The sequence below is a fragment of the Clarias gariepinus genome, unplaced genomic scaffold, assembly GCF_024256425.1.
Source record: "Clarias gariepinus isolate MV-2021 ecotype Netherlands unplaced genomic scaffold, CGAR_prim_01v2 scaffold_40, whole genome shotgun sequence".
NCBI classification, from domain to species: Eukaryota; Metazoa; Chordata; class Actinopteri; order Siluriformes; family Clariidae; genus Clarias; species Clarias gariepinus.
The window spans coordinates 101,212-173,300 of NW_026521007.1; the positions used below are offsets into that span (position 1 = coordinate 101,212).

General features: G+C 42.0%; 1 pseudogene; it reads right to left on the reverse strand.

Moving 5' to 3' along the window:
• Positions 1 to 420: 420 nt before the first annotated feature.
• Positions 421 to 34,157, reverse strand: LOC128517193 (scavenger receptor cysteine-rich type 1 protein M130-like; annotated as a pseudogene).
• Between the last annotated feature and the right edge of the window lie 37,932 nt (positions 34,158 to 72,089).

A 72,089-nucleotide genomic window follows, 5' to 3' on the forward strand; every position in this document is an offset into this window, starting at 1 on the left:
CACATCATGTGCGCTTTCACTTAAAAAATGCAGTGTTTAATCAGCAAGTGTATGTCGCCTCTCTTTATGAGAGATAAATATTCTGACTGAAACAAAGCTGCTCATGTTGGCTCATATCTGGATCATTTTGATCAAAGTGGAGATGAAAAGTAAAAGTGTGTACCAACAACATACAGATGGAGCCACGTTAAATAGCCGCAACCGTGTGAATGGCGTGCGAATGGCGTACGGCTGCCCTATGCACGCCGTGATCACCCCTCCTTTTCCTTCCAGATTTTAATAACCCACCCCCGCTGAACTGACGCTACTGCACTACAGAGATGAAAATGGCGGCTTAATGGACTATTCGCGGTAAGTGATGTTTTAATTTATAAAATTTGTTTGGGATTAGTTTACAGTTTATTTCCTAGTTTATTTTTTTTATTGGCCTTTTTGAAAATGGCAGCTTGGAGGCGGCAGATCTGGCGCGATGTCCATGCAGCTTGGATGTTGCAGAGTTGAAGCGACGTTCACGGCGCTCGGCGGCTGAGCTGCTGACGCGCCATTCGTGGAGCTGGCCGGTTCCAAAGCTGAAGCGCCACACACGGAGCTCGGCGGCCGCGGAACTGGAGTGACGTCCGCTGAGCTGGGCGGCGGCGGAGCTGGAGCGACATCCATGAAGCCTGGAGGTGGAGGGAGACCGATGCTCTCCAGGCTGCTCCTTGTCTCCCCACTTTCACTTTCACGCCGCGGTGGAGGAGGTAGAGGAAACTCGTCGTCGTCGCTGTTCAGCAGCGCTGCGTCATCCTCTATGTTGGGCGGTGGAGGTGGAGGAAACCGTCCTCGTCGCTGTACTGTAGCGGCGCGTAGTCCTCAGCGTCGGGCAGAGGCGGCGGAGGTGGAGGAAATGCGTCCTCAACAAGGAAGAGAGGCGGGGAGAGGGGGAGAATGGGGGAGAGACCTCCGCTATGCCATTTTTACGGTCTAGCTTTCTGTCACGAACGGTGAATCGGCGTGTGCGTTTTTGTGGCATAACTGCTGGAGGCGAGCTGGCGGTTCAATGAAGGCTTTTATTAAAGTAGAACACAAAACATATAAGAAAGCTTCTTTCTTTGAGCACTAGTAACTTTAATACTTTACTCCTTAACCGAAACACAACCGACATAAATTAGAATTACTGCAACAAAAGCTAGACGCCTGACTGAACTTCAGTCAGGCTCTTTATAATCAACATAATTAGTTTCCTCGGTTCAGGTGAATGCTTGCGTCACCTGACCGAGGTGCAGCCTGGGAAGCGAAGTCCAACAAAACAAACTACAAACAAAAATCAACACAACGAGTCCCAGACTTTGGGCGCTTTGGCGCCCTCTAGGGGTTAACCCTTACACGTTGTTTTAAATAGTCAAAGAGTTGGGCTAATAATAATAATAATAATTATTATTATTATTATTACTGGTCATAGAAACAAATGAAAACAACAGTTAAACACTTGATCATATGTATCTGTGCTAGGTTGTGTTTGTGATTATGTGACCCATAATCATTTTTTCTCAGTATAAATAAGTTTATAAGTGGGTAAGTGTAAGTGGGTTTTAAGAACTCCATCAAAAGAGCAAAGACAAACTTAGAAGGAGAACTTAGTGTGTGTTTTTTGTCTGTGCGCAAATGTGTTTGTGTTAAACCAATGGAGAAATGCAGGAGTGCACACAGACACACCTCTCCAGCCACAAATGTTTAACTGTTGTCTTGTAAATCGTTGATTAAACCTATAAACACAGCTGTTCAGCATCAGTCCTAAACACAAGCGCAGGGTTTGTTTTTGTCCTTAATTAAAAGACATCAATACGTTAATAATTTGCACAATGATAACATTGTTTATTTTGCGGAAAAAGGTAATAAGCAATATTTAAAATAAAACAAACCATGAAGTAAGTGTTTCATACGTTAAAGTTTTGTGTATAACCAAGTGTCCCAACAAATAGCAACCGTATACAGAGTGTGTGCGCTGTGGAGGATTGAAAGGTGAATGAGGATAATCATTTACAAGACAAGACGTTCAGAGGTGTGTTATGCCCCAAAACACCCCCCTGCCACGGATTGCCCCCATTACACAATCACTATCTTCAAAAAAAAGCCGCTGCACCTTTTTATTCAAACGCATTAGCAAGTGTTTTTCAACAACAACAATCATTATGATCACACTTTGTTGAATTTATATGGCTTAAATATTTTTACAGCTCTGTCTTATTTGCATTGCTACGTGTTTATTTACTTCCTTTTCGCATCGCACATATATACAGTGGTGTGAAAAACTATTTGCCCCCTTCCTGATTTCTTATTCTTTTGCATGTTTGGCACACTTAAATGTTTCTGCTCATCAAAAACCGTTAACTATTAGTCAAAGATAACATAATTGAACACAAAATGCAGTTTTTAAATGAAGGTTTACGTTATTAAGGGAGAAAAAAAAACTCCAAATCTAAATGGCTCTGTGTGAAAAAGTGATTGCCCCTCTTGTTAAAAAATAACTTACAGTAACTGTGGTTTATCACACCTGAGTTCAATTTCTGTAGTCACCCCCAGGCCTGATTACTGCCACACATGTTTCAATCAAGAAATCACTTAAATAGGAGCTACCTGACACAGAGAAGTAGACCAAAAGCACCTCAAAAGCTAGACATCATGCCAAGATCCAAAGAAATTCAGGAACAAATGAGAACAAAAGTAATTGAGATCTATCAGTCTGGTAAAGGTTATAAAGCCATTTCTAAAGCTTTGGGACTCCAGCGAACCACAGTGAGAGCCATTATCCACAAATGGCAAAAACATGGAACAGTGGTGAACTTTCCCAGGAGTGGCCGGCCGACAAAAGACACCAGGACAACATCTAAAGAACTGCAGGCCTCACTTGCCTTAATTAAGGTCAGTGTTTTCACGACTCCACCATAAGAAAGAGACTGGGCAAAAACGGCCTGCATGGCAGATTTCCAAGGCGCAAACCACTTTTAAGCAAAAAGAACATTAAGGCTCGTCTCAATTTTGCTAAAAAACATCTCAATGATTGCCAAGACTTTTGGGAAAATACCTTGTGGACCGACGAGACAAAAGTTGAACTTTTTGGAAGGTGCGTGTCCCGTTACATCTGGCGTAAAAGTAACACAGCATTTTAGAAAAAGAACATCATACCAACAGTAAAATATGGTGGTGGTAGTGTGATGGTCTGGGGTTGTTTTGCTGCTTCAGGACCTGGAAGGCTTGCTGTAATAGATGGAGCCATGAATTCTACTGTCTACCAAAACATCCTGAAGGAGAATGTCCGGCCATCCGTTCGTCAACTCAAGCTGAAGCAATCTTGGGTGCTGCAGCAGGACAATGACCCAAAACACACCAGCAAATCCACCTCTGAATGGCTGAAGAAAAACAAAATGAAGTATTTGGAGTGGCCTAGTCAAAGTCCTGACCTGAATCCTATTGAGATGTTGTGGCATGACCTTAAAAAGGCGGTTCATGCTAGAAAACCCTCAAATAAAGCTGAAGTACAACAATTCTGCAAAGATGAGTGGGCCAAAATTCCTCCAGAGCGCTGTAAAAGACTCGTTGCAAGTTATCGCAAACACTTGATTGCAGTTATTGCTGCTAAGGGTGGCCCAACCAGTTATTAGGTTCAGGGGCAATTGCTTTTTCACACAGGGCCATGTAGGTTTGGATTTTTTTTCTCCCTAAATAATAAAAACCATCATTTAAAAACTGCATTTTGTGTTTACTTGTGTTATCTTTGACTAATAGTTAAATGTGTTTGATGATCAGAAACATTTTGTGTGACAAACATGCAAAAGAATAAGAAATCAGGAAGGGGCAAATAGTTTTTCACACCACTGTATAATGCACTCTAAAATCGACACTATCAAACTTGGAAATTTTATACCATCCAATCAAACATCACGTTATTAAAAGTGACGAATTTGTCGCTACTCTTCACTTATGCAGCTGCGGCTAAAAAGATATTAAAAATTACACCAAAGTGCTGCTGGTTTGGTGTCTGTGAGCTTTTCCTAATCAGAGTTACACAGGGGGGTGGGGGGGATTTTGTGGCTGCTCCAGTTACACTCTACTTAGATATTGCACAGGGGGGAGTTCATTTCTATTCTCTTCATCCGAGCTTAATTTCATCTCAAGAAATAATAGTAAGTTTTGGAAAGTCTCAGTTCATCTCCCCAGCCAGTGTTGTGTATGGGCAGGGTAGCATCATGGCAGGATTGGTGTAATTTTTATTATCTTTTTAGCCGTGCTGCGTAAGAGAAGAGTAGTGACAAATTCGTTACTTTTGTTACTAGCTGTCTCTCGCGCATGCGCTCTCTCTCACTCTCTCTCTCTCTCACACACAAGTAAACACACAAACAAATAACACATGAAATCGCGTAAAACCAAATGAAACTATGGCAAAAATGTATAAGCAGTAAAAAATCCAGTAGTATCCTGTAGGTGATTCCTGTCCTGATAACTGGCGCTAACCCTCTGGAACTATTTAGTTCTGTTAGTATTGTTTTCAAGTGTGAATGTTTAAGGGGATTTAATCTGTCTCTGCTGCCGCATCTATTCACAGTTGTGATAAGTGATTAATGCCCCATCAGATCTTTGATGGGGAAACATTATGCTGGTTAAATGACTAAAGACATACTGATCCCTATGGACAGATATTTGTTCCAGATATTATGCGTTATTAATCGATTTGTTATGCCAATTTTTGACTATCAGCGGAAAAAAAAACATCAGCGAAAACATAAAAAATATAACGAAAACAAACCCAAGCAGAAGTAAAATTTTAAGCTTCACTTTGCAGCAAAATATTATCTACCAGTGTATCAAATGAAAATAGATAAAATACACCGTAATGTAAAATACTGTACATACTGTAGGCCGCACTTATATTCCGTACCTACAAACGACCTTTATAGATAAATTACAAATGTTACCGTGTCTTTAAAGATTATTAAGGATGTCGTGAAAAATATTGCAATAAGTAGTTTTATTAATTAATTAATTAATTAAAAATAGCGTAAGCATCATGGGTTCTATATTGAGTAATTTAAATCTGTTTTATTAATCGTTTTTTCCCGTCTTTTTTACCACATCATTTATTTATGAAACCATGTTGACATAAGTTATGTTAAATATTAAATATAGTAACCGGCTGCTTGGACACTGCAGTTAACTGAAGCAGTCAATGCTCCATCTGGCGGGATTATACAGCATTGCAACCATCTTTTTAGAAAGCGCATGGGGGCGTTTATGGGGCGGAGCATCGTTAACTGTGTCATCGCGGTTATGCACGTCGATATGAGCCGCTTTATTTCAAATGGTTGTGTATCGAGCGATTAAAAACAATACAAAGTGTGTTATGATAAGGAAACTTTCTATCTCTTCCATTCCAATGATTAAAAAACGGTAAAAATGTCAATTTTGGAATCCACAGATGCCTAGTGGTCCGAGCACAACGTAATAATCTTTGTATTATAAAATGACTTGTGGCATGAATCTACACGAAGGGCTTCAGTTTTCAAATAATCATTCAATAACATGATAATAATAATCAAAAGTAAAATAATATTGTTCTTTTTGCTGTTTATGTCCACCGTTTAATAATTATTTAATTATCAATAATTAAAGCTGCTCACATTGCGCGCGCTTTCACTTTAAAAAAATTGCAATGTTTTATCAGCAAGTATATGTTGCCTCTCTTTATGATAGAGGAATATTTTGACTGAAACGAAGACGCTCGTGTCAGCTCATATCGATAGCATTTTGATCAAAGGGAAGATTAGAAGGGGAAAAGTAAAAGTGTGTACAAACAACATAGCACAATGCTTGTGTGTGAATGGCCGAAATGTGGTTGTGAATAAGCCTTTTAGTGAATGTAAAATATCCGCTTGAACCCGCCAATATGAGAGATTTATAAGAGATTTCTCTTTCCCAGAAATATAACAAACACACATTTATACGTGTCAAATAAGCGCTGTCTAGTGGACTGCGCATGCACAACCTCTCACGGACGAGCCTCTGAATACACCATTTTAACGGGGGTGAGGTTAGGAAACACCGCACCGGCAGAACTAGACTAATGATTCTGAATGCGTCGGGGAAAACAGCAGGGAAACTGACTGGCCATTTTAATAATTCATTGATAAGTTGATGTCTTTTCGTTTCAGCTGTGAGTGGATGGCCTGTAGTAAACAACATTTCCTACGAATTACATAAGCTGATTTTTTTTTCCATTAGTTTATATAAAAGCAGACATTTTGCTTTCTGTAAGTATATATTTTTCACGTCTGTGAGGCGAGTATACACAGAGTTTCGGTTTATTTTCTGACGTGCTCAAGTTTACCGAAACCGATACAGAATAGCGCTGTATCCATGTTTGCTTTCATTATTTTACAACATCATAACATTTTGTCGTCATTGTGCATGCACTTAAATAAAAGTAAAGTCTTATAAAGGCTATGTAGCTTATATAGGTTTATTATATAGTTTTTGCCCATTAATCTGACAACACCTGTGACTCACCCACGTTTTTTCTGATACACACAGCTAGAGTTTTCTGGCTACGTGAGTGTTACACATGATAAAATATAAAGGCTCACTGTGTTAACATTTACTTTGCTTAAATTCGATGGAACTAAGAAATGCCTATATTTAGTTTAAGTCCTAAATTTGTACTGTAATTTTAGTACTGTGATGATAAATTCGATTAATGTTTCACTTGTATTTTATAAGGTTTTTGCCGGCAGTGATACAGCGCAATGGGGGTGCTGGGATGTGACAATGTAATTTGTTAAAATGTTTGTTTTTATTATTTATTAAAGAACATTATGATGATCATAACAGCCTACTGCATTTAATTCTTATAATAACACAAAAACACATTGACATCTGCTGACGCAGTAGCACGTCCTCACAATGTTTTAATTTTTATAGTAATTTATTTTCATTTATTTCAGTTAATAAATCTACTACAATTTTAAAGTACACAAAATATAAGATGACAAAAATCATACATGCGTAGCTTTTCTAATTACACATGATAAAATCTAAAGGCTCATGTTTACTTTGCTTAAATTCGATCCTAATAAGATTTTATTTAATTTAAATTCTACATTTGTACTGTAATTTTAATACTGTGATTATGAATTCGTTTAACTACAATGTTTCACTTGATTTTATCCGCTACTACGTGCAGCTCTAACAGAGCGCGGCTCATTAATTCTTGAGAGAATGAACTGATGCCCGAGGCATCCGTCTGTAGTTATATAGCGCCACTCAGCGGTAGAAACCAGCAAATGCACAAACCCAAATGTCGCCACCGTGAGGCGTGGCGGTAAAACCAGAATACCGCATGAGTAACATCTGTAGGGCAGAAACACACTTCCTGTTCTTACTTGCGTCATTGCAACTGTAAGTTGTTGTTCCATTGCTACCAACTCTTTTCATTTCATACAGTCAATCTTCATCTGTTACAAATACAAACACCATACAAGTTTCTCTCAATGAGCTGTTACTATAGGAACCATAATGTAGTGGAACGAGTGCATTAATATAAACCTGTGATTTACAGCTGCAGTATGTCAGAGCTGCTATTATAGAAAATTAATCAACATCAATCAGAATGCAGAATTCAGCAGCACATTGTAAGTGTGCATACAAGTTTATTATAGAAATGTTTAAGGGGATTTTTTTTAATAACAGAAAAACTCCCTGACCTGTGGTGATGTTTGTGATTGTTTCTGCCGTAACTGCATCATCATAGTTCTCGGACACGTCCTCTGTCAGAATGTAGAGATAAAAGCTATTAAATCCACATGAATGTCATTAATGATCATTTGGATGCTTGTGGATGCAACACTGTCACATTATTATCATACCTGTCAGTATAACTGACTTCTGATCAGCTGTAATGGCCTAATCATAATTCTCAGCTTCATCCTCTACACCAAAACACAGAGATTTAAAGAGATTTAAAGTTTACTGAAGTGGCAGTTTGTACACTGTGGATTTAATGACACAATGCGAAATCGTATACATGTCAAAAATGTCACTACACACAAACCAATAAACGTCTCGGGTTACTTTGCTGTAACCCTGTTCCCTGAAAAGGCGGGAACGAGATGCTGCGTGAAAACGCTATGGGAACATCTTCTCATGTTGCCGGTTGTGAAGCATGTGTGTACCAAACACGCCAAATTTTTGGCTTTTATAACCTCGGTCAGGTGACGTCATCTGAAAGGACACAACTGCAGGTTATAAATAGGAGTGAACCGGAAACATTCCTCAGATTAATTTGTCTGAACGGACGTTAGGTCACATAGGCAGTGCGGCATTGGGACGCAGCATTTTGTTCCCGCCTTTTCAGGGAACAGGGTTACAGCAAAGTAACCCGAGACGTTCCCTTTCAAAGGCTACACTCGATGCTGCGTGAAAACACTATGGGAACGAGAGTACCAACGCCGCCGCACTGCAAGTATCTGGACTCCAAGGTTGTGTAGCGTGTGCACACAAGGCCGAGAAGGTCTCAGAACTATGTCTGGGTAGCTGACTCGAGGACCCGTGAGGCGATTCCCCTGGTTGAATGAGCCCTGATTCCTAGAGGCGAAGTGAGCCCACGCGCCTCATAGGAGAGGGCAATAGCATCTCTCACGCAGCTTGTGGCCCCGAAACATGTAAAAGCTGCTCTGACTTACGCCACTAGCTGATGCGGTGGACGTAAATCTGAAGAGCACATACTGGACACAGTAAGTGAAGTCTCTCCTGCTCCGAAGCTGTAAGGTGGAGGACAGAAGGCTTCAAAAACAATAGGGATCTCCGATCCTCTTAGAAAGGTAACACCATTTAGAAAAACCATCTTAAGTGTCAGAAACCTAAGCGCTGACTCTAGTGGTTCAACAAGGGGGCACAAGCCAGAGGACAAATTTTTTCCCTGCAGAAACTCCAGCCCTGAAACAATTCGGCAGTGGACTGGGTCTACCTGCTTCGTCATGCACCAATTTTCAAATACATTCTGTTTGAGGGGAGGCAACCCTAGCACTTAGAATTCAATTCAATTCAATTTCAATTCAATTTTATTTGTATAGCGCTTTTAGCAATTTTCATTGCCGCAAAGCAGCTTTACACAGTCAAAAGAATTATTTAAGTTTGTATGAAATGTGAATTTGTATGAATCCAAATGGTCAGTTTGTCCCTGGTGAGCAAGCCGAGGGCGAAAGTGGCAAGGAAAAACTCCCTGAGATGGTAATAGGAAGAAACCTTGAGAGGAACCAGACTCAACAGGGAACCCATCCTCATTTGGGTGAAACAGAAAGCAGTAAATGATCTGCATTTATACAGTGTGTAGGGTGGGAGGCAGTTCAGCTATAATAGTTGATGTTAATTGATGTTAATATGGAGTCAAGGTAGACTTGTAAGAAGTTCCAGTCCTGAACTATCGAACTGTTAAGTCCCCAGAGAAACAGTTGCCAACACCAGTCAAGGCCAGAACCATTCAGAATAGTCTTAATTACGCTGGCTGGAAGACCAGCTTGACTTAGTTGGTCCTGTTCAGGGACCGCCAAGGCGTCCAGACGCAGGGGCTGGAAGTCAGAGAGTAGTAAAGGGGACATTTGCTGATCTTGCGAGGCAAAGAGGTCCACCTCCGCTACATGAAATTTTCCCAGAATGTAAATCGCTCTGAGGGACAAGAACCTGGTGCGCTAGCTATTTAGCGGCGCAAGCACAGTCCGCCCTGGTGATTAATATATGAGACTGCCATAGTGTTGTCCACGCGCACTAGGACATGGTAATCTCAACTGCTGGAGGAAGTGCTTTAGGGCCTCAAATAGAGCCATGATTTTGAGGCAATTGATGTGCCGCGCAAAAAGATGGCCTCTCCAGCTCCCTTGTGCTGGACGGTCATCTAAGACCGCACCCCAGCCCATGAGGGAAGCGTCTGTCGTTAGCGTCTGCGACGACAAGACGAAATTAGAGTGGGACCCAAAGTCAGAAACCAGGGTCTGAACTACATAGGAAGGGTACGAAGCACCTGGCGTGTAGCCCTTATTGGGGATTGGCCCTAGAGTAAAATCCCCTGGTTCTTAGCCACAACTGAAATGCTCTCATGTGCAGAAGGCCCAAAGGTGTCACCGTGGATAGAGCTGCCATGAGAGCTAAGATCTCTGAAAGTGATGGTCACTTTCTGGTCTAGCTTGATTTTCTTGACGGTGTTGAGAATGGATTCGACACGAGCGGGAGACAGCTGTGCCCGCTTACGCTCAAATTCCATGTGACACCCAAAAGTGTTGTCCTCTAAACAGGAAAGAGCATGCTTTCATGGCATTGGATCTCAATCCTAGGAAACAAAGATTAGCTAGAACGACATGCTGATGTCGAAGTGCTAGCTACTGAGACTGGGCCAGCCAGTCATGTAATTCAATACGGATGCTCTGGAGTCGTAAGAGCCAGAACTACATCCATGTATTTTGTGTATGTGCGGGTGAAAAAGCTAGACCAAATGGAAGGACCCGATACTGGTAAGCTTCGCCCCCCAAAAGCGAACCTCAGGAACCTCCTGTGTTGTGGCAATATTTCTATTGATTCATTTTTAGATAGCGGTAAAGCCCGCAAATCTAAAAAACTGGACGCAGCCCCCCGTTCCTCTTGCGCACTTTCCGGTTTCATGGAAGTGGAGACCACGCCATTGAAACGCGGAGGGTGATGTGAGAACTGAATCCTGTAGTTTCTCTGTACAGTGCTTAGTACCCAAGGAGATATTCTTGGCAGTAGCTTCCACGCTGCCAAGTTTCTCTGAAAGGGGCAAAGCTCAGCGGCTTGGTTAAACGGGGGGGAGATGTTAGATGTTCGGCATCCTGAAACACGGCAGGAAAAACCCGAAGAACTAACATTTTATTGGAGACTGGAGTTGCCCGAAACACCAGCGGTGGCGGAGCAAGAACACCAACCTCCTGGGGGTGCCAGGGAGAACACTTCATTCTTTAAAAGGAATTCTGCGTGCCTCTCCCTATTGGGGGGCAACCCCCCACAGTCCTGGGCACATGAACCTCAGGGCTTCTTTGTGAAGACAATATGCCAGTCTGACCTCCTTTGAGGCGGATTGCATGACGCACCAAAATCTTGCGAAGGGGTGCCCAGCTCAAAAACACTCTCCTTGTGTGTTTCACGCCTCGCAACAGTCAGACCCGGTCGAGACTGGGTGGCCGACAGTCCCGACTCTAGAGCAAGGCGGGGAAGGAATTTCCAAAGGCTTGTTATATAACTTCGCCTCATGAACCTAGTGGCGACCGAGTTAACGACATCGCCAAGTAGGCCGGGAGGCGAGATGGGGCATTGAGGAGGAATACACGATCCTTCTTGATGCCCCTGAGATTCAACCACAAGTGCCTCTCCGCGGAGCCCATAGCAGCCATAAAACGGCTAATAGCACGAGCCGTCTGCTTTGTTGCACGAAGAGACAAGTCTGTGGCCCGGCGTAAGTCCAATACGCCTACCTTGCAGAGCCCCGCCAGTACTCAAGTCTCTCAGCAGGTCAGCCTGGTAGGTGTGCAAAACCGCCATGGTGTGCAATGCGCCAACCTGACCTGCTGCCTGAAAAGCTTTTCCCTCCAGGGAAGATAAAAAGTCTACACAGCTTGAAAGAAAGTAATAGCTTTTCAGGAAGGATGATGTCCCAGAAGAGAGATAGCCTGGAAGCGTCTCTTCTATCTGGGTGTCATCATATAACTCCGCGTTTCTACCTCAACTATATTTAAATAAATAAATAAGTTGAAGGCAGGAAAACACGGGATGAATACAGCTTACTCCATGAAAGGGTTAACTCATATGGAGATTGCTAAGAAAAGGGGAGAGAGCGTCGTTGAGGCTCCGCCCCCCGGCCACCCGACAGAACCTGCCGTCTATGTTTTTATTTATTTTATTTTTAAGTGCTTAGAGGCTATTACCATCTCCGCTGAAGCAAGAGAGGATGTTTATCCTTGCCCATTCACAAGAAGCGCAGCGCGCGCTTGCGAGCGGACAGAGGGATTTCCCGATCCGCTGAGAACGTGAAAGAAAGGAGTTTTTAAATCCGTCTCTCACTGCTCTTCCGAATGCATGAGTTTAAGCCCCAGGAATGCGCGGCGGCTCGAAGCTTCTCAAGGAATGCGAGGCGCGCGCGTAGCACTTAAAGCAGTAAAGTGTAGAGATCGCCCTCCGATATGGATTATACACACGGAGGGACATCTCGTTTAAACTCTGCCATTATCAGTGAGTTAAACACTTATTTTGCTGGTTAGACACAACACGCTCACAACTAGGTGAAGACAAGAACCTGAGGAATGTTTCCGGTTCACTCCTATTTATAACCTGCAGGTGTGTCCTATCAGATGACGTCACCTGACCGAGGTTATAAAAGCCAAAAATTTGGCGTGTTTTGTACACACATGCTTCACAACTGGCAACATGACAAGATGTTCCCATAGCGTTTTCACGCAGCATCGAGTGTAGCCTTTGAAAGGGAACACACTGTGTGTGCTCTCTAAAACAAATCCCAAAACAGAAGCACACCCTCCACATTATCAGCGATGGGTCCAGCAGTGATGGCATCATCGTAGTCCTCTGGTGGCTCAACTCTTCCTGTATCACCTAAATGAAATAAAAGCAGAGGCTCTGTACAAACAGCTCCATCACATTCTGACCTTATGGTTTAATGTCAAGTCACTCAATTTATCTGATCAGTTAACAACTGCACCCACTTATGAAGTCACTGGTGTCGATGACATCATCATAATACTCAGCCTTTTCTCCAATCCCAGACTTTACTGGAAAAAGAAGAGTTTGTGTGTTTGGGCTTTTAAACACATTTATACTCAATAAAATCCTCATCCAAAGAAGCTTTGATAAATGTGATAAGAGGGATTTCAGAAGCTTAAAGTAAGATAAGGTTGATTGTGAGATCTCATGTGTCAGCATTAAAACACTGGAGTTACTGTAATTCTTCTATACAATAAATCATAATCACGTCTCAGAAAGGACACATTTAGTCATTTCTCATCTTTAATTAATCAATCGAATATCTTTCAGTTAAAGGAGTCAGACAAACTCACACTCTGGCCTTTTTTACCTGAGAGAAGCTCATCATCCACATGCTCATACACAGAATGCTGTTCTTCAGAGAGGAGACTTCCTGTTAGAGGAGAGCAGGACAGGCATTAGACACACATACACACAGTGAGGCAGAGAGACAGAGGGACCTGCACAAGAAAGCATGGACACACTTTTTGGTGAAAATTCACTAAATCACAAGCTTTAATAGATGTTTATTAGCAGAATTCTGTCTCTACACTACATGTACTCTAACTGCACATTTCCTCTCATACATTTCACTTTTTAAAATGTTTAATTGATTTGTTGGAAAGAATGAAATCTGGATTAGGGTAAAAATCTTGCTTTCATTACTTTGTTTGCATTGTGGTGTGTACAGGTCGTCCCCGACTTACAAACAAGTTCTGTTCTAGAAGTACCTTCGTAAATCAGATTTGTACTTGATTCTGACAAAGTAAGTCTAAGTCTATGCCTTTGACACGACTATAGAACGTAAAGCATATAAAATCACTCAACAAAATTTGTCTCCTTTTCCCATACTGCCATCTTGTGGCCAAAAACCATAATCATGCCTAGGGAAATAATCTCACAGTGAGATGTGAAATCGTCTCGGGTTACTTTGTTGTAACCCTGTTCCCTGAAAAGGCGGGAACGAGATGCTGCGTGAAAACGCTATGGGAATATCTTTTCGTGTTGCCGGTTGTGAAGCATGTGTGTACCAAACACGCCAAATTTTTGGCTTATATAACCTCGGTCAGGTGACGTCATCTGATTAGATGCACCTGCAGGTTATAAATAGGAGTGAGCCGGCAACATTCCTCAGATTGATTGTCTGAACGGACGTCCGGTCACGTGGGCAGTGCGGCATTGGGACGCAGCATCTCGTTCCCGCCTTTTCAGGAAACAGGGTTACAACAAAGTAACCCGAGACGTTCCCTTTCAAAGGCTACACTCGATGCTGCGTGAAAACGCTATGGGAACGAGAGTACCAACGTCGCCGCACTGCGAGTGTCTGGACCCCGCATTGTGTAGCGTGTGCGCAGAAGGCTGAGAGGTCTCAGAACTATGTCTGGGAAGCTGACTCGAGGACTCGTGAGCTCGGAGTGACAGGAACATCCAGACTATAAAATCTAATAAATGTGTGCGGAGAGGACCAGCCCGCCGCGTCACACACTTGTTGCAGGGGAATACCTCTTGCTAGTGCAATAGATGAAGCAATCCCCCTGGTTGAATGAGCCCTGATTCCTAGAGGCGAAGTGAGCCCACGCGCCTCATAGGAGAGAGCAATAGCATCTCTCACCCAATGTGACATGGTCTGCGTAGTAGCGGCCGCCCCCCCAGTTGCGGCCTCCATACCAAATAAAGAGCTGCTCTGATCTACGCCACTGGCAGGTGCGGTGGACGTAAATCCGAAGAGCACGTACTGGACATAATAGGTGAAGTTTCTCCTGCTCCGAAGCTGTAAAAGGCGGAGGACAGAAGGCTTCAAGAACAACAGGGTGTATGTTTGAAAATGGAACTTTCGGAAGATAGTTCGGGTGAGGATGCAGAATGGCCTTGACTAGCCCAGGGGCAAAGTCCAGGCAGGATGGGGAGACTGACAAGGCGCGCAGATCCCCAATCCTCTTGAGAGAGGTAATGGCCATAAGAAAAACCATCTTAAGAGTCAGAAGCCTGTCCGGCGCTGACTCTAGTGGTTCGAAAGGAGTGTCAATTAGACCTTCGAGCACGATAGATAAATCCCATGAAGGGGTCGTGGCTCTAGTGGGTGGCCTCAACCGTTTAGCTCCACGAATAAAATGGGCAACTAAAGGGTGTTTTCCCACAGTAATCCCCTCGATTGGAACGTGGCAGGCTGAGATAGCGGCCACGTACGTCCTAAGGGTACTAGGGCACAAGCCCGAGGACAACTTATCTTGCAGGAACTTCAGCACTGAAACAATTTGGCAGTGGACTGGGTCTACCTGCTTCGTCATGCACCAACTTTCAAAAACATACCATTTGAGGGCATAAGCTTTTCTAGTGGAGGGAGCTCTAGCGGCTAGAATAGTGTCAATAACGCTGGCTGGGAGACCAGCTTGACTTAGTTGGTCCCGTTCAGGGGCCAAACGTGAAGGTTCCAAAGCTCCGGTCGGGGATGAAATATTGTCCCCTGTGCCTGAGACAGAAGATCCCTCCTCACTGGAATCATCCAAGGTGAGCCATCGAGGTATATGATATTAGATCCGAGAACCATACTCTGGCCGGCCAACGGGGCGCTATCAGTAAGAGGCGCAAACCATGTTGACGGACCCTCGCCAGGACTCCCGGGAGCAGAGATATTGGTGGAAACGCATAAAGGCGTAAATTGGGCCACGTATGGGCCATCGCGTCCAGACCCAGGGGAGCTGGATGAGTCAGAGAGTAGTAGAGAGGACATTGTGCTGTCTCTTGGGAGGCAAAGAGGTCCACCTCTGCTGTAAAGAATCTTTCCCAGATTTGGCTGACTATGTCGGGGTGGAGTTTCCATTCCCTGTTTGTCACAGCTTGTCTGGACAGTAAATCTGCTCCCACATTCATGTGCCCTGGAATGTAAATCGCCCTGAGGGACAGGAACTTGTCCTGTGCCCAGAGCAGAACCTGATGCGCTAGCTCGTTCAAGCGGCGCGAGTACAGTCCGCCCTGGCGATTTATGTAGGAGACTACCGATGTATTGTCCACCCGCACTAGAACATGGTAGCCTCTTAGCTGCTGGAGGAAGTGCTGTAGGGCCAAAAATAAAGCCATCATTTCGAGGCAATTGATGTGCCATGCGAGAAGATGACCTCTCCAGCGCCCTTGAGCTGGACGGCCATCCAAGACCGCACCCCAGCCGGTAAGGGAAGCGTCTGTCGTTAGCATTTTGCGACGACAAGACAGACCTAGAGTGGGACCCAAGGTGAGAAACTGGGGTCTGAACCACATAGAAAGAGTACGACGTCCTTCGAGCGTAACCCTTATTCGCCTTCGGGGATTGGCCCTTGTATGAAATCCCCTGGCTCTTAGCCACAACTGAAAAGCTCTCATGTGCAAAAGGCCCAAAGGTATCACCGTGGATGCAGCTGCCATGAGGCCTAAACATTTTTGAAAGTGATAAATAGTCACTTCCTGGTCTAGTCTGATTTCCTTGAGGGCGCTGAGGATGGATTCGACACGAGCGGGAGACAATTGTGCCCGCATAGTGATCGAATCCCATCTGACACCCAAGTATGTTGTCCTCTGAGCCGGAACGAGAACGCTTTTGGTAGCGTTGAGTCTCAATCCCAGCGAATGAAGATGAGCTAGGACGACATCGCGATGTCGGAGCTCTAGCTGCTGAGACTGGGCCAGGATTAGCCAGTCGTCTATGTAATTGAGAATACGGATGCCCTGGAGTCGCAAGGGAGCCAGGACAGCATCCATACATTTTGTATATGTGCGGGATGACAGAGCTAGACCGAATGGAAGGACCTGATACTGGTAAGCTTCTCCCTAGAAAGCGAACCTCAGGAACTTCCTGTGCTGTGGCAAAACTTTTATGTGGAAGTATGCGTCCTTTAAATCTATCGTCACGAACCAATCTTCTGGTTGGATTTGCGAGACAATCATATTTATGGTTAACATCTTGAATCTGTACTTTTTGAGATAGCGGTTCAACCCGCGAAGATCCAAAATCGGACGCAGCCCCCCGCCTTTCTTGGGAACCAGAAAGTAGCGACTGTAGTTGCCTGACTCCCTGTCTGGAGGAGGAACCTGTTCTATGGCTCCCTTCTCCAGCAACACCTGGAGTTCGGAGTTTAGCAGATGCGCTCTCTCCGGTATCACGGAAGTGTAGACCACGCCGTTGAAACGCGGAGGGCGATGAGCAAACTGAATCCTGTAGCCTTTCTCTACAGTCTTTAGCACCCAGGGAGATATGCCTGGCAGTAGCTTCCACGCTGCCAGTTTCTCCGAAAGGGGTACAAGTTTTAGTGCGCGGTGGGGTGTTAGTGGTTCGGCATCCTGGAATATAGCAGGATAAAACCGAGGCACTAACAGTGGTCGGTGAGGTCCGGAACACCCAGAGGCGGCGGAAACTGAACACCGACCCCCTGGGGGTGTCCGGGGGGGCATGCTCTTATAGGAAAGAGAGTTGAGTGCCGTTCCCCGGGGGGGATCACCCCCACAGTCCTGGGCATGTAGGCTTCAGGACTTAGTCTTTGAAAAGAAGACAGTGCGGCGATCTGATCTTTTGGAGGCAGCCTGTTGGGGGCGACGAGCCGTACCCCAGTCCTTACGGGGGGGGTGCCCGGCTGCTGACGCTCTCTTTCTGTGCCTCTCGCCTGGTGAGATTCAGATCTGGCCGAGGCTGGGTGGCCGAGGGCCTCGACTCTTGAGCACGGCGTGGGAGAAATTTCCCAAAAGCCTGTTCATACAATTTAGCTTCTCGGAACCTAGTGGCGACGGAATTCACAGCGTCGCCAAATAGGCCGGAAGGTGAGACAGGGGCATCAAGGAGGAATGTTCTATCCTTGTCCTTGATGCCTGTCAGGTTTAACCACAGGTGCCTTTCAGCGGTCACCAAGGAGGCCATGGAACGGCCGATTGCACGGGCTGTCTGTTTAGTCGCATGCAGGGATAAATCAGTAGCCCGGCATAATTCATTGAATGCGTCATGATTCAGTGTGCCGCTCGTGCTCAAATCTTTCAGCAGATCAGCCTGATACGCCTGCAAAACCGCCATGGTGTGCAAGGAAGCGCCGGCCTGACCTGCTGCTTGGAACGCTTTCCCTACCAGGGTAGAAGAAGTTCTACACGGCTTGGAGGGAAGTGTTGGTTTCTTTAATGAGGATGATGTTCCAGGAGAGAGATAGCCCGCAAGCGTCTCTTCTATCTGGCGCATCACCACATAACCTCATGCTTTTGCATCAACGATGTTCGAATAAAACGAAGTCGATTGTACAAAAATACGGGAAGAAAAAGGATTTCTCCAAGAACGAGATAACTCGTTGTGGAGGTCATCAAAAAATGGGAGAGAGCAGTGTTTTGGCTCCATCTCCTGGCCACCCGACAGAAATCTGTCATCTAATTTAGATTGTTTTGGGTGAACCTGCTCCTGTGGCCAGTCAATATGCAGTCGTTCGACTGCACGCGTTATAACTTCGAGCAATTCCTCATATTCTCTTTCATCTTTTGAGGAGCGTTCTGAGGAAGCAACTTCCATTTCCACAGAAGCAGGAGAACGAGTCTCTTCAACACACCCGCGAGAAGCACCGGAGTGCGCTCGTGAAGTGGAAGGAGAGACATCGGGATCGGGGGAGAGGGCAAGAGAAAGGAGGGACTCCGTCTCTCGCTCCTCGGCCAGATCTGCTTGTGATCCCCATGAGTGCAGCGCGGCTCGTGGTTCCCTAAAGAACGCGAGACGCGCGCGAAGCAGCTTCATGGGGAGAAGATCACAGTGCTTACACTCTCCATTAAGCCCTTCGAGAGCGTGCTTTTCACCCAAACATTCGAAGCAGAATGTGTGCATATCGCCCTCCGAAAGGAAATTTTTACAAGGAGGGGGACATCTAGTTCTAAACTTCGCCATAATAACTGGTGAGTTTTATAGATTTAATTCTGCTTATTTTTGTTATGCTTGCTGACACACACACGCGCACAATGCGGTGAAGAAAAAGATCTGAGGAATGTTGCCGGCTCACTCCTATTTATAACCTGCAGGTGCATCTAATCAGATGACGTCACCTGACCGAGGTTATATAAGCCAAAAATTTGGCGTGTTTGGTACACACATGCTTCACAACCGGCAACACGAAAAGATATTCCCATAACGTTTTCACGCAGCATCGAGTGTAGCCTTTGAAAGGGAACTCTGTGCCTTTGAATAACGAGGAGAATCCTGTGTCCCATTTTGTCTCAGACCTGTTTTCCACTGTATTGGACTGTAAACTCTGTTTTGTTAAAGATTTTCCGAAGTTAGGATTATTCACTATCAGGACATCTTACAGGACAGACATTTTCGTTGTGCTCTTGTACTGATTCGTTGAAGCTGGTGAGGATGACTCATTTCTCCTGCACTCCCCCCCCAACACACACATACAATATATCGAACTATAGACATTTACACATTCACTTACACTCAAAATATTGTATATAATGGAAATATTGGTATCTGGTGCACTGCAGTGTCTTTTTTTGTACAGTACACATGAACTACTTCTGTGATTTGTTCGCTTCTAATATTTATAGATCACGGTCTGTTCATATCTGCGGCAATTCATAAATCAAATCTTTAATAAGTCAGGGATTACCAGGACTTAGCATTGGATGATTTGATCAGTTGCATGCAGTGAATTTGAAATAGAAAAAAGTTGAAATAGAATACAATAAGGACGTTTTCTCACTGGGAATGATTGTTCCGTTCTGTTCCCGAGCATTTTCCGTAACTTAGCTGAGGGGCTAAAACTGTTGAGTCTGAAGCCTTAACATTAACATTATTGTTAACATTAATTAATATTTTGTGTTTAATATGTTTTATACAATGTGATTATATTGTCTTTAAAATAAATCTAAGTTTGAGTGTGGGTGTTTTGGAAAAGAGACAGAATTCGAATAAGAGTGCAAAATATTTAATTAAAAATTATTCAAGTAAAATATAATTCAAGTAAGTGTTGTAACAGAAAAGTAGCTGTCTAATAGGATAAAAAAGTAAACATTAAAATGTAGTGTATTTCTTTATTTACTTGTATTTGCATAGCAAGAGGGTGTGTTACTGAAATTAAGACAATGGCACAATGAAATTAAACAGTTCGTCCATCATTTGCATCAACATCCTATTCGATCTCTTGATGTTCCTTCCTCTGTATCTGTAGTCAGTGCTCCTCCTTCTAAATTTGAGATTTCATCCAGACATCAAGAGTCTCCTGCTCTTGGTTTTCCACGTCTTGTGCTAATGTCAGAGGTCTCAGCCTGTGTTTCCTCCAGTGTCTGTCTGAAAGAACGTAGAAAAGCAAGAAGTAAGGTATTAGCTGAAATCTGCAACCATAACAGCTTGTACATTTTTTTTTCAACATCCAAATTTTGTCACCGTAATCACAGGTAAACTAAAACTGTGTGTGGAGCTTATTTGGATCATCAGCATCTCAATTTTCATAAGTATCCCTGAGTGTTGGAGTAAATACATAAAAGTTATACATAAAATAAGGAGTAAAGTACCTGTAACTCTAATAGCTACATAAGCACAACACTTGAGATCATCACATTCTATTCTTTTGAACAGGGAAATAGTCTGGGGCTTTAAAGTAAGCAGGCATGAGGAGCATTCAAAGTTAGCTTTGTTGTGAGTTAATGTAAAAGGATCATCCTGTATATCTTATTATGCAACTTAAATATCACCACAGGATTCATAGACAATTACCAGGAGATGCCGTGATATGAGACTCTTTTTAACAACATTAAGAATGTTAGTATTTAATAATAACTTACCGTTAGCTTGCTGGCTCTCTGCTGGACCAGGCTCCACGCTGTCCGGTTCGGATGATAAAGGTTTATGTTGTTGTGGGACAGAGAGATTCTGACTCGGTCACACTAAATGGCTTCTATCCTATTATCAATCTTTTCCTCACTTCAGTATCGCACCACGCGCTGTGTGCTGATGGAGCCGCAGTTTGTTTAACTCTGCACGCATTTCTCACTGCTGTTGGATACGAGCACGTGTAAATACTCGGATGCTTCCATAAATATCAGAGTTTTTATTTGTAGTGTCCGATTGACTTTGGATGTTTTCATCTGCCTAAATTGCGGGCAAACACTGTACTTCACAGAGATTCTTTTGCAGCCATGTTTTTGTGTACGGAGTCAAACAGTAATTATGTCATTTCCTCTTTTGAGCATGAGTGCGGACACATGTCCCGCCATCCATGCTCTGGAATTGGTCCAGGTATTGGTTCCCGAGCTCGGAACGATTGCATGCTCACAGACAAACATCAACTGGTCTCAAGGTCAAGTGTCCACGGAAACGGTTTCCGGACTCCAGTGAGAAAATGCCCTAAGTGTGATGTAGAACAGTCCAGACATCACTCACCTCTTTCAGTGAAGCTTGTGATTCTTCTAGTGATAAAGTTGATCGCCTCATAAGTCGTGTGTTGTATATGATTGATCTGCTCATAGACTACCTCAGACTGGTTCTTAGAGAGTACTTGGAATGGACAATAATAAAATAATAATAATAATAATAATAATAATAATAATAATAATAATTGGTGTTGTAGAGAAAATAGACTGTGTGAATGTGTGGTACCTCTCCTGAGCACTCTGTTCTGGTAAAACAGTACCACTAGAAGTACTAAGGCCAGGAAGATCAGCGTTCCCAACACCAGTGGAGGGGTGGGTGGAGCTACAGGTGATAGAGGATTTAGAGCGGCTCTTTCTGAAGTCAAAAACACAGATGAGGAACTTAATTTGAGAAAATTGTGAACAGTAACAAATATTGATTTGTAACAAATATACATACCTGATGTGGTGGTGGTGGTGGGTGTAGTAGTGGACACTGTGGATATGTCTGTATTTGCAGAAAAAAAACTGCATTAAAAATGCAAAAAACACAATAAAAATAACCTCTCACTAGATCTGGTTTCTGACCTGCTGAGCTTTCAAGCTAACATCAAGCTAACACCTAAGATTATAAATAAAAGTTAAGTCTTAACACAGTGAGAAAAGTGTAGTGAGTGGAGAGAGAAAGCTGAAAAGTTAGCACACCCCTCTGACCTGCACAGGTTACTTCAGCATGAGAGCAGTCAGTGTGTTTCTTCAGGGAATGATGACAGTCCCACAGGTGAATCTCATCCCCTCGACACTTCACTCTGTTCAGCCAGATAGTCCCTTCACCAGGACCAAAGCTAACATTCCTATCAGCACTCAGCGCCAAGCCACAGCCCAGCTGTCTGCACACCACCTGAGCGTTACTGATGTTCCACTGATCATCACAAACGGAGCCCCACGTAGTGTTATAATACACCTCCAACCTCCCAGAGCAGCTTCCCTTTCCTCCACTCAGCCTGAGAGACCAGTGCTCTACATCACACACATCACACATGAGGAAACACACCAACGCTGAAGAACAGCTAAACTCACACACAGAACTACAATACAATATGACTTTATATTACTTCCCAATATGTTTTTTCCATGTTTTGGATTTTTTCGGTGGGGGTGGGGGTTGTTGGGGACTAAGCCAATTTGTTAATAGAGGGTTTGTGTCTATCTAAAACATTGATATTTGTTGGTTTTATTTCTATGAATTGTGATTAAGTTGTCAGGAAACTATTTTATAAACACATGAAATAAATTCTGTTCTCAACAAATGCAAATAAGAAAAAAAGCACTGAAAGCTTTTTTTCATATATTCTTACTTATGAGGGGTTTGTTAGATGGAAGTGAAGAGCATTTTTCTTGTGTATGAAGAAACTCTCCATCATCTGCAGTAATAAAACACACACATTAATTTAGAGGTTATGTCATGTCAAATAAACTTCTTTTATGTTTGATAGATACATTTCACTACTCATCCAAGTAACTTCTTCTGCCTGAAAAGAGTTGGTTAATTTCTCATACAACTGAGCCTTGGATTGCGAGCATAGTTCGTTTCAGGAGTGTGCTTGCATATCAAAACGTATATCAAAGCAACCATAAGAAATAATGGAAACTCAGATAATTCTTTCCACAACCCAAAAAAATAAAAATCTAAAAATATTTAATGTAAAATATAAAGTAAAAATAAAACACATTAACCTGCACTTAACCATTGAAAAGAAAAAAAATCCCAACAGATAAGTGTTTCCATTAGTGTTTGTTTGCGTATGTGCTGTATAGAGTGTGTGTGTGTGTGTGTGTGTGTGTGTGTGTGTGTGTGTGTAAGCTAAAGTAAGACAAGAGGAGCAATGACTCCCTCTCCCTCCCTCATCTCGTCTCACACAGAAGCCCTCTCTCCCCTCTTATTTAAGAGAAGGGAGGGCTACTGGGCGGGATGACTTTTACACACAGACACACACAATAGAGACACTCTTTTATGGAAAAACTTCTTTAACAAAGAACATCTCTAATGACATTCGAGTGCACACACACTAATGAAATCACTGCTGTAAAGTAAAAAAAATAAAAATTAACCTGCACTTTACCTTTGAAAAGAATCGTGACAGAGCAGTGTTTCTGTTAGAGTTTGTGTGTGTGTGTGTGTGTGTGTGTGTGTGTGTGTGTGTGTGAGTGTGAAGACAGGAGGAGGAGGGAGGAGGCAAACTTTCTAAATGACACACGCACACACACTAACCATCAGTGCTGACATAAAGAGAGAAACAGGATCTTGGTTTTGCTTTACACACGCACACACGTGTATTATAATAAACAGTACATGCGCAAGTTAAAGGATGGCTTTATACAGTCACAGTGTTATAGTGTAACGATCAGCTTTGTATTAAAACCTAGATACACTAAAACGGGGTCTTGAATCTAACTTCCGGTGTGGTATAGGCCTAGCGGAGCAAGAAAAGACAAACAATGACAATAGGTGTACCAAAAAAACACAATATATACAAAATATATACATATACCCAAAAATGGATGTATGTTTGAGTGGTAAAAGTAAAATATCCAGAGTCCAAGTTATCAATGAGTGTTTTTGTGAGTGTGTGTAGCGGGAGAGATGGCTCCGTTTCACCGGTATATTCTAAGACAATCCAGCAAACGGGAAAATCCACTTGACATGGTAATCACTCTTGAACATACACAGCGCTGTCTCCTCATAATCTCTCCATCACAGTTGTTTCCCGGGTTGCACTTTTATGCCGGATCACATGACCCGACACGACATCGGGATTTCCTCGCGTTGCAGCCATGCATGCTTGCAAGAGCTCAACCCCGGAACCAAAACACCGTCAATGGGACAAACTAAAACCTATTGGTTTCATTTTCCAGCGAAGTTGTGTTTTAACAGCCATTAGTTAATTCCCTGGAGTGAAATCCCTTTCATTTTTCAACAGGAATTGCAAATTGCATTTGCACTTGTGTTTCCCATATGTGGACGCATAAAGTGTGACATAATTCAAATGCCATTGCAAACTTTGCATTATGGTTTGATTTTTCGACTTTGCGAATGAACACAGATTGTCAAATTTCAAATGAAAAAGTCCATTTGCAGTTGCATTTCTCATGTCTTACAAGTTATGAGCCGGTCATATTTAAAAAGCAAAATCAATTAAAACGTCTGCTTTTTCACTTTCTCTGCATCGCGTATGTAGCCTGCCTAAACTCAAACGCAATCGCTAATCCATTTGCAATTGCATTTTCAACGTGTTACACGGAAACCTGTCAATCAGCGCCAGGGGCGGGTCTATACTGTGGGTCAGGCTTGTATGATGAGTGACGTCACTCGCTGTCGACGACCAAGAGGGGGAAATTTGAGCAATGGAGGTGAACCAAGATTATCTGTTTATTAAGAAATAAACACACAAAAATGACAAATCGCATATTTTCTTACTCTGGAGTAAAACAGAGAAGCTATTATAAAAAAATATTTTTTTAGTTCTTCTCCTGTTACAGCCTGCTGAAGCAAAATCTGTCACTAAGGGACCGTCTAAAAAGTGCATGACCAAGAACCCTTTGTTTGTTTACAGAAGAATACACAAGATTACAGAGAAATACCTCACAGGACATCAAACATATTACACTGTTAGGCTACAGTATGGATTATTTGTTTATTTATTTGTTTGTTTAATTAATTATTAATTATATTAATGTACACTATCGTTCAAAAGTTTGGGGTCACTTGCAAATTTCTTTGTTTTTGTTTTTTTATTTTTTTCAGATTTCACATTAGGTAAACACTAATCTCAATTAAAAAGTACATTTTATGGCAATATACAGAACCAGAAAACTCTGACTCCACCCACCTGTGCAGGTAATATGAGCCACTTCATCACTATCATTATTACATGTGTTCTGTCCCCAGGGTGAAGATGGACACTGCCACAGATTGGAGTCGTGTTTCCTACACTTCAGATAATCCAGCCAGTTAGGAGCAGATTTGACTCTTGCTTCAGTGTTTGACAGACTGCCATTTTTTCCACAGTTCAGCTCTCGACACACCATGTTTACTGTCTCATCATTCATCTGATTGTAACACACATTACCCCAGGTTCCATTGTAGAACACTTCCAAATTCCCCTTACAGCCCTCTGTTAGTTGGATCTTTTTAAATTCTGGAAAAAAAAGAATGACTGATATAACTATATATATATATATATATATATATATATATATATATATATATATATATATACTTATGGTCTTTTTTTGTTGACTGAGTCAATGATTTAAAAATGCAGATAAATGTAGGATAAGCAGTTCTAGGAACAGTGTTATAATGGTGGACATACAGTAGCTGGGCTACAACTAACTGGATTTTCAATGAAAACCAACATCAATCTGGAAGATCTAAGAAAAAGGGAGAATAAATTAAATGAAAATCCTTCTAGGTCTGAGGCCTTTCTAAAGACCTGCAGTTATTCAGCACTCTTTTTAAATTTGTGTAAATTTGTGTCAAAGTACATATACAAAAAAGACACTAGCAGAAAAGCAGGGAAAAAGGAAAATAAACAAACCTGACAGATTGTTTTAAACGAAGAACAGAGTTTAGTTTAGGGTGTGTGTCCAAATCAAAACAACTATATTATAACACACAGAAAGACCTTTTAATTGGAGTAAAGTGACTGATGTGCCTAACTTTTTTCAGCAGAGCCTCTGTTTCACTGTATAATCCACTATTTTTTGTTTTATGAATATGTAAGACCTATTGACACCTGGATCAGGTGACACCGGGTTTCAACAGGACTACTATTAATGTAACCTCAACTGTTTACAACTAAACATTCAGATTCCTCACAGAGAATCAGGGAGAGAAATCAATAGTAAATCATGGTTTCTGAAACATTTATTAAAATGAAATTCTTATGCACAAACTAAAAAAAAAACTGCACAGCAAAAATATCTTATAGTACCTTATGACTGAAATAAATCGGCTCACACCAGAGCACGTTTCGCGCAGCAATGCAAAGCCAGCATTTATTTAGCAAGTATATATTTGTGTTGTATTTCTGGGGGATAATAAATCTGCTCATATCGGTGTGTCCGTTCATCTGCCTTTTGATCAAAACTGCAAAGTAAAAGTTTGCGCCGCAGTTATAAAAAATAATGCTCAAAATAATGGGGCACTCACCTAAGCAAAATTAGCTAATTAGTTTAGTTATAAATAGTCATGTTTTTAGTTCAGTTTGGTCTTGCATCTGTTTTGTTTTGTTGATAAATGGTTGCATCTGTTTAGTTCAGATTTGTAATCTGTGACATATTGTTACCTGCAGATGTTTTGGTTCGCTTTCGGTTATGTTTAAATTTGAATTAAAATGTTAACTTCTGCACTTATGCCTTTCCTGCTATCCAACAACTTTATTCTTTCTTGAAAACAAATCAAAAATCATAAAGGTAGTGAAGAAAGTATGTGAATCATTTTTCTCAAAAAAGCTAATTGGAGTCAGGTGTTACTGGAGAATATGCTAATGTAAGCCATGCCTTTCCAAAACAAGCTTTCAAAGGATGTATAATTAATGATTGTTGATTTACATAAAGCTGGAAAGGGTTACAAGGTGATTTCAAAGATTTTAGAAATTCTCCAGTTCTCCAGGCAAATGGAGACACTTTGGAACTGTAAATGGACTATTTTGAATGTTAAATGAGCAATAATAGTTAGTGTTCAAAGGAGGTGAAGAGGCGGGTACAGGCAGGGTGGAATGGGTGGAGAAAAGTGTCAGGTGTGTTGTGCGATAAAAGAGTATCAGCGAGAATGAAAGGAAAGGTGTACAGGATAGTGGTAAGACCAGCGATGCTCTGCGGCTTAGAGACAGTGGCGCTGAAAAAAAGACAGGAGGCAGAGTTGGAGGTAGCAGAGCTGAAGATGTTGAGGTTCTCTTTGGGAGTGACAAGGATGGATAGGATCAAGAATGAGTTTATCAGAGGGACAACCCACGTTAGATGTTTTGAAGATAAAGTCAGAAAGGCCAGATTGAGGTGGTTTGGACATGTTCAGAGGAGAGATTGTGAATATATCGGTAGAAGGATGCTGAGGTTGGAACTTCCAGGCAGGAGGTCTAGAGGAAGACCAAAGAGGAGATTTATGGATGCAGTGAAAGAGGACATGAAGTTAGTTTGTGAGAGAAGAGGATGCAGAGGATAGGGTTAGATGGAGGCAGATGATTCGCTGTGGCGACCCCTGAAAGGGAACAGCCGAAAGACAAAGAAGAAGAAATGAGCAATAATTACATGGAAGATGAGATTTTTTTTTGTGTGTTATTATTTTAGGCACATTATATTTGTCAATACTCTTGACTTAGCTGACATTATATGACAAATTATTGCAGAAAACCATAAAATTCCAAAAGGTTCACATACTTTTACTTGCCACTGTATGTAAATGATGCTGTACCTGAGCACACGACTCCTACGTCCTCCTGGTGTCCACATTCCCCCTCTTCACACAGCTGAGATCTGCAGTTCCACAGGGACGTCTCGTTCCCCTCACACTCCACCTCATTCAGCCATATGGACCCAGTTCCAGGACCAAACCAGGCTGGTATGTGGGTACTAAGGGCCACTCCACACTGCAGCTGTCTGCACACCACCTGCGCATCCTTAATATCCCACGAGTCATCACACACTGTCCCCCACGAGCCACTGTGGAAAACCTCCAGCCGTCCTGCACAGTCTCCCCCAGAACCAACTAACCTGATAGAGCTGGAGTCTGGGTTCAATACAACACATCAAATGGTGCATGCAGGTTATCAAAAATCTGTTGGTGGATGTGTATTTATTTTAGTCAGTAGCGAGAGCTTGTTTTGTCACTCGCCGACCTGCGTCAGCAGGCTAAAAGGACCCACAAGCAGACACAACAGATCAAATGGAAGAAAGTATTTAATTGGGAAATATGCTGGAAGCAGATAACGGGAAAATTAGGTAATATATATATATATATATATATATATATATATATATATATATATATATATATATTTTTTTTTTTTTTTATTCTTTTATATTTAATATATATTTAGTTTAGTCTAGATGCGGTCAGGATTAGGCAGCAGGGCAGGTTGGAAGTGGCTGTGGGCAGAGGTATAGCAGATGAGATTATGCTGAAAGTAGAGTTATATAGGGAGAGTTATATAGAGTAGTGGTGATGAGGCGCAGGTGTGCGCGAGCAAGAGTAATTTAGGCGGCAAAATGGAAGCCGCGGAATGGAGTGCGGAAGGGAGTTGCGGGAAATCAGGACTTGTCTCGAGAAGCGGGCATTACCTGGCGTACCGTGACATGTTTATGTTATAATGATAGGTTAATGTTGATCATGATGATGTTAGTGTTAATATTTAAAACAAGAGATCAAGGAGATGTTTTCGTTGTTGCTTTGCGACATTGGCAAAATCGATTTCTCTGGATTGGAACCTCCAGGGAAAATGTTACAGGAATCTTTGCTGAATCTTGCAGTTTTCTGTTTTGCTCCATTGAACATGCAGCATTATACTCCTTTTGAGCATATAAAATTTTGGTATGCCAAAAATTGCCAACTGCTTGCTTTGAATCCATAACATGGTACATAATTTGCTTTTATTACAAAGATAATGTGAATAAGTTCTCTCAAGTACTGGGAGGAACATTTTTGTCATTACAATGTAATTGATTAAGCATTCTCACTCCATAATAATTCAATGTGCATGTAGCTGAAATACATTCATCAATTATTTAATTAATACAGAAAGCTAATGTGTCTGAATGCAACATTACTCATCATCAGCAAATTTGTGTCTGAATATTTATAGTTCTGACAGAGTATGTTTATTAATATGCCAATAAACTACTTTTGTTTTGATAAAATTTTGTTTCTTATCCATCATTTTAAAGTGCCGACTCTTTATACACTAACACTAACTCATCTGTAGGTGTTTTGCTGAGTACCTGAGCAGGTTATATACAGCTGTTTCCCAGAGCTACAGTTGACAGGTTGTGCACTGCTGCAGTTCCCCAGATGAGCTTCACTCCCAGAGCAGCTGAAACCCGTTACACACATGTGTTTGTGTTCAGTGGTGGATAGAGAGGAGCGGTAGTTCAGCACAGAGCCACAGCCCAGCTGTCTGCAGAGAACAGACGCCTCAGACAGACTCCATGAGTCCAGGAGAACTCTCTTCCAGTCCTGCCTGAAATAAATCTTCACCTCCCCCTGACACTCGCTCCCTCCAGACAACCGCACTCGACCCTCATGAAATGCCATGGATGATCCTGAAGCAGAAGAACATTATTTAAATATTCTAATGAACACTGAGTTTATTCACTAACGTGGTGTAGGTGAGGTTAATATCTCACCATTACAGATGACTCCAGCATCATGTTTATGAGAGCATGCAGCTCGACTCCATGATGAGACGCCACATTGTGATAGGTGTGTCTCATTCCCCTGACAATTAAACAGATCAGCCCAGATGTGGCCACTCCCCTCCCCAAACCAGTCCATCCCCACCACAACCACAGCACTCCCACAACCCAGCTGTGCGCAGAGAACATCTGCAGCTCTCATATTCCAGCTTACAGCACAAACTGTGCCCCAGTCACTGAGGTACTGGAGCTCCACTCGACCAGAACAGACGTCCGGTCCGTTCACCAGCCGCGCCTCTGTGTGACCTGAACAAACACCCGAGAGCTCAGAGGAATTAGTTGTTTAAAATGATAACATCTTCCTTTGACATTTTCACTCACTTACTTACTCATCTTCTATAACGCTTTATCCTGTATTCAGGGTCACAGGGACCTGGAGCCTATCCCAGGAGACTTAGGGCACGAGGCAGGGTACACCCTGGACAGGGTCCCAATCCATCGCAGGGCAAACACACATACACACACACACTCTCATTCCCACAGTACAGGCAATTTGGGAACAGGAATTAGCCTAACCTGCATATCTTTAGACTGTGGGAGGAAACCTACCAAGCACGTGGAGAATATGCAAAAGATGTGGAGACAGAAATTGAGCCTGGAGGTGCAAGGCACCAGTGCTAACCACTACACTACCGTGCCGCCCTGTGTTTATATCATGGGAATTTATTTTTTTCTACTCCCTTTCACTTTTTTTCTGGTTTTGCTAATTGCATTACAAATGTCATATCAGTATGTTGTCAGTGATGTAACTGCTGCATTGTTTAAACAATATTGCTCATAAAATTACACTGAATTGAGAAAGAAGGAGAAAAACAGAAAGGGAGAGAGAGAGAGAAAGAGAGATTAACCCCATTTAAACAGCAGGTTCCATTTAGGAAAACTGAACCATCTGCACACACACATGCATCCGCACACAACTGCACACACCCTTGCCCTTTCTTTCTCTTACATGCATGCGCATACACATACATTCTTACACACACACACACACACACACACACACACACATTCATGTTTGCTTTGTGTTAATTATGCATTTTTAATTTACAATTAACTACATTTAATGTACCTGAGTTTATAACTATTGCTAAAGTGATTTAGATTAAATGACAAGTATGATGCACATGCACTGGAAACACTTCCACTGTTAATAAAGTTATGAGGTATTATGAGTTATGTACAGTTTTTTTTTATACAAATGAAATTGAAAATGACGTGTTAGTGTGAATAATGAGTGTGTACTTACCAGCTGCTGTGAGTGTGAGTGTGGATGAGAGAAGAATAAAAGTCAGACAGATTTCCATCTCCCTCCTCACTGTACACGATGTGTTCACCTTCACTCACCCAGAGAGACAGAGAGAAGTGTGTCCCCTCACTCAGCCCCCTACAGAGAGAGAGAGAGAGAGAGAGAGAGAGAGAGACCAATCACACTAACTGTTACCTTATTAGAAAGAGGAGATGAAATCATCACACAATCTCAATAACAAATCAAATGTGAAATCTTCAAATTTATCCATATACAGTGGAACCTCGGATTACGAGTAACGTGGTTTACGAGTGTTTTGCATGACGAGCAACAATTTTTAATAATTTTTTACTTGAAAAACGAGCATTGTCTTAGTTAACGAGCACCGAGTATCATGTTTCACGCATGCGCTTCTTGTTTTAACAACGAGCGTTACGTCATCACAAGTGAGCCAACGGTTTTTCTCTCTCTTGCAGCAGAATTGTAGGTAATCGTCTCTCCTGCTGGGTGAATACACACACGCGCTGTGTGTGTGTGTGTGAGATGTGCGTGCGTGCGCGCGCGCACACACACACACACACACACACATTAACGGAGAGACCGTTTTTAAAACCGTTTAAAATTTAGCAAGGAAAATCGCTAGTCACACTCGCGTGAGTGCATACTAACGGGATTACTACTGTAAAGTAAAACAACAACAACAACAACAACAAAAATTAAACAGCTCCTCACCTTTGAAAACAGTCGCGACAGAGAAGAGTTTGTGTGTTTATTTGGCAACCTGAGAGAAGGGGAGCTGTAAAGCTGAGACCTATCGTCTCCCCTGCTGGGTCTTAGTGCCTGCAGAGTTTTTGCGTGCGCGTGTTTGTGTCTCTGTAAGGCAGGGAGTTTGTGTGTTTGTTTGGCAACCTGAGAGAAGGGGGCTGTAAACGCGAGCGAGCCCCCCTTCACCCCCCCCTCCTCTCAGGTTGCCAAATAAACACACAAACTCCTCTCTGTCGCGATTGTTTTCAAAGGTGAGGAGCTGTTTAATTTGTTTTTTGTTGTTGTTGTTTTACTTACAGCAGTGATCCTGTTAGTATGCGCTCACGTGAGTGTGACTAGGAATGTTCCTTGCTAATTTTTAAATGGTTTTAAAAACGGTCTATCCGTTAATGTGTGTGTGTGTGTGTGTGTGTGTGTGTGTGCGCGCACGCACATTTTACACACATACACTCTGCATGCACAAACGAAAACCCTTATCTGTTGGGGTTTAATTTTACATTTTTTTAAGGTAAAGTACAGGTTAATTTGTTTTATTTTTACTTTATATTTTGTATTAATTATATTTATGTATTTATTTTTTGGGGCTGTAGAACGAATAATTTAAGTTTCCATTATTTCCTATGGGAAAATTAAATTTGGTTTAAGAGTGTTTTGGAATACGAGCCCACTTCCGGAACGAATTAAGCTCGTAATCCGAGGTTCCACTGTATATCAAAATAACATTACCACTGATAAACAGAGCTCCGCCTCCTGTCTCTGAGGTGTGTGAGTGATAAGAGTCGACCACACCACACACTGATTTCAGAAAGAGGAAGCACTCGGCTGTTATCATTAATATCAGCATTAATGATGACAACTACATCAGCTAAACATACCTTCTACACACACACAGACACTGCATATTTCTCAGGTATATATGCCTTTTAAACGCACACACACACACAAATTGCAGCTACAACAGGTAAATATGCCCTTGCCACACATACACACTGTCACTGCACAAGCCAAACATACCTTTTACACAAACACACACATACACATACATACATACAATATGTATCCAAACTACACTCCTATAACATTATAACAACATCATTTAAACATCTTCTGATGCATTAAAGATTATCATTTATATATTTTAAATGTTAGACTTAAAAGAACTTTAGGAAAAATGTTATATATTGTGTAGCCTAGTCTAAAATTTCAATTATAGACAAGTCTAAAATAACAAAATTCATGTAATTGTTTTAAAACTTAATTAACTAATGTTTAGAAACAAATAAATAAAAAGATAAATTAAAACAGTTCATCTAAAATGTTTAAAAAATGTTCAGAGATAGGTACAAAAAATCTTAAAACATAGTTGATAATAGATTCCTAATTTTGTGGTTGAGGGAAGAAAATGTATGTGCCTTGTTATTCGTTTAGCCCTTGAAACCATGGCAACCTACCCCAAGTGATGTAATCTGTCCATCATAGTTTGCATAGTGTTGCGTTGGTTGTGTAATATCGTTCTGACCTATCCTAGTGTAAAGAGGTGGGAGTTAAAGAAAACCGAGTCCAAGGGCTTGTTAACTGTATACCTGTGGAGACTATACCAGTTTCGAAGCACATAAGATAACATAAGACAGGATAAGATAAGTCTTTATTAATCCCGAAGGAAATTGTTTCTCCAGTGGATGCATATTTAAAAGATACAAATACAATTGTAAGGGTTAACTTCAAGAGGGCGCCAAATGCCCAGACTCCTTGTGTTTTTTGTGTTGTAGTTGCTTTTTGAGTGGAAACTTCATGTCCCAGACTGCACCTCGGACAGGTGATGGGAGCACTCACCCGGACCGAGGTGACTCATTAGTTTAATTAGTATAAATAGCCTGTCTTAAGTTCTGTTTGTGCTCTAGCATTTGTTGTTGTTATGTTGATAGTAAGTGTTGTATTTAAAGTAACGTTTTCTTTGTGCTCTAGGACAAGAGCTTTTGTTTCAGTTTTACTTTAATATAACAATAAAAAAAAAAATCTAAAACCGTCACCTTCGCCTCTGCATTTATGCCACGCCGAAAGCACAGACAACCCAAACGTGACAATAATAGGAAAAAAAGAGAGGGAGATGTCATGCACACTCAGAGCGCGACCGGCACTAGGACCCTGAGGTAAGGCGGTCGCGAACCAGGAAGTATAAAAAGGGTAAACAAACCACTACACTCTGCTCAGTCATTTGAGTTCGCCCATGTCGCCTCGGACCGTTTCACCGAACCGTGAGTACTCACCCTCTTGGGTTTACTTCCAGATTGAGTGTGTGTTTATAGGACGCGGGTTAGATTTGTGTCTCTCCCTTGCTCCCCATTTGTGAGAGTCCTTAGATCAAATAGCGTGATTATCCTGCCTATTCGTGTCACTCCGCGTTTGGGTTTACCATTCACACTACAAAGGGCTAACCGCTAAAGCTACGTCTTCTGTTCTCCTCGGGTTAGTTCATGACAGAATGACTGAGCCCTCCGCGGTAAACCCAGCGGATTACGCGCGTCTTTGCGATGTGGTGGATCGGCATGCCGAGCTAATCGACAAGCTAACTGGAGATCTTCCGGCCGCATCAACCCCCCCCCCCCTCCTTCTGATGTTTTTCTCTCGCTTCCAGATAAATGGAATGGCACAGACGGGAAATGTAGTGTGTTTTTGACAGCGCTAGATCTGGTGTTTGAGTTCAATTCCACCAAATACTCCACCGATCGGCTACGCATTGCTCTTCTCGTCTCGTTGCTAACTGGGCAGGCAGCTGAGTGGGCCACGGCGGTACTGCGCTCCGACTCAGACACAGCGCACTCCTACAATGAATTCTCACGCCAACTACAGCTCACTTTTGAACATCCTGCCGGTGAGGTGGAGACCGGTACCAAACTTTATCACTTACGGCAGGGAGGGTCGTCCGTGAGTCGCTACACGGCGGATTTCCGAACCCTCGCCATCCAGACCACCTGGGGAGATGCCGCCCTCCGCACAACTTACCTCAAGGGACTGGCGTCTCGCATTAAGGATGAGCTAGCCGGACGAGAGTTGCCCGCGACCCTGGAGGGTCTTATCCAATTGGCCCTTCGGATTGACCAACGCATGCTCTCGCGCCCGAAGCCAGCTCCTCGGACCCTGCCGCCCTCCATGTCCTCGCCTACCTTCTTCACCCAGGCCCGGCTTTCGACGCCCGATCTACCGTCACTCCTACAACCACCGGACCTGCCGGATCTCCACCTCCCGCCGTGGTTAACACAGGAGCCGGGGAACCCATGCAATTAGGACACGCCTCCTTGACCGCTGAAGAACGGGAGCGACGATTTAAGGAGGGACTCTGTGCCTATTGTGGGTCAGCGACGCACCACCGAGCTATCTGTCCAGTTCGACCGGGAAACGGCCAGACCCGGTGAGGCAGGAGGACCACTCACCGGGTCACATCCAACTCTCCTCCACTTCGACCGATTCCTCCCGTCTCACGGTTCAAGTACACCTCCATTTTGGCCACAAACAAGTTAGGAGTACTGCGTTCATCGATTCCGGTGCCGCAGGCAACTTCATTGACTTCTCTTATGCCAAAAGATTGGGGTTAAAATTCGAGGCGTTATCCCAGCCGGTTCGGATTACCGCTGTCGACGGTCGGCCCCTCTCCACCAGTCCCATCACCACCCAGACTCGTCGCATCACCCTCGTCATCGATACACATCAGGAACAGATCAACTTTTATGTCACCCCCATCTCCTCTCCTCCAATCATCCTAGGTTTTCCGTGGCTCATCCAACATGACCCTCTTATCTCCTGGAGACAGAACCGGATTCTACAGTGGGGCGCGACCTGTACCGAACTGTGCCTACGGGCTGCGGCTGGGACGTGCTCTAGGGAGTCCGAGGCCCCCGATGTCGACGTCAACGCCATCCCCGCCGCTTATCGGGACCTGGCGGAGGTCTTCTGCAAGAGACGGGCCACTCATCTTCCTCCTCACAGACCGTACGACCTCGCAATAGACCTTCAGCTGGGAACTGTCCCACCCCGCGGCCACCTCTACTCATTGTCATCCACGGAGATGCAGGCTATGGAGGAATATGTGACCAACGCTCTCCGCCATGGTACCATCCGGCCATCCTCTTCGCCTGCTGCCGCGGGGTTCTTCTTTGTGAAGAAGAAAGGAGGCGAACTTCGCCCATGTGTTGACTATCGAGGGCTCAATAACATCACCATCAAGAATCGACATCCGTTGCCTCTTACCAACTCAGCCCTGGACGTTCTCTCTGGTGCTACCATTTTCACAAAGTTGGACCTCAGGAGCGCCTACAACTTGGTACGCATCAGAGAGGGCGATGAGTGGAAGACGGCTTTCATCACCCCTACCGGACACTATGAGAGTCTAGTGATCCCATTTGGACTGTGCAACGCCCCCGCCGCTTTCCAACATTTCATAAACGATGTCCTCCGGGACATGCTAGGCCGGTGGGCATTCGTTTACCTGGACGATATACTCATCTACTCCCGTTCTGTTGAGGAACACATCCAGCACGTCAGGGCGGTTCTAAAGAGATTACTTGCCCACCAGCTTTACTGTAAGTTGGAGAAGTACGCCTTTCACGAGCGCTCCACCACGTTCCTGGGTTTCATCATCTCGCCCCAGGTTGTGGCCATGGACCCGCAGAAACTCGAAGTTGTGCGTCATTGGCCCCTACCCAAGACCCTCAAGCAACTTCAGCGGTTTCTCGGGTTTGCGAATTTCTATCGTCGCTTTATCCGGGACTACAGTACAGTTGCCGCGCCACTGACCGCCCTGACTCGCCCATCATCTTCCCCTTTTCGACTAAACCAGACCGCCATCTCTGCCTTTAAGAAGCTCTGCTCCCTTTTTACCACTGCTCCTATCCTCCTCCACCCGGACGCCAGTAAACCATTCGTTGTAGAGGTGGACACTTCAGATGTGGGCGCTGGAGCTGTCCTCTCTCAACGAGGTCCAGATCAGAAACTACACCCATGTAGTTTCTTCTCCAAAAAATTCGATTCCACTCAACAGCGATACGGGGTAGGGGACCGCAAGCTGTTGGCCATAAAGTGGGCTTTGGAGGAATGGCGTCACTGGCTCCAGGGCACCAGGGACCCATTCATCATCTGGACGGACCATCAAAATCTAATCACCATCTGAAACCTCAAGCAATTAAACCCCAGACAGGCGCGGTGGGCTCTATTTTTTGAGCACTACAATTTCCATCTCTCTTACCGCCCGGGGTCTAAGAATACCAAAGCAGACGCGCTTTCTCGTCAACATGAAACTGACAGCCCCCGGGTAGACCCCGCGCCTGTCCTACCACCCTCCAAGATCATCGCACCCCTACTATTGGATCTGGAAACGAGGGTTCGCCAGGCGCAGACCACAGAGACCGAACCGGCAGGTGTGCCGCCTGGACGGCTCTATGTGCCCACCAACATGAGGTCAGAAGTACTCCAGTGGGGCCCCCCCCCCCCCATCTCGGGACACCCGGGCATACGACGCACACTGCAGTTCCTCCAACGGGACTTCTGGTGGCCATCCATCGTGAAGGACGTCCGGGAGTTCGTTCAGGCGTGCCCGGTGTGCGCCAGGGCTAAGGACACCAACCAACCTACCTCCGGCGAACTCCAACCTCTCCCCGTCCCTCGCCGACCCTGGACGCATATCGCCGTCGATTTTATCACGGGCCTGCCGGCCTCCGAAGGAAAAGACACCATCATGACCATCATCGACCGGTTCTCTAAGGCCGTGCACCTGGTGGCCCTCGCCGGACTCCCATCAGCCAAAAAGACAGCGGAACTGATATTAGAGCATGTAGTCCGTCTGCATGGGTTCCCAAAGGACATCGTCTCGGACAGAGGCGCCCAGTTCACTGCCAGGTTCTGGAAGGCTTTCTGCCGTCTGATCGACTCCACCTGCAGTCTATCTTCTGGATACCACCCTCAGACTAACGGTCAGACGGAGCGGGCCAACCAACAACTAGAGCGCTATCTGAGATGCTTCATAGCAGACCGACAGCGCTCCTGGGCTTGCTACCTCATCTGGGCAGAGCTTTCACACAACCTCCACGTCTCGTCGGCCACAAAGCTCAGCCCCTTTGAGGTATGCTACGGTTTCCAACCTTCAGTGTTCAACCACCAAGAACCGGAGGTCGACGTACCGTCAGGCCAACAGTTGGTCCGCAGGTGTCGGCGGTTGTGGAACATCGCCAATCGGGCCATCCATCAAGCCAACGCCCGCTACACCACCCAGCATCGCCGCCGACACCCTCCGGGACGATTGTACCACGTAGGTGACAAAGTTTGGCTCTCCACAAGAAACCTCCGCCTTCACACTGAATCCAAGAAACTTTCACCCAGATTCATCGGTCCCTACCGCATCTCCCTTCGGATAAACCCAGTCACCTACCGGCTCCAGCTGCCTGCGGCGCTCCGAATCCATCCAGTATTCCACATCTCCCAACTCAAACCTTTCATCACATCAACCATGATTCCACCCAACCCCCCAGCTCCTCCTCCCCGGATCATTGACGGTGGTCCCGCCTACACCGTACGCCGGATCCTCGACTCGCGCCCTCGGGGTAGAGGAATCCAGTACCTGGTCGATTGGGAAGGTTACGGCCCCGAGGAACGGTCGTGGATTCCGGCTCGGTTTATCCTCGATCCCGAACTTATACGGGACTACCGTCGTCGGGTATCCTCCACCTCAGGACCGTCTGGAGCCGGTCCTGGACAGGGGGGTACTGTCATGCACACTCAGAGCGCGACCGGCACTAGGACCCTGAGGTAAGGCGGTCGCGAACCAGGAAGTATAAAAAGGGTAAACAAACCACTACACTCTGCTCAGTCATTTGAGTTCGCCCATGTCGCCTCGGACCGTTTCACCGAACCGTGAGTACTCACCCTCTTGGGTTTACTTCCAGATTGAGTGTGTGTTTATAGGACGCGGGTTAGATTTGTGTCTCTCCCTTGCTCCCCATTTGTGAGAGTCCTTAGATCAAATAGCGTGATTATTCTGCCTATTCGTGTCACTCCGCGTTTGGGTTTACCATTCACGCTACAAAGGGCTAACCGCTAAAGCTACGTCTTCTGTTCTCCTCGGGTTAGTTCATGACAGGAGAAAAATAAAATACAATATAAACAGATATAAATAGAATAAAAATATATATATAAAAAACAAAAAAAAACTACAGACAGACTGTACAGAAATGTGCAGAATTGACTCTTTTGTGTAATGTACATGTATGTTATTGCACCAGGATTTATATTGCAAATAATATTTAACATTGCATACACTCATACACAAGAAATGATTCTGTGGCCTTGTAAATTTCACAGTAATAAAAAGATTATGTTACCTTAATAAAATCTCTAAAAATTACATATATGATTGTTTGCGTTAGACAAATCAAAATCAATGTCTAAAAAATAACTATTGATTTTGTCTTAAATTTACACTATAATTAAATTTTATTTCACAAATAGAAATTAGCATTTGACTAACTGAATTATATTTTTAACATGCACTTAATATATTTGATACATTTCAATTAAAATATTTGGTAATGGAGTAATTATAGTAATTAGTTTAAAGAACTACAATTATCACTCATTCCAACTCAATATTCTTTATACTGTATTTAACAACAAAAACTTAAATAATTGAGTAAATTGCCCAGTGCAAGTGCTCATGGGAAGTCTGGTGTAACATCAGAGACAAGAAGGCTGTGAGGATGTGAGAATGGACATGAAGCAGTGGCGATTTCTTTAAGACTGCAAGGGAAGCTCAGCTTCCCCTATAATGTCACAAAATTAATGGTCAAATTATGTACTATTGTATTAACATTTTATTGACTAAAAATGCGTTAGAAAACGTTGATCTCAAAGACGAGTTCGTTCAGAATCAGTTAGATATAGCAGGTCGGCTGGCTTGATTTTCTTCTCATACATTCCCGTAGCGTCACAGTGCATTTCCCCGTTGAAGCCGAGCGTCCATTGACTTCAAAGCTTTGAACGTTTTTTTTTTTCAGTGCTTTGAAACTAGACGGTCATTGGATAAACGCTGCGATTATGTCCTGCCCACGGACGCTCAGCGTCTCTGGGGGTGAATGAGAAGCAAATGAGGAGTGGGCTGGCCTGGACTCCGAGCTTCTGCGTGATGATTGGAGGGTCTGTCGAAAGATTGCATCTACTTTTGACTGACAGCGATTTTGTACTATAAGGATCGCTGAAGCTATTCACGCTCAGTCCCATCGCGGATTTCTCTGCTGCAACCTATTTCTTTATATTTGCTTGGCGAAATTGCTTGATTTTCATCATACATTTCACACAATTATACACCACATTCCTTGTTTCACTTTTACAGAGTTTAATATTTTTTTTAGATCGTTCATTCATTCATTCATATAGTAGGCTAGGCTAGTGTCGTGGGTGAAACTGCACACGATGGCAGACAGTGCTAATATTGTCGACCCGATTTTGGCGAAGCCATTTGAAAGTGTTCCTTACGAGGAAAAACTTAGAATTAAACAGCAGGGCAGATCAACACCTAAGATTGGTTTAGTGCAAAAGATAGGAAAAAAAAACAGGTCTTTTCAGCTCTCCTGGTATGACAAAGTTAGCTGGCTGACTGGAAGTGCTGTGACAAATAAAATATACTGCTGGCCATGCCTCTTGATGAAACCATCTCACGGATGTGTTGTTTGGTCAAAGGTGGGGTTTGGAGATCTGTCTAACTTTGACAGGGCATATAAAAGACATGAAAAGAGCAATGAACATGTGAGTGCATGTGCAAGATTAAGTTGCATGGGTAGGATCAGGGTTGAGCATGCAATAAATAAAGGTGCTCGCATTCAAGTGGCTAAACATAATGAAACAGTCAAACAAAACAGGGCCTTCCTAAACCGCCTTACTGATGTGACATCCTTGCTAGGCCGGCAGGAGCTGTCATTTAGGGGACATGATGAGAGTAGTGATCATCCAACAAGGGGAATTACAGGGAGTTCACAGAAACATTAGCTAAATATGACTCTGTCCTGTCCACACAATTCGAGTCCTCAACTGTGTTTTCTGGTATGTCCCATACTATTCAAAATGACTTGATCTCTGCTCTTGCAGCCACCATTTCTGATCAGATCAGAGATCAAATTCAGGATGCTCCCTTTTTTGGATGGCAGGTGGATGAAACAACTAATATATCCTGCCGTGCCCAACTCTCTGTCATTGTTCGCTATGTGGATAGTGCAGGTAAAATTCAGGAGCGCTTTATTGGATTTTTTTTATGTTTCTGGGGGGCGAGATGCCAAGTCTGTTTTTGAAATATTAAATGAGAACATGCAGGACTACAATTTTAAGGATAAGCTTGTGGCACAGACCTACGATGGGGCTGCTGTCATGGCTTCAGATCTCAATGGTCTGCAGGACAAAGTGAAAGCAATAGCCCCCAGTGCAATGTTTGTGCATTGCTATGCACACAGACTAAATCTGGTGCTGTCACAGGGGGCTAAATGCTTGCCTGAGTGCAGAATCTTTTTTGCATCACTCTCTGGATTTGCCACATTTTTTTTCAAAATCCACAAAGAGGACATCTTTTCTGGAGTCTGCAGGCTGTTTAAGGTTGCCCAGAAATGCTTTTACTCGATGGAATTTCACATCACGGATAGTGAGCACTGTGGCAAACAATTATGATGGCCTCCTGCAGACATTTGAGAACATTATTGCAGATACAACAATGGATGATGATACACTGGATTGTGTCAAAGGCTTTGTGAGGAAACTGGAGGATTTTGAGTTTGTGTTCATGTTGTACACATATGAACAAATATTCTCTGAGACTGATGTGGTCTTTGATATTGTCCAGCAGAGGGCGATGGATGTTCTTTACTGCAAAAAAAGAATTGAATCTCTTCTTGCATTTGTCAAAGAAAAGAGGTCAGGAGGGCCCTTGCCAAGCCGTTTATGCCAAAACAGCAGATCTCACATCAGACCCACGAGATGAGCCCATGAGAAAGCGCTGTCTGACCCAATTACAGGATCCCCAAGAGCGATACAGAAATCTGTACATGGCCATTCTTGATAACATCTTGGAGCAGATTCCTCGACGTTTTTCAAATTTGGAAAGCATGCTCTTCTTAGAATTAGCCAATCCAGAAAAATTTGATGACATGAGACAAGTATTTCCAGAGGAGGCCTTCCAAAGTGTCCTGAAAAGTTATGGCCATCACTTTGATTTAGGGAGACTGAGGTCAGAACTTCAAGTCCTGTATTCAGATCAGGACTTGCAGGGTAACAGGGGAAAGCTGTGTGATTACTTGGTGTTCCTTAAAGACATGGAGTTGGACAGTGCAATGCCTCAGCTTTACAAACTGTCTCATTAGTGGCAACAATTGGAGCTACATCTGCAGGTGTAGAAAGGAGCTTCTCCTGTTTAAAGCGGCTCAAGGCCAAGGCCGTTTAAGCAGCCTAGCTCTGCTGGCCATTGAGAGGACACTGGTAAAGTCACTGGAAAAGACGCCCAGTTGGTACGACAGGGTCACAGAGCATTTTCTTGAAAAGGAACGTAGGGCAGAATTTACTTTTAAATAAATAGACAATTTTATGATGTAGGCCGAAAATGAGCTTCCCCTATTTGACAGAACAGTAGCCGCCACTGACATGAAGCATCTGGAACATTCTGGAACATTCCTTACAAATCCTGGTGAGTAAACAGCTAACACAAGTTACTGTAATAATGACTCTGTCTGCCTGCACACACAACTTTATAGTGTGTAAGTTACTGTTCTGAATCCTGTCACAGCCGAGCTCCAGAGCTAACGATAGGTAGCAACAGGCCAGACTGGTGTTCAGTGTGATTTTACTCCAAACTGCTCAGCTAAAGCGCGGTTAATACAGACACTTAAAATCTGGTGTAAAGGGAGAGATTTAACACCGAGCAGCAGCGCGTGCATGTCCGCGTTTCCTTCGGGTTTCTCACTGTAACCGGCAGCGGTTGTGTCGCAATATTTAAATTTCTACCGCCAAATTCCAAACTCCAGTCATGTTTTACAGCAGAGAAGGCAGTTTGATTATCAGTATAATGCTGTAAAGCCTTGTTTAAAAAATAGAACTTCAAACTTTTTACTTAAGTTAAAGTCATAAGTCCATGACGTTCTAAAATGTATTTAAAATGCAAAAGTACTACAAGTACATCAAAAACAAAACAGTGTACTTAAATATTATAAAATTTGCTGTTGATAAAAGAAATGTGCTGTATTAGTATGAGTAAGTACTTTATTAGTAACTAAAGCTATGAAATACTGTATAAAGGTTTAGTAGAAGTACAACATTTTTCTCAGAATTATAATTGGAAGAAAGTAATATGAAATTAAAATATTGTAGTTAAATATGTTATGTATGTTGTAATATGTAAGTAAAAGAAACTTAAACTGATTTTAATATTTTTTGTGTGTAAAACATGTTATATATTTTCAATATCTCTTTTACAGCACCAACCCCACTAAAGAAGAGAAGTTGAATGGAGATAAAACAGGAGGTCAATGTCAACTTTTTAAATGTTACAGGAGTATGAAATCTGTAACCATTACAAATTATATCAAGGCTTGAAATATTTCACTTTACCTATAATGAATCTAGAATATACAAGTTTTCCACTAGAATATAGATTTTCCATTAACTAAGGTAAACAAATATATATATACTTGATAGTAATGCATAAATAAAGTTAAGTCATCATTTTTTTACAAGGGACAAAGACATGTACAAGAGACATTCTAGTCAAAGCGGGACCTTTGATTGTGCAGAATAACTCATTAGAGTAAAAGCTCCCTTTATTTCTCTATATATGAGGTTGTGCATTGTTCTGCAAGAGCAAAAAGCCTTTGGTGATCAAAGCAGTTCGTTTTTTGTAAAAGCATTCCACTGGAATATTCACCGGAATTTTCCCCAGCAATGGGCTCTGTTAATTTAAATAAGTTTTACGTCTTCATTTTAGAGAATTTTCATCACAAGTCCCGCTTTGACATGAACACCACTCGTAGATCAGTATGATGATGTATATAGTAACAGTCACACTTGTACTTACTTGTATACTATAATTCTATTTTTAGGTGCCACCTTATGGGATGGCGGTGTACGCTCTGCACATTTATTCGCTTCATCAAAAGGAATTTCGATCATTATCGAGTGAAGTATGGTACTGTTGACCAATGATATTCAGTGTCCTGTGTTCATTTAGACTGTCATTGCTTCTTTAAGACCTGAGAAGGTCTGCACACACATTTGTATGGATCCCACAGTTAGCAGGAAACTGAAGTGTGAAGGTCTGCAATCTTTCAGATGTTAAATGTGACTCTGTGATTACATATTTTCCACATATTAACTGTATAATACTTGTGGCAGAAGTATTGATTTCGAGACTGTTTACTAATGAGATCAATTCAGCTCATTGTTTATGATCTTGTTACATGTCATTTGCAAAGTAAACCAGATTGAGTTTAGACTTTGGCAAATAAATGTTTAATTAAAATGGTAATGTGTGTATTGTTTCATTGTGTCATTAGGTACATTGACCTGAATTAAAATACCGCTTGAGTAAAGGGTAAATATAGTTTAAAAAATTAAGTGTAACATATGTATTCTGTGATGGAGAAGTATGAATAAAATTCATTTAAAATATTTAGTGAATGTAGCACATTTGTTTATTAAATCAAAGTCATATTTAGTTTCTTCTACCTTGTATTTCAATTATATCTACTCAATTATTTTACTCATTTTCATTTGGGGTAACCATTGCATTAACTTCTGATCTTCATTACATTTACTCAATTTTGTACATTATTGTACTAAATAAAGTTATTCAGGTCTATTTAATCTTTTACTGACTCAGTTCATAAAGTATATTATATAAAATCATCTCCTTTCCATTGCTGTTCCTAAAAGCAGCTTTTTTTTCTGTTGAGTGAGGCTTTGATGTCTTTAGTCACCCAAGGTTTGTTATTTGGGAAACACTTCACTGTCTCAGTGGGGATTACACTGTCCATGCAGAAATTAACATAGTCTGTGAATTTGGAATGTGTGTTTGGAAGGATGAATGTGCCGTTTACTAAGGTGGTTCCAGAATTAACCGAGTGGTAACAGACATATTTCAGCTCCGAGTAAGTTTACAGATTATTATGTACTATTGTTATGTACATCCTTATAGTTTATCAGAGTTGGTACTACAAAATAATGCTATCTGAAGCTAATCATGATTAGCATAATCACATGCTAATGCTACTGATATTTACTGTAAAGGTGATAGCAGTGTATGTAGTTACCCATGGTTAATGTGGTGTATATGTAAAATACTCTGTTTTGATAAAATGAGTTTAAGTGATTTTTAATGTACAGTACAGGCCAAAAGTTTGGACACACCTTCTCTCATTCAATCTCAATGAAGGCATCAAAACTATGAATGAACACATGTTGATTTATGTACTTAACAAAAAAAGGTGAAATAACTGAAAACATGTTTTATATTCTAGTTTCTTCAAAATAGCCACCCCTTACTCTGATTACTGCTTTGCACACTCTTGGCATTCTCTCGATGAGCTTCAAGAGGTAGTCACCTGGAATGGTTTCCAACAGTCTTAAAGGAGTTCCCAGAGGTGTTTAACACTTGTTGGCCCCTTTGCCTTCACTCTGCGGTCCAGCTCACCCCAAACCATCTCAATTGGGTTCAGGTCCGGTGACTGTGGGGACCTTTTTTTGGACAGGACACGGGACTCGGGGTAGTCAAGGGGATGCGGCGTGTGTTTAATGGTGAACAGCAGCTGGTGCAACAGCGCGAGCGTTGTTCCTCTCACACGCTCCTGCACACCAAATCTGGAACTACTGTCCATCATGTGTCGTCCTTTTTATCTACCCTGGGAATTTACATCGGTCATAATCACCGCCGTTTATATTCCACCACAAGCGGACACGGACACTGCCTTATGCGAGCTGCATGAGGCACTCACACAGCAACAAACACAACACCGGGACGCTGCGCTTATTGTGGCGGGGGACTTTAATAGTGCCAACCTCAAACGTGCAGCACCAAACTTTTATCAGCATATCACCTGCCCCACCAGGGGCGAAAGGACACTGGATCATTGTTACACAACGGTCAAGGACGGCTACAAACCACAATCTCGCCCTCCGTTTGGCAAATCCGACCACGCCGCCATCTTCCTCATGCCAAAATACAAACAAAGGCTGAAACAGGAAGTTCCGGTTCAGAGGGAGGTCGCGCGCTGGACGGACCAATCGGTGGCCGCGTTACAGGACGCACTTGATGACGCAGACTGGGACATGTTCCGAAACAGCTCCGATGATGACGTCAGCATGTTTACGGAAGCGGTTGTGGGATTCATTGGGAAACTAGCGGACGATACCGTGGAGAAAAAGACTATTAAAACATTTCCCAACCAGAAGCCGTGGGTGGATAAAACCATCCGCGACGCACTGAGATCTCACACCGCTGCCTACAACACAGGACTCGCGTCGGGAGACATGGAACCATATAAGGCTGCGTCATACAGCGTCCGGAAGGCGGTGAAAGAGGCGAAGCAGCGCTACGGGAGTAAACTCCAACAGAGTGACTCTAGGAGCCTGTGGCAGGGATTAAGGACAATAACGGACTATAAAGCACCAACAACCGGTATGACGAACGCAGACGTGACTCTGGCAGATAAGCTGAACACTTTCTATGCTCGCTTCGAGGCTGCAGCTAAAGACGCTAGTGATGCTAATGCTAGCGGCGCTAACGGCTGCAGACAGGAAGTCACTGCCAGTACCGGAAGCGCGTTCATCAACACAGAGCATGACGTGAGGAGAGCCTTCAAGAGAGTGAACACCAGGAAAGCAGCAGGACCAGACGGCATCTCGGGCCGTATTCTCAGAGCCTGCGCAGACTAGCTAGCACCTGTGTTCACTGAGATATTCAACATCTCTTTATCTCAGTCGGTGATCCCCACATGCTTCAAAGAGTCCATCATTGTTCCTGTCCCAAAGAAACCTTATCCTGCTTCCCTCAATGACTATCGTCCTGTAGCCCTCACCTCAGTAGTGATGAAGTGCTTTGAACGCCTGGTCAGAGACTTCATCATTTCTTCACTACCCGACACACTGGACCCACTACAGTTCGCATACCGTCCAAATCGTTCCACAGACGATGCCATCTCTCATCTACTCCACACATCTCTCACTCACCTGGACACTCGGAGGGGGAATTATGTTAAAATGCTCTTCATCGACTACAGCTCTGCATTCAATACCATAATTCCCTACACACTCACCACCAAGCTGGAGCACCTGGGACTCAGCTCATCTATGTGTCAGTGGATCTCCAACTTCCTAACTGGCAGACCACAGGCAGTAAGGATGGGCGGACATGTCTCAGCCTCCATCACTCTCAGCACTGGAGCCCCCCAGGGGTGTGTTCTGAGCCCCCTGCTGTACTCTTTGTACACATATGACTGTGTGGCCACTACCAGCTCCACCACCATCATTAAGTTTGCTGACGACACCGTCGTGGTGGGCCTGATCTCTGATAACAACGAGACGGCCTACCTGAAGGAGATTAGGAATCTGGAGAACTGGTGCCAGAGGAACAACCTCCTTCTAAACGTCAGTAAGACAAAGGAGCTAATAGTGGACTTCAGCATTAAGCAGGAGAGGAACTACCAGACCCCCGTCATCAACGAGAGCCCAGTGGAGAGAGTGGACAGTTTCAAATACCTCGGTGTTCACATCACGCAGGACCTGTCATGGTCCTGTCACATCAACACCGTGGTGAAAAAGGCCCGGCAGCGTCACTACCACCTCAGACGCTTGAGAGACTTCAGACTGCCCTCCAAGGTGCTCAGGAACTTTTACTCCTGCACCATAGAAAGCATACTGACGGGAAACATCTCAACCTGGTTCGGGAACAGCACCATGCAGGATAGACGAGCTCTACAGAGGGTGGTGCGATCAGCTGAGCGCATCATCCGCACCGAGCTCCCTGACCTGCACTCAATCTACAGCAGACGGTGCTGGACCAAGGCCAGGAAGATTGTGAAGGACCTCAGCCATCCCAACAATGGACTGTTCACTCTGTTGAGGTCAGGAAAGCGATTCCGCTCCCTGAAGGCCAACACAAAGAGACTGAGGAGGAGCTTCTTCCCACAGGCGATAAGGTCTCTGAATCACACCACCACACAGTACTGACACACATATGGTCTTTACACACATACACTGGACATTCTGGACATTCGTTTACACTAGTGGCCACTGCACAACTACACCTTCACAAGTCACAAGTCACTTTACATAAATCACTTTTTAAGCATTTTTTGCACGGCACTAGTCACTTTAAATATGTGAATTGCACAAACAGTGGATTTCATTACATTACCATTACAACTACCATTCCATACAAAAATTACATAAATATACCTGCCCGTTCAGCTGCTCTTATTGTTTTATATTTCATTATACATTCTTTAAATATTTTCTATATTGTGTATTTTTGCTGTACAGTTATTTATTATTTTTTTTTTTTTAACTTTATTTTTTATATTTTATTTTATTATTTTCTAGTTTTATGTACCCTATATTTTAATTCTCATATTAGTCTTTATTTTAGGTCATGAGCAGTTGCCTAAGCATTTCACTGCATATCGTACTGTGTATGACTGTGTATGTGACAAATAAAATTTGAATTTGAATTTGAATTTTGTGAAGTACATAACTCCACATGTGTTCATTCATGTATAGAGATGGAAAGGATGTGCAGCAGGTTAGAGTGATTAAAGATGGATGGAAACGTACTGACAGGAGCCAGGAGTGTGATAGGAAGATGGAGGAAGTACTTAGTAAGAAAAATCTATATTACTGTTATTGTGTCACAGGTGTAGTTTTAAGAGTTGTTTAGGCAGGAATGCGTGTGTATACAGCTCAAAACCTCCATCAGTTGTTAAAGATAGCGGCTATTTAGAAAAAATGCCCCGCGATTTCGAAACTTCAGGAAATCTCCCGGCGCTCTGCGCATAACACCGGACCAACTCATGTCGGAAAGAATTTATAAACGGTTTCTAAACGTGGGCTATTGTTTTTTTTTTTACTTATAGTATTTGTTGATTTAATTTAAATGAGGTTTGGGCTCAGGACTTCAGAATCGTGATTCTCCTCTTTAATTTACTCCATAGTTTTAATCAGCGCTCAGCCGCATGCATTATGTTTTCCAGAGCGCACCGGCAGAAGTAGACTAATGATTATGAACGCGTCGGGAAAACAGCAAGCAGACTGACTCTGACCATTTAAAAAAAACGTTTGCGTTCATTTTCTGACGCGCTCAAGTTCACCAAAAACAATACAGAGCAGCACAGCTTACAACACTTACAAAATCACAACACTTACAAAATCACAACGTTTTTTCGTTATTGTGAGTGCGCTTAAATAAAAGTTGAGTCTTATAAAGGCATGTAGTCTTATATAGTTTTATTATATAGTTTTTGCACATTAATCTGACAGCAGTTTTTTCAGCCTGTCACGGCCTGCGCCCAAATCAATATCGCTCCTCGCTCACTAGTTAGGCGGCCTCTCCTTCAGACATGCGAAGCAGCGGGACCGCAGAATTACACATGACTGGTGAGCTATCGTTACTATGGTTGCCCGGGCTTGCACCCCGCGCTATAAAATACTCGGGGTTTGTTGGGCTACAGTGGATTTTACTACGCGCTGTGTATGCAGCGCGCGTGCAACAACGCGGAAGTGCGGCATGCAAGCAGGGCAAATGGAACGCGCCCGGGGACTTCAAAGGAGCGAGAGGTGGGAGGGGGGCGGTACCATCCGCGGAGAGCAGAGTCAGCGCGAGCAGACGGATGGCCATTGCACTCACACCGCGTAGTAAAATCCACTGTAACCCAACAAACCCCAATCATCACCAGCCGTGCCTTATTCCGTCATGTCATGTGGGCATTATAAGCTTTGTATTGAAAACTTCTAACTAAAAAGTGGCAGCTGGCACGCCTAAAAATAGACGCAGGTTATTTTTTTAATAGTCTAAATAAAAACCCTCCGATTTAATTTCCTATAGTCTAACCAGCGCTCAACCGCACGCATAGTTTTCCCGAGCGCGAGGAATTTTTTTGTGCTAAATAATGTTTATGCAGTATAAGAATTCCTATTAATCCTGGGTTGTTCTTTTAGTGTCACTATAGTGCTTTACAATGCCAGACAACATTCAAATACAAATGATTCACCCTCCCCAGGTGTGAATCGGCTGTTCTCACCTATACATTCAGAGAAACTGTAATGGACCTCTCCACACTTTAAAAACCACTTGAATCTGAGGCTCTTCTGGAGACTTTCAGTGATTTCAATTTGTGTAATTTTAATCTCCTGGATTCTAGATTCTAAAGTTGACATTGTTACCTTTTTTAATCATTGGAATGGAAGAACTTGTTATTTTCCTTATGATAGCATAAATTGCATTGTTTTTAATCAGTCTATACACAATAATATTCTTTGGTATTTATTTATTTATTTTTTAAACGGGTATGGGGGCTATCTTGGTTCATTAATCTCCGTGCCTGGTTTAGTATTCAGTGCGCATCTGTTATATTACAACTATCATAACACTCAAATACCTTTTATTGGGGGTTAAGTGACTGATGTGCCTAACATTTTTCAGCTGAGCCTTTGTTTCACTGAAAACGACCGCGACACCTCCTCTCTCTCACACACACACACACACAGCCGACCAAATCATTAGCACGTCCCTCCCCCAAACAGCACAGACATTTACTTACACCTGAACTGAGTTGTTTGAGTAACATGGGTCGAACCCGTTACAAATCATAACAGTCTACTGCATTTCATTCTTATAATAACGCAAAAACACAAGCGGGGCTGAAAGACCGACATCAGCTGACGCAGTAGAACGTCCTAACACTGTTTTAATTTTATGGTAATTTATTTCAGTTAATAAATCTACTATAAATTTAAAGAACACAAGAAATAAGATGACACAAATCCATACACGCTTTTTTTCTAATTACAAGTGATAAAATCAAAAGGCTCTCTGTGTTAACATTTATTGTGCTTAAATTTGATCCTAATAAGATTTGATTTAATTTAAATTCTAGAACAGTGGCAGCTGGAACACCTAAAACAGATGCAGGATTATTTTTTTATAATCTAAATAAAAATGCTTTTTTAAACGTGGGCTATTGTTATTTACTTGCAATATTTGTTAATTTAATTTAAATAGGGTTTGGTCTCCGGAATGTTGAGCATCAGGATCCTCTTCTTTACCTTCCTACGTGGAATCAGCGCTTAATCGCACGCATTAAGTTTTGTAAATTCGTTTAATGTTTAATAGTAAATAATGACCCCCGTTGCGCTGTACCACCGCTCGGAAAACCTTATGAAATACAAGTTTAGGACAATTATGATGATCTGCCACGGCGTGCGCGTGTGATGGGTGTACGCCCAAATCTACTATAACTACTCCCTCACTCCGTAGGCTCCCTGAATAGGCAGCAAAGGGACGGGAGCCGCCTATTTGTGCCGGCTGGCGATAATTAACGTTAATATGATCTCGGGCTTGCTCCGCATTATAAAAGCAAGGCGCGGAGGTTTGTCTGAGGTCTGGGAAGTACGTGATGTAATGGAGAATATGAAAGAAGCATGTCAGTGGGGCGATGTGACGCGGCCCAGGGACTTTAAACAAGGACATTAGAATTCCGCCCTTTGATCTCCGCGCTGAGGACAGCGCGAGAAAGAGCTGCGCGAGCTCCCGCGGCATCTTCACTCCCGCACCGTGCCCGCCCTCGCAGCCCCGCTGCCGAAGAGGAAAAGTGTGGTTAGGTTTTTGCGTCAGCGAGAACTCGCGCCGGCCATCGACAGCGGGAGAAGCGCCGTCACGAGGGAGCGTGCAGGAGCGCTGCCTCCGCGTGCTCAGTTCTGCCACTCGCACCAACACTTATCGTCAGCTGTGTGCCCGCATGCCAGTGTGGCACAGCCCCCGGAACTGCACATGCACAACCTTTATCCCATTCTTTCCATTCTCCCTCCTTCAACACTTTCCTTCCCCATTTTGCCTAAATAAATTACCCTTTTCCCGTAAGACCTCTCCTCGTGTCCGTGCTTTATGGTGCCGCCCGTGCAACATGGGTCGAATCCGTTACAGATCATAACAGTCTACTGCATTTCATTCTTATAATAACGCACAAACACAAGCGGGGCTGAATGACCAACATCAGCTGACGCAGTAGAACGTCCTGACAATGTTATAATTTTTATGGTCATTTATTTTAGTTAATAAATCTACTATAAATTTAAAGAACACAACATATAAGACGACACAAAACCCTACAGGCGTCTTTTCTAATTACACGTGATAAAATTTAAAGGCTCACTGTGTTAACATTTATTTTGTTTAAATTTGATCCTAATAAGATTTAATTTAATTTAAATTCTACATTTGTATCGTCATTTTAGTTCTGTGATTATAAATTTGTTTAACTACAATGTTTTACTTGATTTTATCCGCTACTACGTGCAGTTCTAAAACTCCGTGTCTCATTAATCCAGCAGAGAATGAACTAAGGCCTGAGGCGTCAGTCTGTAGTTATATAGCGCCACTCAACGGTAAAAGCCAGCAAACGCACAAAGCCAAACACTTCTGATATGTAGGATTATTTTAGAGTCAACCCACGTAAAGCTGCTGGACCTGACAACATTCCAGGCAGAGTGCTCAGAGAATGTGCAGAACAGCTGGCAGATGTTCTCACTGACATCTTCAACATCTCTTTGAGCAGCACCGTCGTTTCCATGTGCTTCAAGACCACCACCATCGTCCCCATGGCGAAGAAGTCTTCTGTGTCCTGTCTCAATGACTACCGTCCCATTGCACTTACACCCACCATCATGAAGTGCTTCGAGCGGCTTATCATGAGACACATCAAGACCCTGCTGCCCCCCTCACTGGACCAAACACCAAATTCTTTGCTGTCCACCTGGAGAAGGACCTTACCTGGTCCCTCAACACCAGCTCCCTGCATAAGAAAGCCCAACAGCGTCTCTTCTTCCTGAGAAGACTGAGGAAGGCCCAGCTTCCACCACCGATCCTGACCACCTTCTATAGAGAAACTATCGAGAGCATCCTGAGCAGCTGCATCACTGTCTGGTTTGGGAATTGTGCCATATCAGACCTCAAGACCCTACAGCGGATAGTGAGGACAGCAGAGAAGATCATTGGGGTCTCTCTCCCCTCTATTAAAGACATCTACACCACACGCTGCATCCGCAAAGTATGGGAGAAAAATTTTATTTAATTTCATTTGATTTTACTTACTTTTGGGGGGTAGAAGGTACCATATCTGTATATAATCGGGGATGTGCGTGCGAAGCTGAGACATAGGCTTCTCTGTGTGCGCGTGCATAGGAAACCAGAGCTTTACATTGGGGCACCTTCATTGTGAGCTAAAGAGGGCCCCTAATGGGAAACAGATGTTGAAGGGATGTACAGTGAGCCCTGCATATATAATGGTGAAAACGGACCAGAGATTCAGTTGTGTCCATGGTGCAGCTCCGGCCGTTATTGCATGATAATAAAGGTCGTAATCTTCTGTAAGCAAAGCCTGACTCTGAGTATTTTTCCACAACATCTTGGCGCTGCGAGCAGGGTGGTAAAGGGGCAAAGGTGACTGATCGGCATGGGCTTCCTTGGTCAGCAACACAAACAAGTGGCCACTTACAAAGGTAAGCAACTTTTGCTTATATACTTAGTTTGTGTTGTTTTCTGAGGATCACCCATGGTGGTAAAGACGCCTGATAAGGGCCTCTCCAACTCAAGTAATTTAAAATGGGCTTTGTTTCCAGAAGAGAATGCATGCATCAGCTTACTAACTGTTGTACTGATAGTAAATTGATAAAATAAGCATTGCATTTGTCTGTTTTGTTGTCAAGAGGGCATTGATTGATGGCAGCAATAACAGACGGTATGAGAGAGCGCATTTGAGTGTCTATTTGAGTTGCTAAGAGGGCAATGTAAAAAGGTAGATAGTCTTGATATTAATTTGTACTCGTTGTCAAGTGGGCCTTGATGGATGACAGGGGTGGAAAGCAAGTTAATACGGAGTTGCGCTTAATTAGTAATATTGCTTGTGTAAGGATACCCAGCAATTAATAAAAAATACCCTTTTGTATGAGGAACACATTTTCAGTAACATTTTGTAGCCACCTTATAATTTGTATTGTATGAGGTGTTTGTGGCTTTTATTTTATATCTTTTCTATGAGGAATGTACGGTTGTACATCATAAACATTGTGTAGCCACCCAATAAAAGGTATTGTATGAGGTTTTGTGGCTTTTATTTTATATCTTTTCTATGTGGAGCACTATTTTGTGCCATTAAGTTGAATGCAATTGCAATTGTTTGTGTCTAATTGATGTTGTGTCGGTCTGTTACTGTCTGAGTGTGTGAGAGCTCTATGTTCGCCTACACTCAAAAAAATAAACCATGGCATAGTTTACTATTAGGTATTTGCATCCTTTTGAATTTATTTAAATAATCGTTTTTTCAAAAATTATATATTTAGATTACCTAAAATTAATCTAAACCTGCAAATTGTTTAAACTATTAGATTTAATCAGTTAAAAGTCATGAATGTAGTTTACATGAAGCTAGATGTGGAACAAGCCAAATCCAAATAGCTAAATTTTATGAGACTGTTTTACATACAAATTTCGGGAAATAGAAGTGTTTAGAAGCAGAAATGACGTCATGCCATACTCCACTCAGTAGAGGGCGGCAACAGCAGCAGGAGACGAAGGTTCCAATTAACATTTTGCATTAGAACAACACAGATGGTGGCCTGATTATAAGGTAAGTTACATCTACAGTCATCCTTTTGTAATCTGTTGGTTTCTAAATATATAAGTGTATTATTAGCGTTCAGAATATTACATTACACTAATATAAATACACTGATTATCAAATTTTTTGTTAAGTCCATTAGCTAGCTAACTTGCACATGCTGCTAACACATGAACTAACATTAGTTACTCATTTTTGGCCTGTATTCGTCATATTAGTAATTAGAATATAAAGAGATGTTTTTTTTTTAATGTATATCCGCGTTTACTGACGTAAAAAAAAGGATGGTGACATGTGCATTCGTAAGTTCAGATTTAAAGTGGTGTGAGGGGTGGGTAATTTTGTAAAGATTAAAATCACAAAATGGCGTTAAACGGTTTCTAAAGCCGTAAAATGATGTAATTTGAAATACATTTGTACAATGATTGCTTATAATAGAACTAACATTACGTACGTTAGTGACACTATCTAGTGGCTGTGTGCAAGACACCCTTAGCATCTCGACCATGATGTTTTTATGTTACTCGTTATTTGATGTGGCACACTGCACAGCCAGACACTGTTGTTTGGCTCTTGTTTTATTTTATGGTTTAATGTCTGAAGGCTAATAAATTCATAAGCGATTTCATAAGCAAAATAAGTTTGGAGTCTTAATAAAAACGTTAACTGTGTTTGTTTAATCTTAAACCATTTCTTTCTTTCTTCCCTTTTATATATATATATATCTGATTCATACAGTATAAGCAATCTTTCTGACATCTGTATAGCAGGACCAACCTCCCAGATCTTGTACGTATGCTACAAATATTTTTTTTTGTTTTATTTTAGAAAAATGAATATATCAGATTACAAACAGTGGAAACCATTTTGAATTTTAGGTGAGTCAGCATAATAATAATAAAAAAAAACATGTAATTTTAATACATAGTTAAAAACATATTTGCTTTTTTGATCTATAGGCTTTAGCGGGTTCTTTAGTTGATTAAGAAATGACACTACAATTCTGTGTAGTGTCCCAGGCACTCACCATAACAACCTTAAATAACAACAAATGAGCAGTTAGACATATTTCACATTATACTTTTTATAATTTATTTTATAATATTATTATTATTTTGCAGGTAATGTGCTGTAAACTATCCACCTGAAAGCCAGCACTTGTTGGACACAACTGATAATTTTTCTTTTCTCTTTGTTCACAGATATGTGAATGTGGCCATGTAAAGTGTGCAACATTAAACTATCTACGAGGTATGAGTTGCTTAAACATTTTAGGCTGAAACATTTCAACCACGGTTGCAAATGCCGGTATCCCTGCCCATATGCAGATTGCCCATGTACATTCAAAAGTTGGAAGAGCCTTGCAAGGCACACATATGTAGCGCACAAAAATTTAACAACACATGCTCAGCTAACTACATTCTTGTGTCAGAAGTGTAGTTGTAAGGAACTTTCAAATGAGAAGGACTACTTTTCTCATATAAATCAACATCTTAGGCAGTATGAAACCATAACTTGCATGTTTGAGGGATGTATGTTTGAGACAAACATATATGGTACGTTTAACTCGCATAAAAATCGTAAGCATAATCACCACACTCTAAAAGATTTTAAGGCAGGTGTTGTTAAACAGTTTGTTCAGTCTGATGAATCTGGTAGTCCTGAAGATCTGATAGTCTGTGCCTATAACTTGCAGCAGTCTCTCTGAATTCTTCAAAAACAAAAACCTTGACGTTGATAGCTCAATAATTACGGAACTAGCTGATGTACTGTGTAAATCTAATCCTTTGGTGAATGCAATAGGAAAAGGTGGTCCCTTTGCTACAGCTTATAAGAGAAAGGAGTATTATAAGGACTTGTTAAATATTGTAGAGCCGGTGGAATTTATTTTGGACCAAAAAAAGAGCAGAAATATTCAATACATTCCAATATTGCAGTCTTTGCAGCAGCTACTTGGTTGTACTGAAGTGTTAAACAGTGTCGTTAATAGCCACAAAGCACAGGAAAGTACTACAGACCAGGTGGAGAATCGTCAGTATCACTCTGTACGCGATGGTGTGTACTTCAAGGAAAATCCCTTTCTGTCAGGTGATGAATTGCGTATTTGTTTAACTTTATACATAGATGATTTTGAACTATGTAATCCGCTGGGCACGTCACGTAAAAAACACAAGTTGTGTAGTGTATACTGGATCCTCAATAACTTGCCACCAGGCTGTCATTCAGCACTCTCTTCAATTTATTTAACACTTTTAGGCAAAAGTAATGATGTAAAGCTATACGGCTATGGAAAAGTACTAGAACCACTTTTGCAAGACCTTTGCGTTTTAGAAGAGCATGGTGTGTTCATCTCAAAACTTGGAAAGTTTGTCAAAGGAACAGTCCACAGTGTTGTAGCTGATAACTTGGGAGCCCACAGTTTGGCTGGTTTTGTCGAGAGTTTCTCTGGCCAGTATGTTTGTCGCTTTTGTACTGCTCAGAAACTAGATATTCAGTCAAAGGATGTTCAGTCAGGTGATTTTGTGCTTCGAACAAAAGAAATACATGATGTACATGTGAAGTCTGCACAGGAAACTAAAACAAATTGCTTTGGTGTAAAGAGAGCCTGTGTTTTAACAGAAAATCTTAACCATTTTCATGTTAGCACAGGCTTTCCCCCCGATTTAGTGCATGATTTATTAGAGGGTGTTGTCCCTTTTGAACTGGCACATTGTTTCAGTGTGCTCATCTCTAGGAAATATTTTAATCTTGAATGCCTTAACACACGCATCCTCAAATTTCCTTACAAGTGGAGTGACAAGAAAAATCAATCTCACATCATACCACACAATTACTCATCCAGGAAGACAATCGGGGGTAATGCCCATGAGAATTGGAACTTAATACGATTGCTTCCATTTCTAATTGGAGACTTGGTACCAGAAGATGAGCTTGCGTGGCAGGTCATTTTGGATCTGAAAGAAATTGTACAGTTAGCTGTGGCACCTGCTCACACTGACGAGACAATAGCCTATCTTGACATCAGAGTGTCTGAACACAGACAGAGACTACTTCAGCTCAACCCAATGGTAAAGCTTTTACCAAAGCACCATTATCTTGAGCATTACGCGCACCTGATTAGGTGCTTATTGGCATATGGACACTTCGATTTGAAGCAAAACATAGCTTTTTTAAACAAGTTGCCAGGCACACAAATAATTTCAGGAATATCGCACACACACTGGCAGCCAAACATCAGCAATTCATCAGTTATCACTTATATTCGCACAGTTTCAATACATCACATTTGCAAGTTACAAAGGTTTCCACAGTACAGGTTGATGTTTTGAATAAGGAAGTTGTGTTGGCTCTCAGGCAGAAGTATCCAGACATCAGTCAAGTTCATCTTGCAAAAAGTGTTACAACTAGGGGAATCCATTACAACATTGGAATGTTAGTTGCATGTGGTTCAACTGCTGGAATTCCTGAATTTGCAGAAATTCTACAAATGTGCATAAAGAGAGATGAGCTGACCTTTATTGTTCGCTTATTGTCAGCTTGGTATAGAGACCATTTTGGAGCCTTTGAGTTGACTTCTTCACCTGGTAAAGAGATTGCCCTGGTTTGCCTTGAGGAGCTGACTGATTCTTATCCACTTGTGGCCTATACGGTTGGCTCTAAGCGAATGGTGACTCTGAAGAGACATATCGTCATTAAAGGTATGCTTTATTCATTTAACTTGCAGTGCAAGTTAAAAGTATTTAGTAACTTTTACATGTTAATATTTTATTTGTTATTTGAGGTAATTCCTATCTTGTTTGGATCTGATTTCTAGATTAAATCAGGATGACCGGACCAGTTAGCTTTAGAGTTCTTTTTGGAGGGGAAGATGATGCAAGAAAACTCACCGTTGCATCTGGAATGCCGAAATCTGTGGATGAATTGGCTCGTGAAATTACAACATACTTTGGACTGACAGAGCAGTTTAGGCTTCAGTACAGAGATGTTGAGTTCGGAAATGAATTCTTGAATCTCTCCTCAATTTCAGACATTCAAGATCGAAGCACTTTGAAAGTCATATACTTTCCTTGTGAGTCTACCAGCTCTGTAGTGTCCTTAGCTTCACTCACTGAAGATACCTGCTTCACATTCCCAGTGACGCTCTCCAGCTTCTCATCGCAAGAACCAAATGATTCTTCATCTGTTGACTCCAGTAGCACAAATGAAACTGTAATTTTGTCATCTCCAGAGTCGCGATCTTGCACTTGGCCTGAAGTCTTTGTAGTTCCACGCTTTTCATATTGTGCAGAGATGCAGCTCCAGAAGGGAAATGCTGATTTCAGTGTTAATGGAACTGTCCTGTCTCTTACCCCCAAAATCAGATCTGATATTCTTGAGGGTCTTGCAGAAGAAATTATTAAGTACACTGCATATCCAAGGGATGATCAGTTTGAGAAAGTTGCTGAGGCATTAATACAGACCCATCCATGTTTGCACGAGAAAGGAACTCCCACTGGGTATTCTGGATGGAAACACTACATTAAGATTAAGATGATGAACTTCCGCACCAAGCTTGGCCGAGCTGGACACCCTGAAGTCACCGTCAACTCCCTTAAACACAAACAGAAAGGCCAGGGAAAACCAGCTGCAAACATAAAAAAGCCCCGCAAGGCAGAGGTTAATTTCTGTCCAAACCATCCCAGAGGCGAAACCCCAAACAGCCTGGAAGCAGAAAGGGCTGCTATTTTGACCGAGGTAAAAAAGCAGAATAACGAGACCGTTATCAAGGAAAAGATGCATCGTACCTTCTCATACAGACGTCAAGAAATTCTTCAGGAACCAATGATTACAGAGGTCCGAAACAGATGGCCAGCATCCAAGTTTATCCAAGGCTGAAGGTTTTCCTTCACAAAGGAGGAACTGCAGGACAGAAAATCCGCAGGATAATGGCACTGACAGCTGAAGTAAGTGTTTTTTCTTTGTTTTTAATGTATTCCACTAGTCACTCATCATGACTGGGTTTTAGAAACATTCCTTTGACATACACAGAGACAAACATTTTTACACGCTTAAAATAATTTATTTGATTAGTGGGAACATCCTAATCTTACTAGCACACCTATTCAAAATAATTTATTGGCCTAATTGTTTAAATATTTAATTGTTGGATCATTATACATAGCATTGTGATGAAAAATAAGTATACAATATATAAGAAAAACTACAAATTCCCATTAAAAATAAGGTATTTGATTAAGATAATTGAGTCTTTATACTTGAAATTCAGCATTATTTAAACTGTAAATCAGATACTAATGTTGTTTTTTGGGGGGATTGTTTTGTTTGAGAATGAAGACATAAACATCAAGCGTGACTGCATCCTAAGGAGCTTGAGTGTCTACCTTAATGAGGATCTTGAGACACTTGTCAAAGAATTTGTGGTAAGTTTATGTTAAAATACTCTATATGTTAGAATAATTTATGTATAATTTTTTTTATAGTAATGTTAAATTAATTTTTCAGGAGGTAAAAAAAATAAAACTTGTATTGTTATCATTGCTGCATTTTATTTGTAATGTACTAGTGTTCAAAACAAATACAGTATACAAGCCAATAACGACATTACATAATTTTTAGTGTCTGAAAATATATATTTTCACAACTCATTCTCTTTGTTTTTTCTCCAGGACTGTGAAAGTTCAGAGGCTGAGTCGGGGATTGCACAGACAACCATGGGCATCTATGTCATTCGGGCAGAGGGTGCTGGTCCTGGAGATGAGCCAACTGATGTTGGTGTGGTGCTTGAAGGTGTAGAAGTTCTGCGAAACTTAAAAAATGTCACACTTGGATGTGTGATGCTTTTTGGACTCATATATGCACTTAACCTGAACTACCCAAAGGACCTTAAATGCACATTCAAAGTGTTTCAGAAAGTCTTTATGGAACTGGATACCACCAAACTGTCTCCAAAAAGTCCAAGGATTGAAAATTAAGATGCTTCAGTGATTTTACTTTTTTTAACATTTGTTCCTCCTTCGAAGCAGGTGGGTTAACTTGTTCTTAATGTTTGTAAACTTAGTATTTTAAAAGTTGAATGTTATTTATTTCATGTAGGATGTTTGTTCAATACATCTGTGCTATTAACATACACAAAAAAGTGTGAAGCAAAGACACTCAATTTTATTTTGTTGATTTTCAATAGATTTTTATTTATTTATTTATTTTTATTAGTTTTTTATTATTTACTGGCAACACAATTCTAAATGGAAACACTCTATGTTTAATACAAGCAGTGCTGTTAACAGGTTCTTTCTACCTTGAATTTTCTATATTAGGTAATGTATTTGTAGCACTGGCTAATGTTTAGCACATTTTTTGTTGTTTTTGTTGTTCTCAAAATATGCTTGGAAGCATTAAAACAAGGTTTTTCTACTGTTTTTGTTTGTTTGTGTGATTTTGCTGCAGCATATTGTGATTTAGGGAGGAAAAAGAAATGTATAATATGTATTAAAATACATTGGGTTTATTAATTAAAAATATATAAATATGATGTATTTAAAGTAATTTGGGTTAATTACAGTATGTAATAATACATAATGTTCTTTCTTATGAATTGATACTATTACTTAAATCTTAGTCTTGCACATTTAATTTACATATGACTTGTAAATAGGAATCACAAAGTTTATTTGTTTGATTAAGTTAAAATATATGTAATCCAAATGGATGGAAATTCTACATGCAATCAAAATCCATAAATCTTATTTATTACGCCTAAATATATTTTATGCATTTAAAACAAATTGGATTTATTGGTACTATTATTAGTTACTTAATTCATTTACATAAGGTTTAATAGTTTATTTAGGTAAAAAATATGTAATCAAGTTGGATGGAAATTCTACATGCAATTGAAATACATAAATCCTATGAATTGGGCCTAAATATTTTTTTGAGTGTAAGTGTGTGTGTCTGTGTGTGAGAGAGAGATAGAGAGAGAGAGAGAGAGAGAGAGAGATGGAATCTGGGTAAGTGATACCATAAGCTCTGTGTCCAGTGAACGGGGCTGGACCTCCCGAGGGAATTGTGTGTACAACCCTCAGAGGGGGGGCAGCTTGTTGCCGGACCAGAGATGTGTGTGTGTATGAGCCCTAATTAGCAAAGGGGACAAGTATGCAAAGAATAAGCCCTATTTTCTAGGAAAAGAGGGAAAAAGTACGAATGTATAACCCTTTAAATAAATAAATAAATAGTGTGGAGTGGTAAATGTGTCTGAACCCCATATTAATACTGGCATTAATCAGTTATTGATGGAAGTGTTCACTGTGTATAAGAATACTGTGCTTTTTGGCAAGCTAATAGGCAAATAGTGAAATACTGTATATTAAAAAGTGATTATAAGTGTTAAGCCTTGTTAAGGAAGGTGGATATCTCTGTGATTATACAATATTGTATGTTATAAGTAAAATTAGTCATTAAGTAAGTGCATAAGCATAAGATAACGTAAGAATATCTAAGTTGTGGTGACAGGCTATAAAGCATAATGGCAGCCTCTTCAGTGGAGACATTAGTGCTGAAGCATCCTTTGTGTGCAGATCTCATAACTAAGATCTCCAATAAATGGTAAAAGCGAACTAAAGATATGATTACAAAATGGCCAAAGGAGGGGACCTTAGATGTGGCATTGAGAAGAGATGGAACCTTAATTATAATTATAAAAATGGTGGCAAGAGAGAAAAAGCGTGTCCAGAAAAGTTGAAAAGACAGCAGGAAAGAGAGGTCCTAGCTCTGTTTAAGAAAGAATGAGTAGAGGTGGTAAGAAAGAAAAAGCAAGTGAGGAAAAAAGTGAATAAAGTCAGACAGTGTGGCACAGAAAAACAGGGGAAACGCTAGTTACACCTCCCCCATATGTGCAGACAGAAGGTTATTTCCCGATGTTTAGGGGGATGTTGAATGTTGAAGAAATGCAAATGGAAGGTCATGTACATTTAGATGGAGACGACAGAGAACCAGGTAAAATTAAGAAAGGAGAGGAGAAGGAGTAGAGAGGAAAGCACACCGTTAGATTGTTATAAAAAAGTAGGGGCAGATTTACAGAGAGTGAAAAAGCTATGTGGGGAAGAGGATAAGATAAAGGAACAGAAAAGGGTGCAGATAAGTGAGAGAGGTTAGACAGGAGCACTAAAACACCAGGACAAGTAAGAAGTCAGATAGATACAACATTAAGGACTGGGCATAGGTCTTTGTACAGTAGAGGGGATGAAGGTGAAAAGGATTTGTTATTTAATATGGGCAGTTGGAAACAAGGAAGGAAGACTGGAAGACTTAGGAACCTAGCTCCATAATTCCCAATTTACCTTAAATTTTAGTTAAAGGTGCACTGGGACAGTGATTTAATATGGGCAGCTCAAGATCTCGAGGGACTTGTCAACCGCCTCCCTAACATTCACGAGGGTGCAGGAAAATGGATTAAGGGTGTAGAAGAGGAGACCTCAGGCAAGCTTTTATCGGTGATTGATATTAAAACTCTGTGGGCGAAGATTTTGGGGAGAGGAAAAGACTTGCTTCTGACTCGAGTGAGGCTGTGAATACATAACATATGGATGAACTGTCTCTGAGGCTTACCGCCCTGTTGTGTGGTATCCACCTAGAATTGATCCAAAGACATTAAAGGGGCGACCTGGAGGCAGTTACAGCTTGAAAAACTTACAGAGCGAACCAAGAAAAAGGCCCAAGCTACTCTGATTACCAAAGAAACAGAGAGGGCTCCAAGCAGTCCTTCACCAAGGATCCAGCCAGCTGCAGACACAGTGAGACATCATAAGCAACACTACCTCCAAACTCAAACCAGATGCCTGCGTCTGTTATTAATATTTTCACTCAAAAGCCAGGACAGAGGGAGTGGAGAGCCAATCAGCAACAGAGAGGACAAAGGAACACAGTCTAACTTTCCCCCAGGCGTATGTTGGGGGTGTGGACAGGTTGGACACTACCGATCAAACTGCCTAACATCCATGGCTCCAGCCCCGAGGGATGCGATTGGAGGGGGGTGGCAACATCCTCCCCGAGATCAAGTTCAAGGCCCAGTAAATCCTTGAAGAGGGGGATCCAAAACAGGGGTGTTAGGGGGCCCAGAGAAACCAACAGGGGAGAATCAATCACCTATGTTGACAACTAGTGCAGAACAAGAACCCATGTTACACACTGAGATAGACCTTAAAAGTACACCCATGTTAGTTGATACAGGAGCAGTTTATACATGCTTAAATTTAAGTCATGCCTCACATTGCCTCATGTTTGGGGAAAATTTGCCAAGACAGTAGGATTCTTGGGACAAAAGCAGTTAGTTCCTACGACCGTACCAGTCTATCTACAAACTAACAATAAAAGTATGACCAACTTTGTAGTAGTCTCAAGTCATACACAAGTTAATTTACTAGGCAGAGAGACAGTAGGTAAATTAGGACTGCAAATATGGTGTTCTCCAGAAGGTGTGTATGTTGATCACCGATTCCTGAAGCACAATTACCCTGTTCAGACTTTCACTGTACAATGATGTATGGCCCAACCAAAGATACTGACTTAGGACAGGCATGGCAGGAAGAAACAAAAGCGCACAAAGTTGGTTGAATAAGTTACTCAGTATATCATCATAGGCCGGCCAGGAGCAGCTATCAGTGTAGATGAGTGTGATTTTGTAAAGAGGTGGTTCAATGTAACTGATTCTGTTCTTCAGGTGACATTATATGTATGGTAGTATAAAATTGCAGCTCAAAGGACATAGGACCAATAAGGAAGAAAGCTAAAGAGGTCTAGTGGGAGTCAACCATAAACCCGTTGATTTTTCATGCTACAGATAAAAACTATATCAAAATCTTGTGTGGTAATAATTTGATTGGTAACCCTTATAGGGAAGTTGTAGTTAGCCGCAAGTCACAAACACAATTGGCATCAGCATCTGAGGTAGTTGAGACTGTCGAAGATGAATTGTATAGGGAAATGGAGAGTCAGGTCCCACCTGAATTATGGGTTCAGCCTGACACAGTTGTAGGCCTATTTAAATCAGCCAGCTCAATTCAAGTACAACTTAAACCAGATGTAAAACTGCTCAGAATAAGACAATATCCTTTGCGATCTGAGGCAGAAGCTGGCATAAGAAACATTATTGAAGGCCTAGAAAAGGCATCTGTACTAGAAGAGACAACCAGTTTCTGTAATTCTCCTATTTTCCCGGTGATCAAGCCAGGTACAAATAAATGGCGTCTTGTGCATGATTTGGATGCAGTTTAATAGTATAACAGGTAAATTATCCAGCAGATGTTCCAAATCCACATGCACTGCTAACTAATGGCCCACCTAAAGCCAAATATTTTACTGTAATTGATCTTTGTTCAGCCTTCTTCAGTGTTCCAGTGGCAGAAGAGAGTAGATATTTGTTTGCATTTACATGTGCTGGTAAACAATATATGTACCAAAAATGCCATGGAGGTTCCACCACTCACTGCATATATTCAATCAGATTTGGAAGCTGATTTAGGAGTTAAGGATAGAAAATAGCCTTCTTCAGCATATGGATAAGTGTTTAATATGTTTATCATCATTAGAAGCATGCCATAGGGATTCCATTAAGGTACTCAGTAAGCTATGTAGCTCAGGGAGGTCATAGAGTGTCCAAAGCTAAACTATAATACTGCGAGCCTCAAGTTGAATGGGTAAGGTGACTAATTTCACATGAGACGATAGCCGTAGTGCCTACCTAACTAGAAGGCATAAGTAAAGCACCATTGTCACAACCAGATAAACAGTGATGACCTTTCTAGGGGTAACAGGTGTCATGCTGACTGGAGTGAAGAGTATGCAGTCAAAATAGCTCCACTAAGGGAAATAATGAGAAAAGAAGAACTGCAAGATCTAAGTGCTCCATTAAAATGGAACACAGATGAACTGTTAGGATTTGAATCCATCAAAAAGAAATGCAGACTGCACTTACTTTAGGTATACCTGATTATATCAAGCCGTTCTATCTGTATGTGGCTAACCAAGTTGATGGATCTGCCTCAGCTATATTGATGCAGGAAACTTGCAGTAATAGGAAAAACCAGCCCCTAGCTTACTACAGCACTAAGGTAGATAATATAACTTAAGGTTACCCACCATGCTACCAACAGGGTTTTGCAGCTGTACCTTATGCATATGAAAAAGCATCTACATTGACTACAGGTTACCTATGGGTTGTATAAATTGATAAAACAAGGGAAATTTGTTCTTACTCAAGCTCGCATTTGTTATTCTTCACTGCTCACATATCCCGACATTACTATAAATGGATGTGACACAGCTAACCCAGCTAAATTGATCCCTTAGGCCTATGAAGGAGTGTCTCATGATTGTGTGGAGAATTCATTGGCATTTACTAGGTTTAGAGACCATGTAGGAAGTCACCCTAGGTATCCAATAATAATGAGGAATGGAGAAGACTTTAAACCGTCGTATCTCAGAATTGTTCGTAACCGTGTTCTACTTAATCAGCTGAGCTGAAAAGTGCCCACAGCTACCTGCCATTTATGAAAAGGGCTAATGGCAAATGTTTTTACAGATTCAGCCTATTCTGCATGGTGCATGTCATCTGTTTGGAGCAGTATGGAAGCAAAGAGGGTTTAAAAGGAGTGAAGGAACTCCCATTTAACATGCTGAACAAACAAGTAACCTAATATGTGCTATGATGCTACCAAGACGGTTGGCTGTCATTAAATGCCAGGCCCATAAAAAGGGAAATGACTATGTCACTAAGGGTAACAATATGGCAGACTTAGAAGCAAAGCGAGCATCAAAGTTTCAGCTGGCAGTGCAGGTGCCAATAGTCCTTATAGAACCGCAGCCTCAGTTGGAGGATATTATTTGGATTCAACATCAAGCAGGTCCATACGAGCACTCGATGTGGCTCCAGAGGGGAGCGCAGAAGGATGCACAGGGTATTTGGCGTTCCCATGAAGGTCTGATCATAGCACCCACAGCACTGTTAAACATTTTTGGTTTTAAATGCTCATAGACTTGACCATTGAACAAGAGGTGAGGTAGTGAAAAAAATCAAGCAACAAGGGGATTGGACTTCATATCTGCATGCTATGGTTGATGATTTCCTAGCTTTATGTAAGATATGTGCTAAGCATAATGTCAGGAGGGAAACAGCGACACCTATTGGTCATATACCTGCACCAGAACGACCATTTAAGCACTTAGTGGTGAACCATGTGGACATGATAAAGTAGGGTTCGAGGCGAAAGGTACATGCTCGTAATAACTGACAGATTTAGTAGATGGGTAGAATCAATACCATCTGCAGACAAAGGGGCAGGAAGAGTTATCAAATCACAAGGGAAGTGATACCTAGATTTGAAATTCCGTTAGAGATCAGTTCAGATAATGGATCAGTATTCATTTAGAAAATATAAGGCAGGTATTACAACGGTTGGGAACATAGCAAAGATTTGGGTATGTCCACAGTCCCAGGAGAAGGTAGAAAGTATAAATGGCAATCTCAAAGCCAAGATTAATAATAGTTGTAGTAGTACAAAGCTTAACTGGGTTGAGGCTTTACTTTTTGCACCAATGAATTAACAAGCATGCAAACTAACAGAAATACACACTTAACCCTGCATGAAATGCTTACGGGTCGACCCATGCCTGTGCCATTCTGTAAAAGCCATATAAAGGCCCACCGCTAAAACAACTGCAACAATCTTATATGAACATAACTAACTGCCATATATGAAGCAATTATGTGCAGGAAAAGAGCAAGGAGGTGATGAAGGAAAAGACGCTCCATGTCCCACCACTCCAGGAGACCAGGTCTATCTGCGAGTGTTCAGGAGGAAGTGGCACAAGCCCAGGAGGGAGAGGCCCACAAAGTGTGGCAGCCACTCCAACAGTGATTCAAGTGAAAGGCAAAACCACGTGGTATCACTTGAACCATTACACAAGAGTCCCCAAAACATGAGTACCAAAAACTGAGGAAGAAAGAGAGAAGGACCTAACATCAAATAGTAAAAAAAGTGCAAAGAAATTAAATCTTTATTGGGAAATAACCAACTATTGGCACAAGTTGGATACCAAATTGCGCAGCGTTGAACACTCCGCTGCTCCAAATTAAGTATGAGAAACTGCTTAAGAGCAGCATCCCACTTTTGATACAGACTGACTGACCACGACCAGTTTTCCCCTGACACAAGTGACAGGACAAACAACTGTACAGATTATGTGTGACAACGATTCATGTCCTCTATATTGTATAAATGCATTTCTGTTTAACTAACACTATATTGCTTTCACAGATAAAACAGCAGCAGTGACAACTAATTTTAATTTCCTCCACAGGAAAAGTGCACGAGAAGGAAGCAAGCCTTAAACAAATTATGACAATGTGTAATGCCACTAAACAACGTTCTCTTTTATTCCAGATGCAGAAATTTAATTGAAGCAGCTAATAGGTGATGTTATTGTGTCTAATGAAATTTATGCATGTGATTTATATTTAACCAAAGGTTTTCTAAAATTAACAGCATTTTCTAGCAACAACAGACAAGGATATATTTCTGGACACAGTCATCAAGGATATCCCTAACTCATCCATATATAACTCTAATAAGAGACTTTACTGGTTCATATATTGATGCGTATCGTCCATGGCATGAGCCCATAATGACGTGCTGGCAACCTCTCTTGTGGGCTCCTACTGACTCTCTATGATGCACAAAGCATCTGGGTTGAAGACTATTATATTACGACAAGGCTGTTTAAAGTTCTATCTATTCTTAAAAATTGTATTGTTACATTGTAGGTTATATGATTTATCCAATTGATGTAATCCTAGAAAATCACTGTATTATTGACATGTTCATGTAATGTTATTGGGTTATGGGAAGTATAAGGTCATGGAGGTCGAGTCTTTTACTCTGTCCTAGTCATATAAGGGCGGAGAAGTTTGGCTTGATCTTCCCTAGAGTACAAATCCATAGGTTGGTCATTGATAAAAATCCAGTGATTTAATTTAATCACCAGTTAGTGTAAGGAAGACTAGCTCATGGAGTCACACTCTAGAGTAAACAATTAGTGTGGGACTTATAAGCCCCAGAGGGGGGGATATGGGAGAAAAAATTTATTTAATTTCATTTGATTTTACTTACTTTTAGGGGGTAGAAGGGACCATATCTGTATATAATCGGGGATGTGCGTGCGAAGCTGAGACATAGGCTTCTCTGTGTGCGCGTGCATAGGAAACCAGAGCTTTACATTGGGGCACCTTCATTATGAGCTAAAGAGGGCCCCTAATGGGAAACAGATGTTGAAGGGATTATTACGTCCCCAGGTCTAGGGTCCCAGGGCGTAATACATAATAAAATCTTCAACAACGACTTTCGTCTTTTTCTCTTTTATTTTATTCTTACACGCACACACCTGGAAGCTCTTGGCTTCAGGGTTGGGCCAAGGCCAAAACAACAAAAAAAAAAACCCTGCCCTCTTTCCTCCCACAAACTAACTAAACTACAAAGAAAACTAAAAACCAAAAACACAGGGCTAAACTATCTCCCTAACTAAGAATACAAAACAGGAGAAAACGGGTCTAACAAAAATGGCACCCAACCCCTACTGCTTCCATAAAAAGAAATGTATATACAAACAAAAATTAATATTTACAATATTTACACAAACAATTAACAGAAACAAAAGAGAACAAAACTCACACCACACACGATCACAAACACTGGCGCGACCCAACAGTTCTATTTCGGTAACAATACAACAAACACAAGCCAACATCTCAACCAACATCACCGCGCGCGCTTCCGGCTTTCGTCCGCGACCTTAAGGCGACGCGCCGGTCCCAGGACGACCAATCACAGGGCACGTCAGCGCACGTCCAATCAGGGCGGGGCCACCTGCAAAAAGGGAGAGCGAGAGAGAGAGAGAAAGAGCGTGCGTGCACGCCGCCACAAGCATCTGCGCCTCTACACACCTACATGCCGCACATGTAACAGATGGACAGCGAGCCCTGCATATATAATGGTGAAAACGGACCAGAGATTCAGTTGTGTCCATGGTGCAGCTCCGGCCGTTATTGCATGATAATAAAGGTCGTAATCTTCTGTAAGCAAAGCCTGACTCTGAGTATTTTTCCACAACAAAAGCCACCAGCATTGTGGCCCTCTCACACACTTCACACTCTTGCCATCTAGAAAAAGGTACCGAAGCATTTGGGCAAACACATCCAGACTGTGCAACAGCTTTTTTCCACAAGCCATCCGTCTCCTCAACAAAAAAGGACTAGACTAATAATGTGTGTGTGTGTCTGTGTGTGTGTATTATCACTCAGCCTAACTTAACTACCTCAAAATATTGAGACTGGACTGACTAATCAACACGAGTGCAAGCACACTGATTTACACTAACAAACTATTGTACACACCAACCTGTAAATGCTCTTTTGCACTATATTCATCACTGGATTACTTTTTGCACTAACTTCTTAATTCTTGCTGCTACGTTAAGGAATGTTTACTGGTTCTCCACTACCTCAACTCATCACCTCAACAGCACAGAGTTTTATGTTATGTTATGTCGTGTTCGTCGCACTGTCACTTTGTTGCTCTTGTTTGCACATTTGCACGTGCACTTTATGTTGTCTGTAAAAAAAAAAAGTAGATAGTCTTCCTGTCTGAGTTAGCTAGTTAGTTTTTCTGTTACTTTATGTTGTAAATTTATGTTGCATGTAGCAATTTGGTCCTGGAGGACTGTTTTTGACTAGTCTGTTTAACGAAATCTTGGAGAGTGATAGAATCCCAGAGGTGTGAAGAAGAACTGTATCAGTGCCAATTTTTAAAAACAAGTGAGATGTGCAGAGCTGTGGCAATGACAGAGGAATAAAGCTGATAAGCCATACAATGAAGCTTGGGAAAAGAGTAGTAGAAGCTACAGTAGGTTAAGGGCAGAGGTGAGCATTTTTAAACAGCAATATGGTTCATGCCGGAAAGAGTAGCACAGATGCAGTATTTTCTTTGAGGATGCTGTTGAAGAAGTACAGAGAAGGTAATAGGGGGTTGCATAGTGTCTTTGTAGATATAACACTAGAAGCGCCGCGCCAGTGTCACCTACTTATAACGCGGTTCAGCTGTCATTTGTCATTTGTTTTGAATGGAAAGCTGCTGCTGACACACAATGATCGCTAGATGGCGCTTTCACCCAAAGCAAATAGTTTAGCTCCAAGATCAACTTGCACTTGGACAATGCGCCATTCATTCCCGCGTTGATATTGGTATTTTCTTTTTATATTCAACTGAGAAAACCTACTACAGAGTCTCTAAGGGGAGTCACTAAGTCTCTACGTATAAGATAAATAATTTTATAACATTTTGAGAAAATTCATTAGTTCGTTCATTCTATTTGAAGCTTCTGAACTGTCGGATGTTTTTTTTTAGTGTTACAGTGCTTTAGATGAAGCAGATCTATCCTAAAACAATGTAATCAGATCTACCACAGCAGATAATAAACTATGCTATGTCATAACCGAAGCAAACACCACGATTATGCCTTGTTTCGTTCGGTGTTGCTAGGCAACGGATCACGCGCCCATTCGGGAAATGTGGAAATGTGGAAAAGATGCGTGGCCTCTCAATGAAAACTAAACCAAAGATTTCAGTAACGACACTAAAAAAAGCTGTATTTTGATTGTTTATATTTAGAATTTTAATAACAGTTCAAGAACATAACAGTTTGGTCTGTGCATTTAGTGCCCTTGTAGAGAATAAATAAATGAATAACACATTCCAATCCCCTCTTAAGAGAGTGCCATAGTCTATTGTTAGTTTTAATTATTTGGCTGAAACTAATTAACACTAACCTAACACCATTGATCACGAGTTTCAGCTGAGCATGCATATTTATATATATAGTTTGCACACAAAAAACAGAAAAGTTCTTTCTGGTAAATCAACTGCATATGTAGTTTATTTACAGTAATTCATATACTGCAATAATATTCAATTCAATTCAATTTTATTTATATAGCGCTTTTAACAATGGTCATTGTCTCAAAGCAGCTTTGCAAAAATAAAAGAATTTTTTAGAAAAGAAAATATTTGGAAGTGTGTATGTGTGAGAAAAATGTGTCTAGATAATAATGAGATGAATGAATGATGAATGAAATGTCTCTGATGAGCAAGCCAAGGGTGACGGCGGCGGTGGCAAGGAAAAACTCCCTGAGATGGCAATAGGAAGAAACCTTGAGAGGAACCAGACTCAACAGGGAACCCATCCTCATTTGGGTGATAACAGATAGAAATGATATAACATCATGTGTGTTGTGCAGGTAAAAGTTCAATATAACAGAAGTTATTTAAATTAACATGAAGTCTAGTTCAGCACAGGAAGTCAGTAGGTGCAGAGGGCAAATGGGGTCTGGATCACTGGGAGCACAGGAGCAGCATGCGTAGCTCCAACCATCATAAAGCTAAATCCAGCTGGAGCTGGTCCTTCTCTGGATGCCTCAGAAACCTTGCAGGGTTGGCCTTTGTCTACTGAAGCTGGCACAATCTCCAGATGCCTCGGGATGG